This window comes from Miscanthus floridulus, chromosome 7 (genome assembly GCF_019320115.1).
Source record: "Miscanthus floridulus cultivar M001 chromosome 7, ASM1932011v1, whole genome shotgun sequence".
Classification (NCBI taxonomy): domain Eukaryota; kingdom Viridiplantae; phylum Streptophyta; class Magnoliopsida; order Poales; family Poaceae; genus Miscanthus; species Miscanthus floridulus.
In genome coordinates this window covers 118,674,149-118,745,534 of record NC_089586.1, presented here as the reverse complement: position 1 = coordinate 118,745,534, position 71,386 = coordinate 118,674,149, and the positions used below count along the sequence as shown (strand labels likewise).

General features: G+C 46.2%; 4 protein-coding genes and 1 long non-coding RNA gene across 6 annotated transcripts in view; 1 reads left to right on the top strand and 4 right to left on the bottom strand.

Annotated features, from left to right (window-relative positions):
- Positions 1-2,667, bottom strand: part of LOC136467725 (uncharacterized) — a 5,011-nt gene extending 2,344 nt beyond the window's left edge. Inside the window, exons 1-4 of one of the 2 annotated variants that reach the window (XM_066466496.1) lie at positions 2,555-2,667; positions 1,686-2,457; positions 122-238; positions 1-23 (exon numbers count right to left, since the gene is read on the bottom strand). The exon at positions 1-23 is cut by the window's left edge and continues 342 nt beyond it. In XM_066466496.1, the coding sequence (XP_066322593.1) occupies positions 1-23; positions 122-238; positions 1,686-2,363 (818 nt within the window). In that variant the 5' untranslated portion in view covers positions 2,364-2,457; positions 2,555-2,667. The remainder of the gene's footprint in view (positions 24-121; positions 239-1,685; positions 2,458-2,554) is intronic. The other variant, XM_066466497.1, reaches the window with a different exon arrangement.
- Positions 2,668-23,290: 20,623 nt separating this feature from the next.
- LOC136464447 (probable galacturonosyltransferase 9) lies at positions 23,291-25,330 on the bottom strand. The gene is made up of 2 exons (XM_066463398.1): positions 24,050-25,330; positions 23,291-23,963 (listed from the first exon to the last, which is right to left on the bottom strand). The coding sequence occupies exons 1-2, from the start codon at positions 25,247-25,249 to the stop codon at positions 23,685-23,687; spliced, it is 1,479 nt and encodes a 492-aa protein (XP_066319495.1). The 5' UTR covers positions 25,250-25,330; the 3' UTR covers positions 23,291-23,684.
- Positions 25,331-27,242: 1,912 nt separating this feature from the next.
- On the top strand, positions 27,243-27,836 carry LOC136464445 (uncharacterized). The gene is made up of 3 exons (XR_010761186.1): positions 27,243-27,474; positions 27,552-27,710; positions 27,797-27,836. It is a non-coding gene; the product is annotated as an uncharacterized lncRNA (long non-coding RNA).
- LOC136464444 (putative NAC domain-containing protein 94) lies at positions 27,807-30,320 on the bottom strand. The gene is made up of 3 exons (XM_066463397.1): positions 29,906-30,320; positions 28,901-29,205; positions 27,807-28,565 (listed from the first exon to the last, which is right to left on the bottom strand). Exons 1-3 carry the CDS (start codon positions 30,090-30,092, stop codon positions 27,894-27,896), a joined length of 1,164 nt encoding a protein of 387 aa, XP_066319494.1. The 5' UTR covers positions 30,093-30,320; the 3' UTR covers positions 27,807-27,893.
- Positions 30,321-67,111: 36,791 nt separating this feature from the next.
- Positions 67,112-70,749, bottom strand: LOC136464443 (aquaporin NIP2-1-like). The gene is made up of 5 exons (XM_066463396.1): positions 70,512-70,749; positions 70,135-70,359; positions 68,346-68,540; positions 68,180-68,241; positions 67,112-67,737 (listed from the first exon to the last, which is right to left on the bottom strand). Exons 1-5 carry the CDS (start codon positions 70,656-70,658, stop codon positions 67,464-67,466), a joined length of 903 nt encoding a protein of 300 aa, XP_066319493.1. The 5' UTR covers positions 70,659-70,749; the 3' UTR covers positions 67,112-67,463.
- Between the last annotated feature and the right edge of the window lie 637 nt (positions 70,750-71,386).

Sequence of the window (71,386 nt, the reverse complement as noted above, 5' to 3'; positions counted from 1 at the left end):
AACATTGCCAATAGTCTTTGAACCTACAAGATAGTGCCATGACTTAAAGCATGAAACAAAATTTTGTGCCTTTTATTTTGTATATACAACATTGCAATATAGAACATTCCCCATGACTCACTTGTTTAGAGTTGAGCTCTTGGCTGAACCTGCCTTTTGAGGTGTAGTTCTCCTTAATGGCATTCTTGAAACTACTCTCAGGAATAGGAAGACAATCCATGTCAACGCTAAATTTAACCTACATCAAGGACACAAGTTAGTTAGTTAAGCGATAACAATGTCACCATTCAAACATCATCCACTTTGGTTGGCCATCCATCTACAATTAAAAATCCATTTAATGGCTAGAAAAGCAAAGGTTGCATGATAATGTGGAGGCCAAACCAAGATAACAACAATCACCACCTTCCTATACTAGGTTAACACAAAGTGCCCTTAATTAACTCACCAAATCATCCTTCCGCCCTCATTAGTCTAGCAAAAAGTATTGTGCAAGGTAGTCATAGAAGCTGTAAAAGCGGATATCTGGATAAATTGAACAAGCAATAGAGATGGTAAAACCATAGGGATATTTTGGGTGATGAGGAATTAAATGATCATTAAAGCAAACATAATTTTGTGAATCAATTGATGTAAACATATTTATATGAGGTATGGCATATGTTTGGGGTTTAAATCTTGAGCATGGATTTAGGATATGGCATTTGCACTAGGCCAAGCAGCTAAAGAACCAACCTTGGCTCAACGTGAAGCACCGGGGAGGGGGGATGTTCCTTGTTAATGGCTTTCATAGGAGGGTGTACCGCTAGTTATCATCAAAACCATGAGGAAAAACAATCCCTGCTCTCTAGAATATCTAGACAATTTTAGTAGCATTCAAAAAAATATTTTCTAGGCAAGTCGGGCAGCATACATCTAATCTAAGGTGGTAAAAAACATTTTACGAAATTGTATTTTTGTTCCATGAATCTCACATTGTTGATTGTTAACAAATGTATATATTAGTTATAATATTTGAAGGGAACACATATAAATAGAGACATTCAAATGCTTGCTGATTAAGGGCAAGACATATAAATAGAGGCATTCAAATGCTTGCTGATTTCTCAGACCGGTTTCCACCCGAAGTGAGAAAAAAAAAACAGAGCCGGACAAATAAGAGTGTGCAAGGCACAGTATGATGAATGATATGTTGTTGTTGTTGTTGTTCCCTTTTTTGAGAGGATGGGGACACTGGCTAGTACAGTTTCTTAAGGATAACAACCCATATGTGTTCAGAACCTGAAAAACACAGTAGCAAACCTTCCTCCAATCCACTTTCATGGCAATGCAAGTATGATCATTAGTTCAGATAAGGGCACTTGATACGTCAGGAAAAAAAAAGTCTGCCAAAGGCTACACATGTATTAAAAACAAGACATTCCTAGTTTAAAGATGAAATTAAGTTATGCCCCTTGAATGCCGTGACCATGAACACTATAGCAGTGAGCCATTGAGCAAATAAACTGATAAACTATTTTGTCATATACCCCTATGGATGACAACAGTCATAAACCTACAACATGTGTCCTCACCACCTTGGTATTTCACTGTACTATTTCATTAACTTTGTAAAACTGACTGAGCTGAATTGCAGGACTAAGTTTACCATACAAGCAAAGCAAACAATAAGATACAAGAATTACCTGTGCAGGGAATTTCCCATCAAAGGCATGTCGCACAAGATCCAATCCTCCCCTTGTATCTGCCTTGTACACCCCATACATTAGCTTGAGGTCAAAATCATACAGGAACAGCTTCGCCCCTGGCCGGATCTTCTCCACCACATCCATCTTCCCCCTGGGCAGGCCAAACACGCCGTTCCGGTAGCACTCTGGCTTCGTCCTCGCACTGCACATGAATATGAATCCCGAACCACTTTCTTCCTCCTCCTTTTCCTTCCCCGTCGTCTTCCTTCTCTTCGCTTCCCTCTTCACACGCTCCTCTTCCCTCCCCTTCATCATCTCCTTCCTACTCGTCGTCCTCTCTTCTGCCTCCCCCTCCGTCTTGCTCTGGGCGACCCCGTCACTGGCCCCCTCTCCCTTCTTCTCTCTCCCCTTCATCGTCTCCTTCCTACTCAACTTCCTATTCTCCGTTTTTCTCTGCGCGACCCGGTCATCTGCAGTCTCTGCGGCGGCGGCGGCCGCCGGACTAGTCTTGACTGGTTTCGGGGCGGGTGTCTGCGCCGAAGCAGACGCCTCAGAGATGCCCGCGGTTTTGACCCCCTTCTTCTTGAACTTGTCGGGCTTGGTCAACCCAGGGGCGGCGGCCTTGGGCAGCGGCGCGGAGGAGGCGTCGCCCTTGCGCCTAAGCCTCTTCACCATGGCTGATCAGAACGAGGGAGAATCGAATCCCCACGATCAGTTGCGCTGAATTCGATATAAATCAAGCTAGATCCATGTGCTTCCTTTGTACAATCTATCGAATAGCAATCAACGGATTGTTTCTGAAAGCGTGGCCGAGAGGAATAAACCCTAGATGAGGATGGAAGGAGGACGAGGAAGAGCGCACGGACCTGCGAAGCGAGGGAGACGGCGCTAGTGGTGAGGACGGGTAGTTGCGTTACCGATTCCGGGTGACCCGAAACCTCTTCAGCTTTTCGTCCTCGACTCCTGTACGGGGTCTAAGGCCCGGTTGAGCTTTTGGCTTTGGCTTTTGGCCCCAAAAGTCAAAAGCCTAACCAAAGGGTTGCTTTTGGAGGGTATTTTTTCAGAAGCAGCTGCTTTTCTGTAGTTTATTTTTGAAAGCTGGGTTGATCCTGCTTTTGGCTTTTGGCTTTCTGCTTTTCGAAATTGGTGGAATAAAAAGCTCTTCCATAGTTGTTTCAAGAGAGATTAAGATAAAAGGTATATTTTATACTTGTTTAACCAAACAGCTTTCAGCTTTTCTACAGCTCACAGCCCACAGCAGCTTTTCCACAGCTCACAGCCCACAACAGCTTTTTTCCACAGCCACAGCTCAACCAAACAGGGCCTCAGACTATCTCCAACAATAAAGAATCTACGCACACTATTTATTTTCTCATTTAGGTTACGCACAGGAAAAAAAATCCAAACCAAATTTAAGCTTCTTCAACAACGTCCTCCTCAACCTCTGACTCTCCGCTACTCGCCGTATCGCCCTCCAACGGAGTCCTCCTCAACCTCTTCAACGGCCTCCACCGCCACCACCCCTCCCCCTCCTTTCCCCACGCGTGGGCTACTGCTACTGCCACCACCTTCTCCTCCCCACAAACGCCACCTACGCGCACAGGCACCCGATCCCGGTCGCGGTCCACCCCAAGCCTAACAGGCTCCACCTCGTCACCGGTCGCCCCTCCACCGCCAGCACCGGCCCCTACCCCACCCATGCTTCCCTTTCCTACCCCTCCTCCTTCCCGTGGAGCCAGATCTAGTTGCGCTGGCCGTCGCGCCAACAACCCTAACCGCGACGAGCTCCACCACCCTGTCACCGCCGCAGCCATCGGCCGTCTCTCCGGCGTCAGCGGCCACCCCTCCCTTGCCCGCCTCACCCTACTACTACTACTCCCTCCCCCGCGACCCCTTCTCCTCTGTTCCATGCGGGCGCCCTTCCCGCGAGCACCCTTCCGGATCTCTCTCCCACGCGCGGATGCCATCACGGACGCTGACGGGAGCCAGTCGGCTGTGGCGACGGACATGGCGACGGTGCTGCAGCGCGCCTCCCTCATCTCGCGCCTAGGAGCGGGTAAGGCACCCGGCCATGGTGGCCCTCCCCAGATCTGGGGCGGCGGTAGGGGCGCGACGTAGATCTGGGGCGGCGATGCGGAGCCCCCTCGATGCTGGCCGCGACGAGGCGGAGCTGCCGCGCGGCCATCGTGTTGAGCCGGCTCCGATTGTCCCCTTCGCTCGTGGTGGTGGGCCTGGTGAAGACTCAAAGAGATAGAGGGAGGACGCTTTTTGCCTTCCGCGTCTCCGCCGACCCAAAATGGGTGCTGTGTTTGCCTATTCGGTTGGAGCCCATTTTTCGCCGCTAAAATACTGTGCGCGACGTATTTTTAGGAATGGGTCACGTTATTGGAGACAGTCTAAGACCGTCTCCCACAACCGTGACCCAAAATATAAGACATATTTGTTATTTGGGTAGAGCTACAGACAAAAGGTTCCATACATATTTTTGTCTTCTCCAACAATTAGACCCAAAAGACAACTCTTTCTGTAAATGGGTCTTCAGGAGAGAGAATCCTCAGATTTGGGTTATGCCTCTCTTGACATATAAAATGGGTATTCCATATAGGTACTCTGTTATAGGCTATAGGTATTGTATTGGAGACCTATTTTAGATTTGGGTTCCGCAATGGTCTTCTGTTGGAGATAGTCTAACGCCCTGACGGTCTGTTGGGTCGGCCTCAATAGGATTATGATGGATCTATCGTGGATACTTTTTGGTTTAAAAAGTGTGGGCACATCAAATTTTTTCAAAAATGTTATACAATACACATATGTTTTAGCATAAAAACACATGGATTTTTTTATCTCTCTTCCTCTCTCTTTCTCACCGGTGACCACCAGCGTCGGCGCTGGTGACCGACGAGCTCGCCCCGGCGCTCGTGTGAAAGGTCCTTGTGTGGTTTTGGTAATTGAGTGACAACCTTAAGTGGACTAATTGTGTTTATGTGAGATACACATATGATTAGTCTACAGGTACATGTGTGTGAGCAACATATGTCGTGAAGGTGAAAATAGTTTGGAGATGTTGCAAAGCTCACACATGTGATGATGAAGGAGCTTATTGCACATGAGACATGACATTGAGTCATGTGATCAAGGTGGAGAAGATTAAGACAAGACTTGGCTTGATGGACCGATTACAAGCATGAAGGGCAAGTCGAAGGCTTTGGAGCGATGGACCGCGTGACGGTGAAGCTTGAGCAAGACTTGGCGTCGATGGACGAAGGCAACGGTGAAAAGCAAGTGAAGTCAAGATAGATGAACCAATATGATCACGTGATGATATGAAGTGGATCATATCATTGTTGATCATGTTGGTGCATGTGTTGCATCGACATTAGAGGAGATGGAATGAAATGCGTAAGGCAAAGATATAACCTAGGGCATTTCATTTCACTGGTCATAGATGTGTAGAGAAGTTGATGACCGGGTTTAGGATAGATGGTCATACTATCAAGAGAGGCAAACTTGTTTGCATATCGGTCATCTAGTGCCACTCGAGTGATCTAACTTTGCATCATCGCTAGAATCAAGTGGCGTGACAAGTTGAGTGGCTAATCCTTTGGAAAATGTTTGTGAAAAGCTAACACACATACATATGGTGGTGCACACTTGGTGGTGTTGGCACATTTGCAAAGGAGAAGAAGTTAGAGTTGTCGTGAATCAACTTAGAGAAGAGAAAAAAGTTTTTCGGTGCACTCCAAACTATAGGATGGTCCTTGGATTGGAATACTATTTTTATCCATTGTGATTTGGATCAAGTATGCATGTGGGATGTGTAGCCCTCTAAGTAAGCTTTCCAAAATGTCTAGGATCATCGAAATCAGAGTTCGGAGCTAAGAGTTATAGCCATTTTAGAGCTGAAAGGTCTGTGACCGGACGCTGGCGCGAAAAACGACCGGACGATGGGGTCCAGCGTCCGGTCAGCACCTACGAGTCTAGTCACAGCGTCCGATGAAAGCTCTAGTTTGGTTTTGGTTAATTAATGAGACCCTAAGTGCTAACCTAGTTTATCAAAGTGATTATAAGATAGGTAGCACTACTCTAAGTGATGAAGCAATGGCGAAGATCATGACGATGGTGATGGCATGGTGATGATCAAATGCTTGAACTTGGAAAAGAAGAAAGAGAAAAACAAAAGGTTCAAGGTAAAGGTATAAATAGTAGAAGCTATTTTGTTTCGGTGATCCAGACACTTAGCGAGTGTGATCACATTTAGGTTAGATAGCCGTACTATTAAGAGGGGTGAAACTCGTATTGAAATACGGTTATCAAAGTGCCACTAGATGGTCTAACCCATTGCATATGCATTTAGGATCTAGTGGAGTGCTAACACCCTTGAAAGTATTTGTGAAAATATACTAACACATGTGCACAAGGTGATACACTTGGTAGTTGGCACATTTGAGCAAGGGTTAGAAACTTCACCGGCGCCCTATACAGAAAAGATAGGGGTTCACAGAGTGACCGGACGCTGGTGGAGCAGTGACCGAACGCTGCGTTCAGAGTCCGGTCAGTAGCAGCAGTGAGCACACGTCTTGGTCTTGTGACTGGACGCTGGCGCGAAGAGTGACCGGACGCTGGCTGGGTGCGTCCGGTCAGTGTTGACGTATGCTGATGTGAGGCGCACAGATGAAACGTTGAGTGACCAGACACCGGGTGAGTCCGGTCGAGCATGACCGGACACATCCGGTCATGGATTTCCGTGAATGGATGCTTACTAGAAACGACCAGACACTAGGGGTCCAGCGTCCGGTCACTTTGCAGCAGCGCATCCGGTCATCACTTAACCATTGGGATTGGATGCTCAGTATTTGAAGAGAGGGGACACGTGGCACACATTGCACGACCGGACGTTGGGGTTCAGCGTCCGGTCGATATGATCGGAGCGTCCGGTCACCCTATGTTCAGTGCAGTGAGTAGCCCAACGGCTCTATTTCGTGGGGGCTTCTATTTAAGCCTCATGGCCGACTCAAGCTCACTCTCTTGGCCATTTGTATTGACATAGCAACCTTGTGAGCTTAGCCAAAGCCCTCCCACTCATCTTCATCATTGATTCATCATCATTGTGAGATTGGAAGAGCATCCAAGTGTATTGCTTGAGTGATTGCATCTAGAGGCACTTGGTGTTTGTGTTTTGCTGTGGGATTCACTTGTTGCTCTTGGTGGTTACCACCACCTAGACGGCTTGGTGCAGCGAAGGAGGATTGGCACGAGTCGGTGATTGTTCGTGGCTATCTCCGGTGATTGTGAGGGGTCTTGTGCCTTCCCTGGCGCAGCACCGAAAGGTAACTCTAGTGGATTGCTCGTGTCATTGAGTTACCTCACCTGTGGGTAGGTTCTTGGCTGCTGAACCACCAAGTCTTGGTCGACACAACGGGGACATTGCGTGTTGGCAAGCACGTGAACCTCGGGAGAAAATTGGTTGTCCCTTGCCCTTTGAAAATCTCCCGGTGATTGATTTAATATTCATCTTGTGATTGGTTCATTCCTCTACACGGCGGTATAATCACCCTACTCACTCATTTATATTCTTGTAAACTAGTTGTGGCAAGCTCTTTAGTGTAATTAGAATTGAGAGCTTGCTTTATTGTTTTAAATTCATCTAGTGGAGCTCTTTAGTGTAGCAAGTGTGAGGGCTCTTAGTGAGTAGTAACATAGTAAATTGTGTGCCTAGTGATCATAGCAACAAGAATTGTTAGATAGGTGGCTTGCAACCCTTGTAGAGCTAGAGCAAGTTTGTATTTTGCTATTTGTCATACTGATCAAATTGCTCTAGTTGGTTTATAGATTTTTAAATAGGCTATTCACCCCCTCTAGCCATATTAGGACCTTTCATCCGGTCAGTGTTTTTAGCATGTCCAGAAAGTGATCGAACGCTGGGAGAGTCCGGTCAGTGATGACCGGATGTGTTCGGTCACTAAAAAACGTCGCTGGAACCTCTCTGTAAGTGACCAGATGCTGGGTTTCAGTGTTCGGTCGTTATGACCTGCGTGTCCGGTCAGTACGCGCTTTTCCCAATAAAGGGATAACAGCTATTTTAGCCCTTAGGGCTATAAAAAGAGTGTGTGGCCGGCCTTGGGCTGGTTGCTTAGCACCCTCACGCCTATGTGGCCTGTGTAGGAGTGCTTGGATGCCCTCTAACTCACTTTTGCTTGCAAGAGTGCGAATCGATTGCGAGTGAGTGTGATTCTAGTGCGTTGCATTGTGAGATTACATCGAGTGGTACTAGGTGATCAAGTTGCAAGCCGGTGGTGCTTGTTACTTTTGGAGGTTGCCATCTCCTAGACGGCTTGGTGGTGGTCTCCGTTGAAGCCTGCAAGAAGCTTGTGCGGTGCTCCGGAGAAGAACTTTGTGAGGGGCATTATGCTCGCCCCGTGGGAGCCGCAAAGAGCAACTCTAGTTGAGCGTGTCATTGAGCTACCCTCACTTTCGGGGTAGGTTTTTGCGGTGCCCGGCATGCGGGCTTAGCGGGTGATGCCAATTAGCCACCGAACCACCAAGTTAGTGGTCGACACAATGGGGACGTAGCGTGTTCGCAAGCACCTGAACCTCAGGAGAAAATCACTGTGTCAACCTTGTTCTTCCTGTTGGTTTGCAATCCCCTTACATAAGCTTGTGATTACTTTTATATACATTGTACTTATGTAGTTGCTCTTGTAATTAGTTAGCTTGTGTAGCTCACTAGTTACCTTCTTGCTTGTGTAGCATAGAAGTAGCTCCCTTGCGTGGTTAATTTGGTTTGTGTAACCTTGTTAGTCACTTTGCTTAGTTTGTGTAGCTAAGTATTTGCGCTCTCTAATTTGGCATTGGTTGCCTTGTTATTGAGCATTGCTAGTGAGCTTAGTTGGATTTGTGCTTTTGCTTACTAGCATATGTAGGAGCTCCCTCATTACTTGAAATACTAGTGGCATAAGTTTATGTGATCTTGCTCCTAGAATTGGTTAGGTGAGCTCTAGTTAGCCCAGCACCTTTATTGCTTAATTATGATCTTTGCAAGGTGCTAGAGAACATATATAGAGGGGTGTAGTCTTGGTTAGACCGATACTTTTAATTCTGCACTTGTTTTGGTTAGCCAACGCGATTAAGTTTTAGAAACAACTATTTACCCCCTCTCTAGTCGACATCTCGACCCTACAAGTGGTATCAGAGCGAGGTCTCTTATTTGTGGTCTTTACTGACCCGAGAGGATGGCAAACTTTAGGCTAGAAGTTGTTTGTGACTCACATATTTTTGATGGCACACACTATGCACGGTGGAAACGTCATATGCTTAATCATTTCTGTGAATTGGGTCCCAAGGCATGGTGGATCATTGTTGTTGGTTTTTCTCATGATGCTTTGGATAAGGACAACCTAACCCAAGCGCAAGAGGATTGCTTACAACTTGATCATCATGCTCTTTATTATCTAATGTGTGCTTTACATGATGATGTTTTTAGACAGTGTGTGGGACTTAGGAAAGTGCTCATGATATGTGGATGGCACTCCAAGCCTTCTACGATGACTCCTCCACAAGTGATGATGGAAAATTCAAGAAGGAGGATGATCACAAGGTGGAGGCACATGAGTGTGTTGAGCATAATCACAATTTGGTGATTGTGGAAGATTACTCCACCTCATGGTCAAGTGATGATGATGATGATCGATCCACTACAAGTTCACTTGACAAGGTTGATGATGATGCCACAAGTGTTGCACATAAAGATTCTACCTCAAGCACACTTGGTGGTGATCTTGATGATGATGGTTCATGCTCGGGCCATGATTGTGATGCTACTACAAGCTCCTCTACATCACCACATTGTTTCATGTCACAAGGTGACACCAAGGTATCAAATGATAATGCTGGTTGATCATGTTGATTCATATAATGAGCTTGTGAGTAGACTTGCTAGCATGACCATGTCTTTAGAAAATGAGAAAGCTAAAACAATGAAATTGGAAAATGAAAAACTCATTTCTAAAGAACTCTTGTGAAGAACATAAGAAATTACTTGATGCTTTTAAATCTTCACATGATGAGCTAAAATTGAATCATGAGACACTACTTGCATCTCATGATGAATTATTAGAACAACATGCTTCTCTCATTAAAGTGTTTATAAAGAAACTTAAAAATAATGAGAGCTCATCACATGGATCAAATGATAAATTGCAAAATATTGCTAACCCTTGTGATGTAGGCAAGAAGCATGTATCCATCTCTTGTGATGATTTATTAGATATGCCATGCTCTTCACATATAGATGCTTGTTCTACTTCTATGTCTTGTGAGACTAACATTTTGAAGGAGAACATTGAGCTCAAAAGTGAAGTGAAGAAATTGAGCAACAAGTTAGAGATGGTGCTACAACTCAAAAGTCACCTTTGAGCACATATTGAAGACTCAAAGAAACTATGGTGACAAGTGTGGCCATTGGCTTCAAGAAGAAGATGACAAAGGGCGAAAGAAAGAGAGAAAGAAAGATGAAGAAGCTACAACAAAGAAAGCTCTCTCATACCATGTGCTACCGGTGTCATGAAGCGGGACACCTTGCAAATGGTTGCCCTAACATTGAGAAGCTCAAGAAGATAAAAGAAGAAGAGAGGCTCAAGCATGTGAAGTGCTTCAAGTGCCGCACTTGGAGTCATCTTACCTGAATGTGCCCAACCAAGCAATTGGTGAAGCAACTAGAAGAGCCTCAACCAAAGCCACAAGTTGAGCAAGAGAAGACACCCCAAGAGCAAATCAAGATAAACCATGAAAATGGTGGTGATTTGATGATAAAGAAGAAGAAAACTAGAAGGGGTGGAAAAGCAAGAGAAAGAGCAATGCGTCCAAGGATGAATCAAGATGCAAAGCAAATGAGCAAGAACAAAGAAGAGAAAATGGAGAAGATTGCTCACATGAGATGCTATAGTTGTGACACATTGGGCCACCTAGCTTTGGGTTGTCCAAACAAGCTTGAGAAGAAGGCTCAAGCAAATAAGGACAAGCAAGGCAATGAGAAGCACAACATGAGCAAAGAAGAAAAGGCTCAAGCAAAGAGAAAGTGCTACTCATGCCGGGAAAGGGGACACATGGCACATTCATGTCCCCTAGGTAACACTCCTAAGATTATTTCAATTGATGATGATTCTATGCTTAGGAAGGATGGTAATGGTACCTCTATGGTTGCTATTGCAAAACATTCCGCTACTCATACTAAGGCTATGCCTAAGTATGTTGCTCCTAACTTGAGAGGACCTAAAATTATTTGGGTACCATCAAAAAGTGGATGATTGATTGTAGGTACCATTGGCATTGGAGACTTGATTCAATTGATTTCATATTGATCATCATATGTTGAGTCAAGATATGAAGCCTAGTGCACATCCAAACCCAATGCCAATGTGAAAATTGAGTGAAGTCCAAGTGCTATCAACATACAAGTGTCATATTCAAGTTGGGGTGATTTATTGGAATATTTGATGGCTTGCAAAAATATTTGAGTTGAAACTTGCTAATTGGATGATCATGAGCTAACCAAGGTATATCTCTTAGTTGATCATTTCATTTGGGTGCATATGAGTTGATTGAATTGGATAAATATGCAATATTGCTTGCTATAAGTTGATTGAATGGATAATTGCTTAGTAATCAAGTTTGGATTGATTTGTGTTGGATAAATTCATGAGATGACATTTAGTAAGTGGATTGAATGGATTTATGTCTTGTGAAAGTATTCAAACAAGTTGGTTTCAAGTTTGATTCATACTTGATGAAGTATAGCTCAAGTGATTGAAATCTGTCATATATTGAAAATCTGAGCTAGCTGTGATCTTAGCCATGTTTGAGTGATCAAAACTTATTGGATTGGCATGAAAATTGGTGTACATGCTCTAGACTTATGTTATGAGATGCTGTAGAAATTTCATGAGAATTGGATAAGAGATGCCTTCAGTTTTGGAGTAAAACTTGTCAGCTATAGTGCAAGCAGTTTTCAGCATGTAGCAGTGGTGGAATAATTAAAATCTGGTAGCAATCTAGAAGTCAAATGAAGCTTAAATTTTTACAGCTGCTATATAACTAAGTGAATCACATCTCCACCAAATTTTGTGGTATTTAGATTTGTACTTTGGGAGATATGCTTATTTCTTTGAAGGGTACAGAATCTGCCAGAAAAGTGACAAATGTTGGATTGATCTAGAGTCACTTTGATTGAAAGGTCCTCAAATTGAAAACATGTTTAAGAGTAATTGAGGTACCTAAGTTGGTTTTGAGATGATCTAAAAGCATGACAAGATATGAGTACAAGGCTATTTGATTGTGTAGTGTACTTTGCACACTTTTGGTACTCAAGATGAAAATCAAGATCAAACTCGAGTTGAAGATGAAGTTTAAGTTCAAGTGATGATTGGAGATCATTTGGTAGAAAGAAAAGGACTTAAACAAGTAGAAAGAAAAGGACTTAAAGAAGGAATCAAGGTTACTCATCAAGTTAAGTCCATCACTTGGATCAATCAATCAAGTTATTTCAAGTGAGTGTCAAGAATGGTTCTTGAGAGAGGTCACTTCTCCCTAGTGTAGGGGCTTGCCGCCTATGTGTAGGTGAACCAAGTGTGGTACTTAGGAAGGCTAACATGGAAGTGGTGATCCGAGGAACATTTGAGATGCTTAGTTGAAGCAATCAAAAGGGTTGATCAAGAAAAGCAAGCAACACCCAAAAGAGAGCTAGTCATGATATTTCAAGTAGTATTCTCAAATTGATGCTCTCACGCAAGTAAAGATGAAAAGAAGAAGCAAGCCAACCACAACAAGAAAGTGCACTTGATCATAAGTGGTATTCATTTCATATGGGTGAAGAGTGAAATTCAAAATGGTGTCTATTGGTCTTCACCAAGCTTATAATTGGACTTCACATTGCTATTGGAGTAATGAATTGAATCTATGTGACTATCCTCTACTCCAACATAGCAAATGTATCATTGTAATGTGCATGATCATTTCATCCCTTACTAGTATGCGGTTAGTGCATATAGGTACATGCTTCATAGGATCATGCATAACAAATGAAATGTTTAAATTCATAGCCTACCACTATTGCTTGAATGATAAATTGATCTAGTGGTTAGTATATGAATTTGTTCATGAGCTAGTAAAACCAATTACTTGACTTAATTTGGATTGCTAATAAGTGACAAGTACAACATTGGCAAGATAACCCTTGCAAGAGGTGTGAAGAAGCTTGTCATTGAGTTCAAATCCGGACTTGGAAGCTTAAGCAAATCAATTTAGTTCAAGTCAACCATAGAAGCTCATGATAGTGATAAGAGTACAAGCACAAGACAACAATGCAAATGGATATCTAGTTTGTTTGTTACAAGTGGTATCTAGACTCAAGTATTTCATCAAGAATCTACAAGTGATGTCTAGATCAACTCACAAGTGATATCCTATAAGTGGTACTCATGAAGATAGTCAAATGTTCAAGAAATGATTTTTATTGATAAATCCAACAAGTGGTTCCATACTAGAAGATTCTTTCAAGTGGTATCACATCTACACATGGCATCAATCATGCAAGACGATGGTTCCACAAGTGATCCTCAACTTTAAGTGATCATCAAATGAAGAATGCATCCCTCACCCACAAGAGCTCAAGTGTATCAAATGGATGACCCATGCTATCACATAGAGGGAGGTGTCACACAAATTGATATCAAGATCAAAGATCCTATGTGTGGTATCTCAAGAAGCCCTACACAAGATATAAGTGGTACAAGTTAAAAGTGGTATCTTCAAGTGGTGTCATTCCAACAATCAAGTGATGTTCCATCAAAAACGCAAGATTCAAGCCTCAACCATCTACCCCAAATGCATACCTTTGCATCAATGAGAAGCACACCTTTTATGGAAATTGATGACAAAGGGGGGAGAGATTGTACAAAGATATGAAAGCTTTAAGATTGAGATTGTAGATATGAAAGCTTTGGGAGAAATTGAAACAAAGAAGTAGAGGTTGGACATGGACATGGACAAAGAGGAAGCAACATTGAAGAAAAGAGATGGATCAAAATTCTTGGACAAGAGAAGCACACAAATAGGGGGAGCAAGCTCATAACTTTGATTGATTGCATTTGATATGTGCATATTCATGTGCTTGCTTGCATTGCATAAGTTCTTAAATTCAATATGCATGCTTGTGTGAAGTATGCTAGTTGTAGAATTTGATTGATGAAATGAAAACTAGCATGCATAGGATGATAGCTAGACACTTGGTATGCTTTTCAAGTAATGCTAGTACCTTGGTTTTAATGTTGATCTCACAAGGTATCTAGTGATTTTATTTCCAAGTGATATCTAGCTAACCTATGGTGCTAAGGATGAACTTAAAGGTGCAACTCCGATTGGTATCACGCTTCAAAGGTTTACTCTATACACCTTAGCATAATTTAGTAGTAATTACTCTCCTATAATTTCAATCTATGCATATGTGCGAGCTTCAAAATGAACACTCTAGCATATATGTAGGGGGAGCTAATACTACCATTTCGGGTTTGTGGTACTTGTCCAAAATTATTTACATATGGTAAAATTGCTTGGGTAAGCAACATGAATCCAAAAGAGCTTAATTTCCATATCTTTGTAGAGTTGTCATCAATTACCAAAAAGGGGGAGATTGAAAGGTCCTTGTGTGGTTTTGGTAATTGAGTGATAACCCTAGGTGGACTAATTGTGTTTATGTGAGATACACAGGTGATTAGTCCACAAGTACATGTGTGTGAGCAACATATGCCGTGAAGGTGAAAATGGTTTGGAGATGTTGCAAAGCTCACACATGTGATGATGAAGGAGCTTATTACACATGAGACATGACATTGAGTCATGTGATCAAGGTGGAGAAGATCAAGACAAGACTTGGCTTGATGGACCGGTTGCAAGTGTGAAGGGCAAGTCAGAGGCTTTGGAGCGATGGACCGCTGTGGCGGTGAAGCTTGAGCAAGACTTGGCGTCGATGGACGAAGGCAATGGTGAAAAGCAAGTGAAGTCAAGATCGATGAACCAATATGATCACATGATGATATGAAGTGGATCATATCATTGTTGATCATGTTGGTGCATGTGTTGCATCGACATTGAGGAGATGGAATGAAATGCGTAAGGCAAAGGTATAACCTAGGGCATTTCATTTCACCGGTCATAGGTGTGTAGAGAAGTTGATGACCGGGTTTAGGATAGATGGACCGTACTATCAAGAGGGGCAAACTTGTTTGCATATCGATCATCTAGTGCCACTCGAGTGATCTAACTTTGCATCATCGCTAGGATCGAGTGGCGTGGCAAGTTGAGTGGCTAATCCTTTGAAAAATGTTTATGAAAAAGCTAACACACATACACATGGTGATGCACACTTGGTGGTGTTGGCACATTTGTAAAGGAGAAGAAGTTAGAGTTACCGTGAATCAACTTAGAGAAGAGAAAAAGGTTTTTCGATGTACTCTAAACTATAGGATGGTCCTTGGATTGGAATACTATTTTGATCCATTGTGATTTGGATCAAGTATGCATGTGGGATGTGTAGCCCTCTGAGTAAGCTTTCCAAAATATCTAAGATCATCGAAATCGGAGTTCAGAGATAAGAGTTATAGCCGTTTTAGCACTGAAAGGTCTGTGACCGGACACTGGCGCGAAAAACGACCGGACGCTGGGGTCCAGCATCCGTTCAGCACCTGCGAGTCCGGTCACAGCATCCGGTCTATGTTTTTAGCATGTCCAGAAGTGACTGGACATTGGGAGAGTCCGGTCAGAGATGACCGGACGCGTCCGGTCGCTGAAAAACGTCACTAGAACCTCTCTGTAAGTGATCGGACGCTGGGTTTCAGCGTTCGGTCGTTATGACCTGCGTGTCCGATCAGTACGCGCTTTGCCCAGTGAAGGGGTAACGGCTATTTTAGCCCTTGGAGCTATAAAAGGAGTGTGTGGCCGGCCTTGGGCTGGTTGCTTAGCACCCTCACGCCTATGTGGCTTGTGTAGGAGTGCTTGGATGCCCTCTAACTCACTTGTGCTTGCAAGAGTGCGAATCGATTGTGAGTGAGCATAATTCTAGTGCGTTGCATTGTGAGATTGTATCGAGTGGTACTAGGTGATCGAGTTGCAAGTCGGTGGCGCTTGTTACTCTTGGAGGTTGCCAACTCCTAGATGGCTTGGTGGTGGTCTCCGTCAAAGCCCGCAAGAAGCTTGTGCGGTGCTCCAAAGAAGAGCTTTGTGAGGGGCATTGTGCTCGCCCCGCGGGAGCCGTGAAGAGCAACTCTAGTTGAGCATGTCATTGAGCAACTCTCACTTTTGGGGTAGGTTCTTGCGGTGCCCGACGTGTGGGCTTGGCGGGTGATGCCAATTAGCCACCGAACCACCAAGTGAGTGGTCGACATAATGGGGACGTAGTGTGTTCGCAAGCACGTGAACCTCAGGAGAAAATCACCGTGTCAACCTTATTCTTCCTATTGCTTTGCAATCCCCTTACACAAGCTTGTGATTACTTTTATATACATTGTACTTGTGTAGTTGCTCTTGTAATTAGTTAGCTTGTGTAGCTCACTAGTTATCTTCTTGCTTGTGTAGCATAGAAGTAGCTCCCTTGCATGGCTAATTTGGTTTGTGTAACCTTGTTAGTCACTTTGCTTAGTTTGTGTAGCTAAGTATTTGCGCTCTCTAATTTGGCATTGGTTGCCTTGTTATTGAGCATTGCTAGTAAGCTTAGTTGGATTTGTGCTTTTGCTTACTAGCATGTGTAGGAGCTTCCTCGTTGTTTGAAATACTAGTAGCATAGGTTTATGTGACCTTGCTCCTAGAATTGGTTAGGTGAGCACTAGTTGGCCCGGCACCTTTGTTGCTTAATTAGAATTTTTGCAAGGTGCTAGAGAACATAGATAGAGGGGTGTAGTCTTGGTTAGACCGATAGTTTTAATTCTGCACTTGTTTTGGTTAGCCGACGCGATTAAGTTTTAGAAATGACTATTCACCCCCCCTCTAGTCGCCATCTCGACCCTACACCGTGCCCACGCCGGCCATGGCAGTGACGGTGGCAGATATGTGATTTGTCCTTCCATAGAAAAAATTATGATCTATGATCTGTGGAGGCTAGAGGCTGAAGGTAGAAGAATGGTGGAGGCTATTGATCTTAATCCTATGGTGCAAAAAAAAATCATATGTTGAAACTATATAAAACACATGGTTGTATAGTTGACATAATCCTTTTTTACTATATTTATAGAAAAAATTAACAGTATTTATATCTCTAGATAAGTTTACAATATATTCAACGATTTATCTAATAATAACCATAAATATTAATACTTTCTTATGTATATTTGGTCAAAGTTAAAAATGTTTGACTTCTTAGAAAATGATAATAACGCTCTCTTAGGGACCGAGGGGGTATATCTCTTCCCTCTCTTGGAAGGTCCTAATGGCTAGAGGGGGTGAATAGCCTATTAAAATTTTTTACAACAACAATTAGCAGACCGGTTAGATAAAAATGAGACGAAGCGAGTGTTGCGCTAGCCTACTAAAAAATGCAAGCCAGCTACCACAATTCTAGTTTCTATAGTCTCTATCCACACAATGGCTATGTCACTACACTAAGTTAGTGTGCTCTCAAAGGCTAACTAAAGAGCCTCACTAATCAAACTAACAAGCTCTTACGACTAGCAACACTAAAGAGCTTAACAACTAGTTTACGGTAATATAAAGAGAGAGAGAGCAAGATGGTTATACTGCCAAGTTGAGGAATAAACCAATCAATCACAAGAATGAATACCAATGAAGAACAATCACCTCGGAATCAAATGATGACACAATAATTTTTTTTATCAAGGTTCACTTGCTTGCCAGCAAACTAGTCCTCGTTGTGGCGATTCACTCACTTGGAGGTTCATGCGCTAATTAGCATCACACGCCAAACCCTCAATAGAGTGCCGCACAACCAACACAAGATGAGGATCACACAAGCCACAAACAATTTACTAGATTACCTTTTGACTCTCCGCCGGGGAAATGTCAAGAACCCCTCACAATCACCATGATCGGAGCTGGAGACAATCGCCAATCTCCGCTCAATGATCCTCGCTGCCACAAGTTGTCTAGGTGGCGGCGACCACCAAGAGTAATAAGCGAATTCCGTAGTGAAACACGAACACCAAGTACCTTTAGATGCAATCACTCAAGCAATGCACTTAGATTCTCTCCCAATCTCACAAAGATGATGAATCAATGATGGAGATGAGTGGGAGGGCTTTGGCTAAGCTCACAAGGTTGCTATATCAATGCAAATAGCCAAGAGGGTGAGCTTGAGCCGGCCAAACGATATTTATAGACACCCCTAAACAATAGAGTCGTTGGCTTAATTATTGGGCTAACTGCGGGACGACCGGACGCGCAGGTCATGTGCACCGGACGCGTCCGGTCACTGCGTCCGATCGCAGCCTGACTATCACGTGTCCCTTTCAAATTGTTTAGCCATTCGCACCCAACAGCTATCTCTGCGCATAGTATATACTATGTGATCGGACGCGCTCTTAGAAAACGACCGGACGCGGGAGACGTAGCGTCCGGTCGAGTCCAGAGAGCTCCCAGAGCCGCTCTGGGCCGACCGGACACATCCGATCACACCGAACCGGACGCGTCTAGCGGCCGATCAATTATTGCACTGAAAACCCAAGACTTGCTGGTTCACACCGAACACGTCCGATGTGGCGACCGGACTTGTCCGGTCGCTCTCTACAATCCTGCTTCGGGCTATATCACTTTGACCTAATGCTGAATAGTAACTCGTCAGCGTCTGGTCACTCCACTGAGCCAGAGTCCGGTCACCTCGGCAACTCTGCTCGCGCCTGGCCAAAATACCGGACGCGTCTGATATCGATATCGGACGCATCCGGTCACGTCAGGAACACTACCACCTGAGACAGTACCAGACGCGTCCGGCATGCATGTCAGACGTGCCCGGTCACCCTTTGACCAGTGCATTCAACTCCTTTTCAACTATATCTTCTTTACCCTTGCTCAAATGTGCTAACCACCAAGTGTATCACCTTGTGCACATGTGTTAGCATATTTTCATAAATATTTTCAAGGGTGTTAGCACTCCACTAGATCCAAAATGCATATGCAATGAGTTAGAACATCTAGTGGCACTTTAATAACCGTATTTTGATATGAGTTTCGCCCCTCTTAATAGTACGGTTGTTGATCCTAAATGTGATCACACTCGCTAAGTATCTCGATCACTAAACCAAAAAACTCCTATCAATTTCACCTTTGCCTTAAGCTTTTTGTTTTTCTCTTTCTCCTTTTCAAAGTTTAGTTACTTGATCTTCACCGTTGCTTCACCACTTGGAATAATGCTACCTATCTCATGATCACTTAGATGAACTTGGTTAGCACTTAGGGTTTCATCAATTCATCAAAAACCAAACTAGAGTTTTCATACTCTATCCCAAAATAAGTATTGCTATGAGGTACATGCTGGTTAAACTTTCTCGAGTATAATTAGGTTTATATAGAATATTAGCATCATTTATATCTCTAAATAAGTTTATTATAAAAATATATATTTAATGATTCATCTAATAATGATACTAGTTTTTATATATATTTAATAAAGTTAAAAATATTTGAATGACACTCATCTTGGCACGGAGAGAGTAGATTTGTGAATAAGTTTATCAATATATTCTAAAATCTTAGGATACTAGGATGTCGATATTGATTTTATCAGGTATGTTAAGTTTTATATAGAATCATTCTCCTGGGTTGCAACGGGAAAGTATCTTGATAATTTAAATTTAACTTTGTGTTATACTATTACCATAAAAACAATATTCTAAGCGAGATATTCGCAACATTCCTTTGATTCCTAGATTCGTTCTTATGATTCATGTTCAGTTAGAATATAATTCAAATTTTAATGTGATCACGTGATATCGGAACAATCCAGTTCATAGTGTAATAACCGTGTTCATCACAATCACAACTATCTAAAGTGAGCGTGAGAAAATTGTTCTCTAGTCTGACATTCTATTTGTCTGTGATGAGATAAAACAATTAAATAATTCGTCATGGGCATAGAAAATTCATAGAGAAAATATTTCAAATTTTTTATTTTTTTATTTAGGAGGTTGATTTAAGAATGTGATGATTGTAGGGCCGATATTGTAACCTGCCCTTTTCACCTGTATGTAACTGATTGTTTATTTTCATATGGAATGAGCTTGCGCGGTTGTACCTGTTGTGATGTAAAGGTGGGTGAAAGGATTAAGATGCTCAAGAGGAAGGTGAATTGAGCTAATTCTAAAATTCTTTGCAATAATTAAACTCTACGGTTAGCCCACTTCACCCTTATGCCTAGAAAGTGTTTCTATTGTTCTACCGCACAAAAGTTTAGCAACCTATGTTCCAATCCTACTCTAGCATGACAATTCTATGAATTTAAAGATAAGAATTGAATTGCTCAAAGTAAATGCTCAAAGTAAAGAGAGAAGGAGGAATGCGGCAATGTTTTGCCGAGGTATCGGAGAGTCGCCACTCTCCACTAGTCCTCGTTGGAGCACCCACGCAAGGTTATAGCTCTCCTTTGAGCCGTGCAAGGATCAAGTGCTCTCTATGGGTTGATTCTTCGACACTCTGTCGTGGTGAATCACCCACAACCGCTCAAAACTTGAGTTTGGTCATCCACAAGCTCTGTCGGATGATCACCAAGCTCCCAATCACCATTAAACCGTCTAGGTGATGGCGATCACCAAGAGTAACAAGCACGAGCTCTCACTTGACCACGACGAGCCTAATGACAAGGGTGGATGCACACTTGGCTACTCTTGCTTTCACTAATGATGCCTCTCACTTGCATTCTCAAATCTTAATCACCTCACTAGAATCTTGCTCTTCTTTGCACTCTCAAGTGTGTTTTTCAGTTGTTGGAATGAGCAAAAGTAATCCCTTGAGTGAATAGAGGAAGTATTTATAACCCCTCATTCAAAACGAATCGTTATGTGCCTCTGCGGGGTGACCGGACGCTCCGATCAAGGTGACCGGACGTTCCGGTCAGTTCACCCGCCTCTGTGCAGTTTAAGTTGTGACCGGACACTGGCCAGCGTCCGGTCACGAAAACTGTCCTCTAGAACCTTACTGATGTTAACTGGACTCTGGCACCCAGCGTCCTGTCACTTTGCTGCTCAGCGTCCGGTCAGCACTGACCGGACGTGTCCGATCAGGATTCTCCCTCTGTGGAACCATACTGGAGTTGACCGGACTCTGGCACGCAGCGTCTGGTCACTCACCTCTCAGCGTCCGGTCGCATCCAGACAACTTCACCTTGATCAAATGAACTGACCGGACTCTGTGCCAGCGTCCGATCAATATTTGGCCATCCATTTACTTCCAACTCGTAATCATATGTGAATGAAGTTTGCTCCAATTTATCTAAGGGCTTTTTAGGAGCTACCTAGTGCTAGATTTGACAAGTATGCACCACATCTAACCCACTAGACTCACATAGGTCAAGCTACCCGTCCATACCCCCCTTAATAGTACGACCAAAGGAAAAATAAAGTCCTAAACTACTCTAAGTGTCTCTTCAACACCAAACGACACTTAGAACTAGTCCATCCTTAACCTTGTCGTCCATCCTTTGAAAACTGAAACGATTTTCATCGTAGGGGCATGACAACCATGATTGCCCAATCAATTGCTATTACCATGACCTAACTTAATTGCATCTGCAAAACATACGTTAGTCACAATAATCTCGTATTGTCATTAATCACCGAAACCCAACAAGAGGCCTAGATGCTTTCAGTGGGGTAGGGATGACAGTTGCACCCACATGTGCGGGTATCTCGGGTTTCATACCCGATGGATGTGGACACGGACATGAAAACTCACCTATGGGTAGGGTGTTTTACACGCAGGTACTCAAAGGGTAATAGATATGCATATCATGCCAAACTATAAAGATGGTATTTTTCATGGCTGAATAAAGTGATTGTGTGAGCTATTAACTTATTACTTTAATTCTTATTAAAGTTGTGTTGTATTATTAGTATGAGCATGAAGAACCGAATTATGAGCCTATGTTGTATCGTGTCATAGGTGAGATTAATTAATATAAATAATTTAAATGATTTAATTGTGATAAGATACTATTTAAAGTTAAAGGGTGTTGAAAGTAATACCAAGAATTACACTTATTGATGAGAAAAGTGAAATAAAATAATCAAACTAATATTATAGCTTCAATCTATACAACATCTACAAATTTACATGAAGTATATAATCTGTAAAATTTGATAGTATCTTGATACTACAATACGCTCGTACGATCCGGTACTGTCAAATGAAAAACAATGCTACCTTAGGATACCGATCCATACAAAATTGTGTGCAAGTGGTGTTGCAAGTGGGACGGATTGCGTTGTGAGCTCGCTGGTTTAGCCTGCACCGTGACTGTTTATCAGTCTCATTAGTGTCTCAGACTCCCAATCCCATCCAGAGCTTGTTAGACGATTTCCAATCCAAGTGTAGAATCACCGGACTGTTGGTTATGCTATAATATGCTTATATGCCCGAGTACGATCTTTGAAAACATTGCACATATCAACGATGAGGTGACATCACTCTCGATGAGAATTAGCTGCATAGGTAAACTGCAGGAAGACAGCCATCTCAAAGTTCACCTGTGTTTTTGTTGGGCTATATCCATCCACATAGAGAATGATTTGGAAGCTAGTAAAAACAGTCCACAAGCCCAATGCTTGTGGACCATTAATTTTGGTTGGAATCGATGGTTGAGATCGTTTCTTGAGATGGTTGAGATCGCTTCCTTTTTACCCGTTGCTGCACTTGGAGAGTGAGTACACAGGCCTGTTGAACCATTTATCCTCGAGCCTGTGTTTGAAGGCTCAAACGTGTTAGGAAAGGCACCAAACTTAGTGAACTCGTTCTACACATAGAGTATTTCAATCTATTCAGTTGGTTTAAGGATTGTTTGAGTAGAGCATCCGATCTGAGAGATATTGTCAGTTTGAGTTACTGTAGTTTCATAATAGAGCAATTTTGGTAGATGATTTGATTTGGATGGTAAAACAGTCAAACATTGTCCGATTGAGTTGAAACTTGGTCATTAGTGCCCGATTGAGTTGAAACTTGGTCATTGGTTAAGGGACACATGGACCTACATCCTTAATTCCCTACCGAAATTCATGCACAGTGGAGCTATAATTTGTGAGGTATGAATTCGTTACCAAAAGGGGACAAAATCTGTAACTTCTCTGTTTGGTTTTATCATTCCTCTTGTTAGAAGGTTGTGGCTGTAGTTGATGCCAAGTTTGCAACTTGATGAATATATTGCCACTATTGTAATCCTATAGATGCTCTAGAAAAGACGCTTTACATCCATTGTTGATTATAGTGGAAGCTTAGAGTTGATCGGTTGGTCCCCTAGTTCTTACTCCCCACCTTTCATTGAGGAGGTGGTTTTCCACAAAAATAGTTGTAACAAATTGTGCATGTGATTTGTTAAATTCTTGCTGCTGGTCTGATGTTGGATGTTTTTTCATAGCTCATCACAAGATAAGAAATTAATTGTGCATTGTTGCTACCCTTCTATCCCAATAGTTTTTGCGATTTTACTTACTCATATCGCAAGGGCCTCCTAGTTTGCAAGGTGCTGTCACATAAACATAAGGAAGCAGCCTAAGGACATCCACAGGCAAAACGCTGCCTAGCAGCAAGTTGCAACTCTGCACTAAACACTATACTAAGTTGCAGCATAGAACCGGTAAGCTACAGCAAATCAGAGCATACTCGTGCTGACCGCATGCTCGGCTCAGCAGGCAAAACCAACATGAAGCATCAAGCAGGTCACATGAGCGCTGAAGATGTTCAGACACAGAGCTACTCGTAGTATGTATGTTTGAAGTGGTCTCTCTCGTCAGTCTTTCAGAGGCCAAAGTTGCAGAGCGTTAGAAATTCCATCTCAGTGTCGACATACTTGGTCCAGAGATGCTTGTACTGGTTGAAGGAGACGTCCAGCCATGGCTTCATGTTCCCGTTGAAGTGTATCACCGCAGCTCCACCGATGTCCTCGGGTCTGATGTGTGGGTTGTAGCCGAGCCCCATCACGTGCCATGACTTGTCCAGCGGCTTCGTTTTGCCGTAGAATGTCATGAGCCCGACTGGAAGCACGGACGTCGGATCCCAGAGCGTGCCGTTCTCGTTCTGCCACGAAGACAACGTATACGTAACTTGAACACGTTAGAATCCCGTTCAGAACACAGCAATGGTAGAGGCAACAGGCAGCTTACCATTTCCATGAATCGGTGGAACTGCTCGGTGCATTGCCCCCGGCGCCACGCCTGGAGGTCGAACACGTTGACGCCGTAGGACCAGGCGCAGGCGCGGTGGCTGAAGCTCTCCTGCACGACGGGTTCCGAGAAGTTGAGGTACTTGCCGTACCTCCGGAAGCCTCCGAAGCAGGTGTGCAGCGCGGCGTTCACGTTGGCGCCCATGTCGACGCGCCACAGCCCCGCCAGGTCCCTCTGCACCACCACGTCGTCCTCCAGGAGCACCACCCTCCGCAGCGCCGGGAACATCTCCGGGAGGTAGAACCGGAGGTAGTCCAGCAGCGCCACGTCCCTGTTCCCGTCCTCGATCTGCCTGAGGACTGGCGAGTAGGACGCGTTCAGGAACGGGAAGTCGGAGACGGACAGGAGCTGCACGTGCGCGCCCAGCGGCGGCGGGCGGCGCGCGAACCAGACGCGGAAGGCCGGGAGGTACATGGGCGCCGTGACCACGTGGAAGACGTGGCGCGAGGGCTCGGCGGCCGCGCGCGCCGCGGAGGCCACCACGACGGAGACGGCGAGCACGTTGTCAGAGAAGATGGCGTAGTGGTAGAGCGACGGGTCGGCGAGCTGCGGCGGCGGGACGGGGGGCTCGTCGGGGACCGCGGAGGCGTTGGCGAGGCGGGCCTCGAGGAGGCGCATGGCGAGGCAGTGGAGCGACTTGGGCGTGGACCACGCGGCGATGCGGGAGTTGAGCACGCCCGCGCGGCGCGCGCGGAGGAGCTGCTGCCCCACGGCGAAGACGGTGTCGGAGAGCTTCTGGATCTTGGACTGCGTGTCGAACGCCTCCTTGGCGCCGCCGGCGAGGGAGCGCGCGCGCTTCACCTGGGCCTTGATCTCCTTCTCCAGGGCCCCCACGGTGGAGAGCGAGAGGCGGGAGGCGAGCGCGGAGAGGCGGGAGGAGATGGAGAGGAAGGCGTCCGTCTGGGAGGCCGACGCCGCGCTGAGGTGGCGCGCGTGCGCCGTGTAGGCTGCCAGGACGGCCGCGTGGTCCTCGGCGTGGCGTTGGACGATGGCCAGGCGCGAGGCCGGGGAGTTCGCGGCGGCAGAAGCAGAGCTGGTGGCGGTGGCGGACAGGAGGAAAGAGACGGAGGCGAGGAGGATCAGGGTGATGACGGCCGCGAGCACCGCACGACGACGCGAGGAGGCCCGGGCGCCGGCCATGGCGAGCGCGTCGTGGGAGTTCGAGAGGGCCGGGACGAGGAAATGGCGCGCAATGCTTTTCAAGCAGGTGGGTTTGGTTTAGTTGCGCCGTGGCCGATCAGATGTGGACTTTTGGAGTGGGTTTTCTCCGGCATGTCCGGTTGCCTCGCACTTGCTGGCCTCGGAGCACTAGTTAGCTGGTGCTGCGTCACGTAAGATCATATACTATACGTCTTCGCTACGGGAGTTGGCCAAGCCAGGCTCCGCGAGAACGACGTCGTTTCCAGCGAGCCACCCAAATCGTACAGAAGGGGCTTGTGGAAGCCGGGCTACCAGATCGAACAGAGAACTAAGCAAAACCCAAGTTGTATTACATAAGCTTGGCTAGGGCCTACACTAGAAAACCAAACACATCCTATATATACTCTGTTACTCTTAGATGTCTTAGCTAACAGTGGCGTGTTGAAGATTGCCTAACAAGCACCCTCAAACAAACTGTACTGCTGGGCTGCACATGATCTCTCCCCCTCGTGTTGCCCTCTGCTAGAAAAGAGAAAGCACGGAGGTGCATTCTCCTCAAAGTGAATCTAAGGATCCAAAACGAAGCAAAATCCTTTCAGCTTCTGTTAAAAATAATACAATTGAGTGACGCATAAATTGAATCTGATATTGAGAAAAAGAACAACATCATAAATCATAGATGTGTAATTTAACATTAGCACTACGATCCGAGGCAAATTCAAACTCTCTGGTGCTAGTAACATAAAGAACGTGAAAACGAACGACAGAGAAAGTAAAGACATTCTTACCGTGGGGTCGTTGGCACTACAAGTAGCGCAAAAGTAGACGAAGCAGACTGTCGATGGAGACTGTGATCACTAGCATAGAGGGGAAGACGTTCAGCGAGTAGTCGCGACGACGTTTTCCAAAAACATGATACGGCCCCTACCCCGTGCAGGGACACGAGGGGACGCAGGCTTCGGAGACCGATGACATGTCGGCAGCGGGATGGGGAATGAATTGTCTATACCTGAGGACCACATCTCTTCCCAATATATACCCGCGTCGCAGCTATGGTAAGTTATTAGCCGCGCAATCACTGCATTAAGGTGATTGACCTGCGTTAGTTGACTAGAGCAATTAGAGCAATCACCATTAATACGAGAATAATTGCTTACCAAAATATGCCATTGCAAATTTCTCCGCACATGTAAAAATATCGAGTGGCAAAAGGAAGCCATTTTTCTTCCTTTTTTCACTCGCCAATAGCTTTAACTAGTTAGAAATAACTCAACTATTTAAGTTGGCCTTATTAGTAGGGACTAGAGCCCCCCTCCTCCTATACCATGCATATATGAGCGGATATTTGGAATTTATTTGGAATTATTATTTAGGGCCGCCACTTCTTGGCTGTGCGCTCGGCACCACCAGATGATCGGATGCCGGATGGGTGTGCAGGTTGCGCGCGCTAGCCGTGCGAGTATGCCGGCGGCCCATGGGTGCAGGTGCTGGTGCTAAACTGCTACTGCACATTGCAATTAGCACGAGTTCACGCGTAGACGACGGCTACCAGGGGTAAAACTGTCGCGTATGTTACAAAATTGTTGGCATCTAATAACGGCGATAAAGATTCCAACTGGAAAATGAACGCAGCGGCATGTAAAGGAAGGAAAACTAAAACCACTGGTAATAAAGTGAGCCTGTATTTTTCGATGTAAAAAAAAGGGACGGTATATTTTTTAACGACATAGAAATATTTTTCTCTCTCGCTTGATCATGTCAACTCTTATTCAGGGCGACAGGGACACCCTAAAAAAAAACTCTTATTCAGGGACGGGGACAGTAAATGCCATCAGGGGTTCGGGGCTTCGGGCTTGCTTAATTCTGTCGGGTGGGCGAGGCCGGGGTTAGATCCAACGCTGAATTGGTCTTGGTCGTACTACACCCTCATTCCAAATTTAACCGGCCCGAAACAAATCTGGCCCGAAACAGATCCTAAAGAACAACAGACTTCCCAATTTTCTGCGCGGTAGCGACCAAGGCCGCAAGGCACCAGCCAAGTAGCCAACTGCTCCACGGCCACGAGATCGCGGATTTACCAGCAACTCCGCCACCGCGAGGCAATGCGGCGGCCGGTGCTAAAACCTCTCAGCCTTGGAGGAGGATCCGAGTCGATGGCCTGGGCGTGCGCGCCACCCGTTCGGCCAAATGCCCACGAGAAGCCTCGCATTTACGCGGCAAGTAAAGTAAGCTTCCTTGAGTTATTACTGCCATAGTGCCATACGAGAGTTTCATCCATGACAGTTGCTCTCATGTTCTGAAGCCAGGGTAGAGGAGAACTGGTGGCCGGGTCTACTTCATTGGGCACGCACAACTTAAGTGCATGGAAGTATGGACAAAACTGAAGCTAAGTAAGACTTGCAGTCTTAGAGAGTTACACATTAAACGCGAAGATCGGAACTGCTCCTACATTACACAAAAGGTACTAACTCACACAAATGCACCCTAATAACTCTGCTAGCTTCGCTGTTAACAGAACGAAATTCTAATACTCCTCCATGATAACAGCAATGCTAGCAGATGGAGGTAGAAGCTCCAAAAGGTGAATTAGGTACTACTGTCTGGTGCACTATAAAGCCAAGCCTACATTAGTTCAGAATACAAACTAAGTATAGCACTTGGTCGACTGGTAATTTGTTGAGACCTCGGTTGTGCAAGGGAGAGAGTCCCAAGGCAAGGTCATCCTCCAGTCATCTGGCAGTGCTCCTTGCAGGTTGAATGGGAAGTTGATTGACCGTGGAGTGGCGGTGACACTGTTGCCAATGTCAGGCAAATCAACCGTGCATCTGTTGGCCATGCTACTGGTGTTGCTGGGGTGGTGTGGTTGACCAAACTCAATGTTTGTGGGGATCCTATCTAGGTTCTGGAGTGTAGTAGGTGGTGCATTGAGGACCATTGATGCAATGTCCATCCCAGCTGGAAGATCAAGCGGGATTGCTGAGAGGACACTCATGGTGTGATGTTCTGCACCAGATGAGGGGTGCACAAGGGATGCAGCCGGCCTGCTGCTGATGTCAATGATGCTCGCAGGGTTGCGGCAAGAGGAAACTATTGAAGGCATGTAACTGCTGCCAGTGAACTGGATGGAGGAGATGATGTCTGTCATCGTAGAGGATGTGTTCTCTGAGCTGTGATGACTTCTCTGTGTAGCCTGTGAGGAAGGCCGAATGTAGTTTTCATTTGTGCTAGATAGCGGAGGAGATACCCAGGAGTGTGAGAGAGCTCTCTGTGCTGTTGAATTAGTTTTCTTGAAAATCCTGCAGATCGCCCAGGAATCCTGTTCATACAAAAGGAAATTAAGTAGGGTTGGTTAGTGGTTTTCATATACAAGGTAATTTATATCTTCTATTTCGGCAATATACACATGCAAAAGGTACAAATAAACTGCATCTCATTGTCCTAAAATGTGCTATGTTTTAACCATGTCTAATGCTATTGACACTTCATGCTACAAGTTATCTCGATGAAATTTTTGCCGTACATGTAGAATCCATTGATTTTATGACTGGTTTAGAGGGCGTACCCCACAATGAGCTACACCCCTAGCTTTGTATTAAGTAAATAAATGGCTACTGTTTCTTTCTCAAATATTACATCATGCAAGTTTCTTACATTTGGTGGAATGGTCTTCTCCAGTGGCTTCTTTTGCAGCAGTGATGGGTCAGTGAGTGATGGCAACCTGAATTCATGCATCATCCAGTCGGTTTTGACACCTTTGGCTGCTCTACCTTTGTAGAAGACAAGAGATTTCTTCAAGCCTATGCACTTGCTCCCATCAGAAGAGTAGATTGGCCTGTCGGTTCCAGTGGCCTTCCAGAAGCCTGCTCCAGTTACCCTGTTTGGTCTTGTGCTGTTCCGATACTTCCTATCCCTTGGACAGTAGAAATACCATTCCTTCTCTCCAGTACTCGCTAGTTCTTTATGGAGAACAAAAAAAAGAGAGAGAATATTTTGTAAGTAACTGTATGTAAGATTCATGCTGTCTTTACTAGTTACGACCAAAGATCCCAAACTTAGGGTTCAATATTGAAGCCGAGGTGTTTAACTGATAAGATGCATTACACATTCATGTGTGCAAATATAATCTATGTCCAGCCTACATGCACTCTTAACTTTGATAGCCGAAGCCTGAATCAGTTATACAGCACAACAACATACAACTGAAAGCATAAGCTCAGCAAGAACTTACAGGTTTGTATAGGCTCAGAGCTGGTTATGTGATCACATAAAGTTTCTTTAACACCGAGACAAAACATGGTAAATACATTAGGACAGCAAGCTTATATTATGTTGGTTTGTGCATACCTTACTATTCATGTTAATGGTATTTAACTCTAGGACCAGTTTTACCTCATCTACATGAATGTTGTATAATGCCCAGTATTGCAAGTAGACAAAACCTCAAAGATACAGACGAAGTAACAGATGCACGTAAAAGTTTTTGAAGATTGACTAAGATTCATAGTATGAAAACATGTCCCACGTTACTTGTACAGAAAGGAGCATCATGCAGCAAACTAGGCTTATCTTAAAACAAACAGTTTTCTTAGCTCTTTAAAGATCTGTGCAGAGAAATATAACATAGTTAACATGGGGAAGAGATGCAGAGAAGCTTACTTGGGAGATCCCATGGATCATATTTGTAGATGTCTAGCTGCCTGATGAGCTCAATGGGGAGAGACTTCTGCTGGATTTTTCTTTTAAGGTAAAACCTGACAAGCTCTTCATCTGTTGGATGAAACCTGAATCCAGGTAACATAACTTCATCATGCTTCTCTATGTCATCACTTCTGATCTCATCCATATGTTTACACAGTAAAACAAACCACTGGCTCGCTGCTGTATATCTCAAGCAGCGGTCACCTGCTTCTAGTTACAAGAAGTTACCAGCTACAAACCGTAACGGTTAATCTGTATGGTCAAATTTCACTCGATGGGCAGTAGCTAAAAGATTTTGGTTTCTGCTAATTACTGGAGCTAAAATGAACCCTTTCTTCCACTCAGTGTGGGACTACCATATATTTCTTCGGAGCTAAACAAGGTGGGTATCTAAGCACTGGCTCTGCTCTTATCAAAGACTAGTTAAATTTGGAGAAAAGCTAGCACAAAATCTCGGAGAAGAAAGAAGCGAAGCTTTAAGTTGCAGACTTGTAGTCTTAGCTCTCTTGGTTGCTTACTTTGTAGGGTTTCCCTTCCTACTATTTGGCTAACCTTTTGCACCCTTGTGTGCACTAAACAGCAGATACTTATAGAAGAGGTTTTAAAAGTGTCACCTATTGTAACTCACGTAGGGTCTCCATTGTGAGGATCTCAATGAGATGTATGTATTCTGCTGTAAGCTTGGGATTAGCAATCTTGTGATATAATATTCACCTAATTAATAAACTAACTCAATGTCAAGTATTTTGCATCTAATGTATGTCTTGTTTGCTATAATTAGGCCTCCTCACAGAATAATGTAGCTCTCTAGATGGCTACCTTAGGAATTTTTAATTGTGTTCCCTTGAATTTTCTAGGTGAATTATATAAGTACAATTCCCAAGACACTAGGAGACTTGAGAATTCCAACTAAGTGCAGTACTCTATTGGAATAACGAGAGTCTAATTCCTTTTCACGGTACATATATCTTACATCGGTACGTGCATATATACCTTTGATTCTCTCATGATCCCAAAATCCTTTTTGGACGGACTTCCCTCTTCATTGGTACCCTTTTTTTCTCACTTGTATATGTGAATTTGAAGGGGAGTTTAGCGAACACAAAGAAAGAACTGTAAAACCTTCCTGAGAAAGTATACATGTTGCTTACTCATTATTGAGCTCCTGAGTTGATTGAAATTAACAAAAAAAAGAGAGAGAGAAAATGTTTTTATTATATAGCAGATCTCTATATTCTGTGACATGGTATAAGATATAATTTTCCAAAGAAGAGAGGCCTCTTTTTTAAATCTTGGTTTATTTAAATTCTTGAATCAGATATGGGGAAAATAATTCATGCCATGAAACTGCTTGTACAGAAGCTTATGCATGCCACACCAGTATGAAGTGCCAAGCTGGCACACTGCTCTATTTTCCACCTATCCAAATGGAATTTAGCTAAGCTGAGGGAAGTGCCAGTTTCACATCCCTGAGTTAGAGCCGAAATCCTGAGTCATGTCGAGCAAAAATTCTTTATCATTCTTTTATGGAGCCATGCTGTTGTCTCTGGCTTTTGTAAGGTAGTGATTAGTCAAACTAGTATGAAATCTAGCATCAATCCTCAATAGTTATTTAACTCCATAGATAGTGACATGTTCGCAGATGATAAGGTATTACAGACAAAGGGTCTGTATGTACCGTATGTGTTCTAACTTGAGATGATGCTTATCTCTAGATTATTGTTCTTTTTTGACGGAAGCTAATCTTCTAGATTGGTCCTGTTCGGCTTACCCCATATTCGGCTTGTTCGGCTTCTTTTTTCAGCCAGAACACTGTTCCGGCTGAATTGTTGTGAGAGAAAAACACTGTTCTGGCTGAAAAAAGAAGCCGAACAAGCCGAATATGGGGTAAGCCGAACAGGACCTAATCTAGAAGATTAGCTTCCGTCAAAAAAGAACAATAATCTAGAGATAAGCATCATCTCAAGTTAGAACACATACGGTACAGACAGACCCTTCGATCCTTGCCATGCAATGTGCTGCCAACGTGCGGTTTTGTAATTATCATCTAGTATTATCTACCTTTGTCGTTTGGAGATAATGTTTTGTACCCATTTGGTTGTCGATACTCTGAAATTTCTGGTCTCGCCCATCCTTGATGAGAGTCTGGGATGCACACCTTTCTTGACTATTGACAGCCTACTACTTGCTTCAAACAAGTATTATTGGCTTGACAACCTTTATATATGTTTTGCTGTAAGTGTTGTCTAGTGAAGAAGTAGCCATAAAATCTGTGTTCTCCTGAAGTTTTTTTTCCTGACATGAGACTAATTTTGCACGCTTGATGTGTGCAGTGCACCATCATATGGTGCCAGCCTGCCAGGGACGAAACAGGCGGACAAGTTACCAAGAACTGTGTGAGAAAATCCAAGGTAACACTGATCACTAGGTCACCATCATAGTCACATGCCATCATTCGTGCATACGGTGCTGGCGTGCTGCACTGCTGCGTTGGGCTCGTCAACGGAACTTCCACAGACATTGATGCGAAAAAACTGCATGGATCCAAGTGCTGCCTTCTCATTCCTCGCTTCCAGCCAGAAATAAAAATTAAGGAAAAAAAAAATAACATGCAACCCAAAATCCCATGGGCCATGTTTTCCAAACCCTGTCCTCCAAGCACCCAACAGTGCAAGAACCTTTAGAGTTAATGAAAGGAGAGGTCACTAAGGGCAGTCCCAATGAAAAAAACTAGTAGTTTCTATAACATAGGATATCGCACCAAAAAAGTACTGCTTTACAACCCATGGTTTCTATGAGTAATAACTATTTTCTCTTTCTCTCTCCCAACTCTATCTTTTCCTCCAATGGGAGTGCGACACGAGCTCCCTAGAAACTGGTAGTTTCTCCCCAATGGCGATTTCATGGTTTCTTGGTGCATTGGGTCAAGAGTAGACCTGGTTTCTTCATGAAGAAACCAGGTCTATGATTTTTGCTCTCTTTCTTCATTAATTACGTTGCCATGTCAGCATTTTGCCTACGTGGCAAATCATTTAATGAGGATAGAAATCATCATCAATGCACCATTGGGACTGCCCTAATAGTAGGGGTTTAAAGAGGGATCTAGGGTCAAATCTCTGGGCACGTAGGCTAGTGGTCGGTTTGTGTCGACCGACGCAAGTTTCAATTGAGAGTTTATACTCATTCTTGTACTACCATAGCTTCTTTAACCATATTCAGGTCCCATTTGTCAGAAGTATGTGGTAAAAGAATATTCAGGTTATTTTTTATGGTTAGTGCAGCGGTGAGAGCTGTCTCACTGAGTCACCAGGTCACGAGTTTGAAGCAGCCTCTCCACAGGCTTTGTGGGGGGAGGCTTGCTTCGATTTTTTTCTTCTCCAGACCTCACTTATGTAGGAGCCTGTGACACTGGGTCTGCCCTCTGCTCTTTTTGTACATATCACTTCCAGTGGCGTGAACTAACTGAGCTCAATGCTCCTACAGCAATATCTGAACTCTGAACCCCGAAAGGCCTCCTGGAATGCAGCTGTTCTTCCCCCCCCCCCTCTCCTAGAACCGCACAGTGGCTTGTCTATTCTTTGCTTACCTCGATCGGGCTGTGCCACTGCCACACCACACGTACGGCCACCACGCCCGCTCGTGCGGCGGCCTCTGCTGGATCAGGGCCGCGTTTAGTTGAGGCCGGATTCGGCGTCGGCCGATTTCGGTTGCACTGTAGTAATGCTGTAGCGTTTTGTTTTTATTTGATAATAAAAAATAAAATAAAAACAGAAGGCTTTGTTGTTGTTGTTGTGTTGTTGTTGTTTGTTTTTATTTGGTAATAATTATCCAATCGTTGACTAATTAGGCTTAAAATGTTCATCTCGTAAAGTATAATTAAATTGTGCAATTAGTTTTTGATTTCATCAACATTTAATACTTCATGCATGTACCACAAATTTGATGTGACGGAGAATCTTCTTTTTGCATAGTGTCGAAGTTTGAATTTTTGATGAACTAAACATGGCCTGGGTCAAACGGACCCTTCCGTTTCAAGTTTTCTTCTTCCCATGCGGCCGGCTTCGGCGTCGTGTCGGCATGCGCGGCACCTCGCATTCCCTCCTCTGCAGACTGCAGTAGCATCCAGGATCCCATGTTTCCAGGGTTCAGACTCTCAATTTACAGCCTGTTCGGTTGGCTGGTTCGTATCGTTGCTAGTTCGTGAAGAAGTACTGCTGGCTTGTTTGTGTGAGAGAAAAATACTATTATAGCTGAAAATTTATGATAGTTTACGACAAGCCACGGATAAACCAACAGGCTATTAATCCCCTTTACTCTCGCCGCGGCTAATCGATGTGCGCAAGCGTGTTTGTTCGTGCACACACCCTGTGCTACCGGCCTGGTGCATGGGACAGTGGCTCCTAGGGCCCAATAAACTTGCGTCTCAGCCAGAGCTCGGGCAGCATCCAGGGACCAACCAGGGTAGCAGTTCAAACCTGCTCCTGCAGTATTTTTTTTTCGACAACATGCTCCTGCAGTATTAGGCGCGTATTAATCATAAACTCCTTTTTTTTAAAAGATGGCGTATTAAACTTGAGTAGAATGCAGGCCTCCAGCCGCATTTCTATGCTGAATATTTCTACCATATAGTACTACCTAGTGTATGAAACAACACTGCAGACTGCACTTACTGAAAACCGGAGCATACGAGCTTTTTTCCATTTTTGTCCCTTGTTTCCATAGGTCTGTTGACTCTAGATTCCAAGGGTGTTAAGCCAGAATTAGTACTACTACGTAACACAAGTACATGATGTGTGCGTGTAAAACCAAGTCAGGCTACGCTCTCCGATTCCAAAACTGGGGAAAACCAACGAAGACGACGATGAGTAGTCCGCACTCCACACTTGTTACCAAGAACAGCAGCGCCATGGAAACACGGAGGCCGGGAACCAATTCGCGTCGGCTGGGAACGAGGCGAGCCAAGGAAAAAGATAGCCGAAGATAGCGTGCCAGTCGCACTCTCACTGTGCTTATTACCACGCACGCATGTACGATGCAATGGGACGCTGTGTGTGGCTGCCCTGAATGGGACTTCGTATGCGTCCCTTGTGAGTAAAGCAAGTGTCCCTGACTCAGAGAGAGAGGCCCTGATTCGCGTCGTTTGTACTAGCCACCGATATGTATGTGCTTGACTTTACAGGGCTCATAGGTGCTGTACGTTTTGCAAGATTCCATGCAGTCAAACTTCCATGTTACTCGACCTTTTTCTTGGTCAGACCACGCTGCACCGAGTTCAGGCCCGGGAGATTTCAGAATTGTAACTTCTCATGTCCAGTTAAACTCAGTGCTATAGTTGTAGTACTGCATGAGGTCAACTGGAACAAATTCTGGTTTGAAAAACAAAAATGCATCATCCTACTCAAAATTGCAAAACAGAAATGAGCAGTTCATTCTAGGCCTGTTCAATCACGGGTTGGAGCGGTTTCAGCTAGTTCTCCAACCCAGACCGTGTGTGGCCAGCTTGCTTGGGCTGGTCCGGTTTTTATGGTGCGCAGGGGTGGTTGCATTGGATTGGGTTGCTCGTGTGGGTTTATTTGTTTTCAAACCAGTTAGGACAGCTTCAATGTGTGTAGCTAAGAAGGTGTAAGGAGGAGGAAGAACGAAGGTGCTAGCTTAGAATCTGCAAGCACTTGTAGCCTTTTTAGGTACCCGGTGTAAAGAATAAACAAAGATTTCTTTTGTGTGTCTAATTAGAAGAATTAGGGCTTGTTTGGCACAGTGAGCTGTTTTATTTACCAAACACTCGTTTCCAAAACAGATTCACCCATAAAGTTGTTTTCCCTCCTCCCTCCTCTTATAAAGACATGAGTTAGGATGAAGCTGAAAAAAAGTAGCTTATCCTAGCTCTCACCCCTCATTTCTCTCTCCCATCCATGCATGAAGTTGTTGGTGAAACTGTTTTGCTAAACAATTTTTCCAAAATAGTTCAGCTTCATCTAGAAAATTACTCATGAACCTGTTTTATAAAAAAACAGTTTTACTAGTGAAGTTGAGTTGTGCGGGACCTTAGAAGTGTCGGTGGAGAAGTCATTGGCCATGATAATATTTTATTGTTCATTAAGACTATACTAGCAGCATGGCAGAAATTATATATTGGAGCAAATTTTGCTAGTATGGAATTTGATGACATGGCTTCTTTTACACCTTGCTAGGAGAATAAACGTTAAAATTGTCCTTTGATGGCTACTTTGCTCCAAAGTCCTTTGGCTCTGCTGCTCCATGGATTTGTAAGGCAGTGATCAAACATTTGATATTCTAGATCGCAACAAAAGCAGATAGATTCGAGAAGAACACAATATTTTTGGACGTGTTTCAGAAACATTTCTATTAAGCACACCGCCTACAGACATTTGTTTGTTCGTATATATACCTCTAAGCAGGATGTCAGCCAGTCTTTTGTTTCTGAGGATTAGTACTAGTTTGTTACTGCAATATTCAAATCCTTATTTCTAGCTATCATGCACAAAAATAAATCCGAGCACAATTTAAATCCTTAAAACACTATTTATATCATGCATAAAAGATAGAGAATTTCATTCGATTTTATCAAGCACATCGTGACATGAAAATGTAAGGAACAAGGCTGACAAAAGATTTGAGTTTCTGAGCGTATCTTTCAACTTTTAACAGTACAATATCTATCAATCTAATGAATAATATTAGAACAAACCATATCATAACCCCATGAGCATATCTTTTAATGTTTGGATTAAGAAAGAAAACATTATGATTGGATTAAAAAAGTTGAACAATAGTTTGAACTCAGAGAGGATTGAAATGTAAATGACACCAGTCAACACACATGAGACATTGGGAAGAGACAAAACATTAGACAGAAAAGCAATGAACTGTAGTTCATAAATAAACAAGTGAAATGTGAGGATTCCTTTTTTTTGCGAGTAAAAAATGTGAGGCTTTATGTATTAGGTTTTGAGCATGAATATTTGTTGAATATATTAGGTTTTGAGCATCAGAATCAGGGTAAGTCCTTAAGTTCACAAAGATGAATACAACAACACAATTGAGTTTTAACATTGAATGGTATCTTAAAATTTAGAACCACTTCAACAGTTTGTTGGCTCTGGCTATAAGTGATTTAGAAGCCAATTGCGGAATTACCAATGTGAAAAATGTATGCCAGTCACCCAGAACAGTACATAACACACACTTAGCACATGATCTAGATAGAAATGCTACCCCTGACATGTATAAGTCTATTAATACTGGCATTCTTAATTAAAAAACACAACCAATCAATTGCTCATGTTTGAAATCCATTCATAATCATGTAGAGAAGAAAAGCAATGCATCTCTTGTTTCAAACAGAGACACGGACTTATAACCTCCATAATTTAATTATGCAAACTCTACGATTAGACAAATAGTATAAGCCAACTAGTATAGAGCAAGGCGTTTGAAGTGTCATCTCTTGTTAGAAGTGTTTGGAGGAAATAAGTGTCATTTCTAACATGAGATGAAGTACTAGTAGCAACTTCGTTAAAAAAAAAGTACCAGAGCAACTTGAACTTAAAAATCAAACAAGCGAATCAAGCATACTTCAATTGTGGCATGTGAACTCATTTGCCTTCACTCTGTCATACAAAACTTTAGAGCTGAAATCTTAGAAGTTTAGCTTGAAGCTTGGGTCTAAACCGATAGCCATAAATAATAATGGTTTCAAAGCGGTAACATTTCCCTAGTATTTATCAAATTTGTTTTTTGCATGCCAAATACTCCAAGTGTGGTATGTTCTTTGAGAAAGTTTGACAAGCTTGTCATGGATTGAGATAAAATTATGGGAAAGACATGCTTGATGTCACATATTGTGATCCTGAGAGTCGTATTGTCACACTACAAAAGGGATGTTTATTATCATTGCAATATAAGAGAAGCACGCACGACAGCACGCATGACTCATGTTCACCTTGCCTGGTGCCAATACCAACGCACCATGGTACAAAATATTACCTTGAAACAGCCTCATATTTACCATATATTTCAAGAAAATTATATATACTACTCGAGCGGTGCACCGGTTCAATTTATCACTAGCTTCACCCGTAAATAGAAGGAACATTTCTTGATGGAAACATTGCCTCTTGAACAACCCGAATAAATCAATCGTTCGTTTGGTGAATCACTTTCTTTTCTAAAGACTAAGAAAATGTTTGGTTTGTGACCGCACTCGGCCACACCCACCGTGGCGGCGATATTCGACACCAAATATGTGGCAGAAACTCACCCTGTGAAAAGTTGTGGGGCTACCAAGAGTGAATCATCAACCAAACAGCACCAATCGATAGCTATGGCAATCTTAGTATGGTGGTGGCGCGAGGTTGCCGGAAACCAAACATGCCCCAGAGAAGTAAGGCTTTGTGTTCCTCGTAAAAAGGAAAAAAAAACAAGAAAAATAAAGTAAGGCTTTGTCTCAGAAAAGAAACAGAGCAGCTCGAGGACCATAGGCTTAATGGGCCAGCCTAACTGCAGCCCATCTGGGCCTAAAAAACTGCTGTCCACCTATGCTGCAGGGTAGTCCAGTACGTAGTAGACAATTTCCCAGCTTGCCTATAGGAAGACCGCGGCAATTGAGCAATACCTGCAGTCCTGCACTGAGACTGAGCACTACACGTGTTTAAAACAGCAATTGTGCCTACATACATTCTCGGCATCAGTGTGCTTTTGGAACCCAGAAAAGCAGATGATGCAAGTCCTTGGTACTTTATGTCCAACACAAAGGGTGACACATGATCATCTGAATCTAATCCCTATATCGCATTGACAAATTTGTCGCAGCAGAAGATATGGATGCACTCCAGTGACTTGAGCTCGCAGTTACAGATCGGTCCCATCTCCCATCTCAATCATGCGCAGGCACACGCACAGACGTGTTGGCGCGTGTGGTGAGATAAAAGAACATCAAAAAATGACCACCCAAAACGCATGGCCATTCTAACTTCTAGAAAAAAAAAGTTGCATGCATGATAGATGATACCACATCAAGCATCAAAGCAGCTAAGAGTGGTGGGGCTTGCATTGCATCGCTCGTCTCTTGATCCGGACGGACGTGATGCTATTGCAGATGCAAAAGCAAAATTGGCGCTGAGGAATCACGCAACTAAGGATCTAACAGCACTGAGAATGCACCGGCAGGTGCCAGTCAGTTGGAGTAATTTGCCTGATGCGCCCATTACCTTTCATACACACAAAAAGAAAGTGAAGGACTGGCCGCACGTTCACGTACGGTATGCCAAGGCCAATTTGAATCCTCCTACAGTGAACCTACCAGTCATAAAGCTACTGAAACCGTGTAGAAAGGCGTGTCGTAACGAGTGTGCCGCTCGCTGTGTTCCCCTGCTTTAGTGACCAAGTTTAGATAAGTACTGATCGTCTGATCTTTCAGGAATGAAAGTGAATAGATAACAGTCCGTAAGATCGACCCGGATCCCAGCCACCACTGATCGTCCTCCACCTCTGTCGTGGCCTCGTGGGAAGAAAAAGGTCCCGATATATATATATTTTTTTTTTTTTTTGCGTTTGTGGCATCCTGTAAAAGCGACGCTGGATACGTGCCAGTATAAACAAGCACTTACACCAGCACGGACAGGACAGGATGTACGCCGTACATAGCTCATGGATCTATCGGTAGTGCGCCAGTGACGATCTCGCACACGGCACAGCAGCATCGTCGCCTCTCCAAAGATCCGTCAAAAAGTTGCTGACGGATCAAAAGGCGCCTGGCCGGCCGCCTGAGGCCTGATGACCAGCCGAACCGACCGATCAATCATGTGGCGCGTCTCGCTGATAGCCTGATACTGCCCGTTACCTGACTTAGCTCGACGGGAAAGCGGCGGCGGTGGTGCGCGCGCGCGACCACGAGGTCGAGGTTAACCGGGGTCCGGGACCGATGGATCCCGCACGCGCTCCGCGATGGCGACGCGCACCTGGGGAGGCGGGAAAAAATCACGGGCCGGGGCGGCCGGCGAAATGGCTAGTGCGGCCACGGTGAGGGTGAGGTGCATGGCTCGCTCGCCGTCCCGGGTTGGCCGGCACGGCGGGTCGGCGGTCGTGCTCGATCGGCTTTGCAGCTCGGAGATCTCGCTCGCTCGTCCGCGTCCGTGACGCGGAGGGGTTGTCGCGACGTATGATGGATTATTGCCATTGGGATGGTAGTCACGTACGTCTCCGCGACTCCGCGTGGGTGGCCGGTCTTCGCGCGCTTCCGTCTACGGTCGAGGCGACGGCGACCCGGCGGTGCACTAGCGGCGCGAGGTGGTGGACTGGTGGGGGTGTGGTGTGGTGTGGCGTCGTCTTTCGGCCGGCGTGCCTCTAGTGGCGAGGAGGGCCGGGGTGTCAGATGCATGTCGGCGCCAGGTGAGGTGCCGCCAGGTGGCCGGCTCATCGGATTCATATCACCGGAACTGGCACCTGGGCTGGGCAAGTGGGCCAAAAAAAAGCGTGTCTTTCCACGTCCCGGATCTCTTGACCCGATACTGACCGGCGCGGTAGAATTTCGCCGTCATCTCTCGACGAACTGACATGACTTAGCCGACCATGCACGCGCGTGGAAAGATTCAGGAGCCATGCTACTTGGTGGTCGTGGCGCTTGCATTATTGCAGCAAAGCAACACTGGCGTTTTCAGCTTCAGCATTGTAGTAATTCGTATGCCCATCAGGTCTAGGATGTTCAGGAACTGATATGTGGGTGTGCACTGGTCTCATCAGACCAGCTTTCTGGTAAAGCACCCTACGTGACACCATTCTGGTTCAGTGACTCAGTGTGCGTGCCTTCGCGCACTGATATATATGGTGATACCCAGCTCGGCTCGGATCAACGAACCATCACCAATCTGGAACCAGACTACTACATCCGGATCAGAACGCCTGGTGCCCATCTCGACAGGAAATTGCATAGATACATACATGCTCCCTCCGGAGAACGCTGTTCTAACTATTAATATTAAGTTAAACCATTTTCAGTTTAACCAAACTAGTTCAATGTGCTCCCACGCAAGCTTAGAATACAAAAGACATGAGCATTAAATGTTAATTTTTAATACCTACAGCTAATAACAATACCAATAACAATTTACATGTTTTTTCTTTTTTCGTTTTCTAATAACACAATACACGTGTAGATATTATGTGGTGATAAACTTACCAACTACTTATCTATATGTTTTTTTATTCATATTTATAGTTTTTCCCATATGTTTGTGTATTTTCAATGTGTATTTAGTTGAAATCTTAGGTTAAATTATGGTGATAGTTGTTGCAGTCCGTGTCTGATGACATCATGAGTCTAGATTTTGATTTTCGACCTTCGGTTTTATTAGTTGCTATATAATTTTTTTATTCTTGTGTTATGTTCAAACTCTTGTGCTTATTGCATTGTCGGGAACCAATACTAGGATACTCGAAGAAGAGGAGCTAATGGTCATTAACATTGATTTATCCGAGCCGTCAAGAGCGCGACTACAACTCCAACCGACCCCCAAGTGCGCGGGCTCCGCCTCGCCTGACCTCTAGGGGCGGGCTCCGTCTGGCCCGACGGGGACCCATACCGCCGTCAAAAACTCCAGGTCCAAGCGTATGGGCATGGGGCAAAACTCTGACACTAAGAAAGAGACCGGTACACCCCGATGTAACCCGTGGCCATGACGAGCCATACCTGAGGATTCACATTAAGAACAGCATCGGGCGTGCCAGTCCTGTTTTGCCTAACCCTCGTACGAACGCTGACAGGCGCGTCAGTTCACCACGACGCCCGCCAGAACAGAATGAGACGACATGACCGGCAGACGACGCCTACGAATGGTGTTAGTGACGAACATGGCCGCGATGTGGAGCCGTCCCTGTTGACGTTTACAGGATCGGCGAGACCCGCATGAAGGAGAAGGACCCGGCGATCCTGAAAGCATTTCTCTCTCTCTCTTGTTCTACTCCTTTTCCTCCATTGTAACCCGCACTTTCCCTTGGCCTATAAAAGGGAAAGCGAGGCGCCCCATGTAGGGGAGAGACCCGATCGATCTAGATCCGCACAAGACCGATCAATCGACCCATCGAAATCCGATCCAGATCCACACAAGAGCACGACACGAACGCACGGCTAAGCAGCGATCAAGCTCTCAACACTCACTCACTCCTTCCACCAGAGACTTGAGATCCCTTCCCTCTCTCGCCTGTTTGTAACTCCTACTACAAACTTTCAGTGCTAGTAACACGAGCAGCAACGACGAACTGGACGTAGGGACTTTCTACCCAAACCAATATAAACCTCGTGTCCTCTAAGCACACCATACGAGCCAGACGCACAATACTAGAAATTTACTCGTCGGTGATAACTCGAAACACCGACAGTTACTATCGAGGACCAATACTAGGGTACCCGAAGAAGAGGAGCTAATGATCATCAACATTGATTTATCCAAGCAGTCAAGAGCGCGACTATAGCTCTAACCGACCCCAGGTGCGCGGGCTCCGCCTCGCTCGACCCCGAGGCCACGGGCTCCACCTCGCTCGACCCCGAGGGTGAGGCTCCATCTCGCCCGATGAGGACCCATACCACCACCAACCACTCCAGGTCCAAGCGTATGGGCTTGGAGCAAAACTCTGACACTAAGAAAGAGACCAGCACGCCCCAATGTAACCCATGGCCATGACGGGCCAAACCTGAGGATTAACATCAAGAACAGCGTCGGGCGTGCCGATCCTGTTCTGCCTAACCCTCGTACGAACATTGATAGGCATGTCAGTTCACCACGACGCCCGCCGGGACGGAATGGGACTTCATGACCGGCAGACGACGCCTACGCATGGCGTCAGTGATGAACCGGGCCATGATGTGGAGCCGTCCCTATTGACGTCTACAGGATCAGTGGGACCCGCATGAAGGAGAAGAAGGACCCGGCAATCCTAAAAGCCTTTCTCTCTCTCTCGTTCTTCTCCTTTTCCTCCATTTCAACCTGCGCTTTCCCTTGGCCTATAAAAGAGAAAGCGGGTCACCCCATGTAGGAGACCGATCGATCGACCCATCGAGACCCGATCAATCCAGATCCACACGAGATCAGAACATGAGATAAAAACCCAAGAACATGACACGAACACACAGCTGAGCAGCGATCAAGCTCTTAGCACCCGTTCACTTCTTCCACCAGAGACTTGGGATCCTTTCCCTCTCTCCCCCATTTATAACCCCCTACTACAAACTTTTAGTGCTAGTAACACGAGCAGTAGCGAGAAACTAGACGTAGGAACTTTCTGCCCAAACTAGTATAAACCTTGTGTCCTCTAAGCACACCATCCGAGCCAGACGCGTAATACTAGAAATTTACTCATCGGTGGTAACTTGAAACACCGACAGTTGGCGCGCCAGGAAGGGGACTTTTGCGCGTCTCGACGTCCACATCAGGTCTTGGATGGCCGGTCACAGTGTCAGCTGGGTCTCGGGCATGCACGTGCGCTTCGGAAACCTGGACTTCATTATCACGACGGAGGGAGAGTTGGTGTAGGCTCCCGTCGCCGTCCAACCTCTCCACTCCATCGGCCTCGATGCGATTGTCGAGGCGCTTGAGGACCTACAGCTGCACGCACTGGAGGCCCACGCCTCCGGGGGCAACTAGCTCATCGGCTTCGACTATGGGAGGTTAGAGCGCCAGCTCGGTACCTTTCTAGGACCCCGACTGTCCTAGGAGGACCTGCACCAACTCACCTTCTCGTTCACCAACGTCATGACGCGGCTTGCTGGAGGAGAGCCGCTCTCCCTAAAATACCTCATCCGGAGCGCCCTAATAGCGCTCCTATCCGGTCTCCGCAACGTCGTAGAGACCGTTGGCCACCTTGTGGCGCAACGCCTCCATCCCCTGCGAATGACGAGTTCGTGGGGATGACCGAATATGTCACAGTCTTTCAACGACCTCCTCGTGGGAGAAACGGAGTCGCCCTCCAACTTCGACTCCAGCAAGGGGAGCCATCGCCCCTCACGTGAATGTTTCATGGCAGGTACCCCTGAGGGATACGTCAAAAGCATCCACAAGGGATAGGCTACCCCAACAAATGACCTCGATGATGAGGTTGAGGGGGATGCAGGGGCCCCACCTCGCTTGTGGGTGGAGCAGCTAAAGTCATGGCACCAAGAGCTCGAGGAAGCATGACTCCAGCTTGAGCAGGAATGCATGGAGCTCGAGCAAGAGATCGAGTGCCATGGAGATAGTGGGCATGCGCGCACCGTGGCTCATGATATGAACTAGAGGATCTTTGTGGCAGAACCGCCTAATTTAATGCCTCACAGGAGTGCTTGTCTTCCATTAGACACTAAGCACTCGAGGGAGAACACTAAATTACTTGGTTCTATCGGGCACACCCCAGGGGAGAACCCGAAAATCCACATTTTTGCCATCAGGATCACAAATGAGAGAATAAAGCTTACATCATTCATAACCATTTCTTACATTACTTTTAATACCACATCAGAGTATAATATTTATTAATATAGCAGCGAAATGAAATCATGTTATCAGAGTTATAAACAATTTAATATATAGCGGAATATAGACAGGTGATCAGAATTATAGCGGAAATAAATATCTAATCATGGCATGATGAATTATTGCTACGTAAATTATGACACCGTTGTAGTACTATCATTCATAAAAACATTTGGTGAGAGTTATAAATAACAACTACGATCGCAACGTAAAGAAAATCCTCTCTGAGCCCACCAGGAGGAATCCACACACAAAGGTCAGCTCAAGCGTCCACCTATTACCTGCAACAGGGGGAAATAAAACCCTGAGTACTCAATTGTACTCAGCAAGACTTACCCGACAGGAGAAAAGAAAAGACTCCAAGGATATGCCAAGCTATTTGGCTTGTGGGTTCATTGCATTTGCAGGAAGCATTACTAAACGTGCGTCCTTATATTTGATTTTTATTAAAAGCCGCATTGGTTTATTAACTAACCATTCTATGTAAGCACCTGTGCTACTTTCAAGCAGGTGGTAAGCAATCAGATTTCCTTTGTCCATCTTCTATCTTTCATCTTCTAGTTCTTACTACGATGCTAAACCGTAGACAAGCCGTACCGGATAGTCCGGCGATTCACGAATCAATGCCCCCAGTTGGGTACCCCGAAAACACACGCCCCGCTTGTACCCCAGGCACAAGCAGGACAGACCCATCACTCTCCTATCTCAGGTGTCCAGGTCCTCGTCCAAACTGGGACTCCAAGCCCCCGCCCCTGAGTCCTGGACTCAGTGCGGTGCAAGGACCTCCTCCACCAAAATAAAACCCTAACAGTCGGTCCGGAAAGAGCCGGATCCGCGACAAGAGAGCAACAAGTCTTCCAAGCGCCCATACACAAGTATGTGCTCGGGATAATAAGTATGTGACCTGCCTAGAGTCATATGCACGATCGGTCCTTAATCGACCAGACAGGGAAAAACAGTGTAACCAAGCTATGCCCCGTGTCCACGGCGACACAACTCCTTACACTCACCAATACCCAAACCATATCCCTGTCCGGTCACCATTTTCCTTTCCACCATTTATATTTTCCAAGTGATAATCATTCAGTAATATATTTCCTATCTCTCGCGAGTGACAGGCAATCACTCGATTTCTATCGAAGTCCTGTAGCATAGCATTCTACACGATCCTGTCATACTAGTAAGACTCATAGGATAAAGATATATATATGCAAGTGGGTTTCATTCAACTCCTGAAAACTTAATGCATAATTATAATTTAAATTGCAGAAAGTAGGGGTTATGCACCGGGGCTTGCCTGGGTAAAATATAATCAGAAGTTAGCTTTCCATCATGGCGACATGATCTCCAAAAGCACCATTCCTCCAGCAACTCCCGACGACTCCGTGATCCACCGATGTCCCTATTATGATATGCAATGTAATGCCATGCAAAGATATAATTAATTGACTGCAATCGTGACTCGTATAAATACGCTTTACGCCGCTCACATTAACAAGCTAGATCTAACGACGACCGTACTTAGGCTACATATCCATGTTGTCGGATAAGACATTATTTCTCAACAATTCTTTTAGTTATATAAACCAACGGTGTTTCTCTATTCGCAATAGGACATTATTATTTATCTAGCAACTAATTATTCTAGAGCTACAAAATTATGGTGAGCGGCTTATATTGCTAGGAACCTACTGTAAAGATTTTAGATCCAATACTATTACCAATTTATCATGGTAATTCCTACAAGTTTATGTTTTATAATATTAAGTATCCCAATTTAATTATATAGCTCCTAAGAATATAATCAACTATGTGAACAAGTTAGACTAGCAGGTAGATTATGATTTTAGGAGACTAACAAAACTGGTTTCATCATTTTTGGACACCTACATAATTTTATTTGGATTTTTGCCAGTTAAACTAGAAACCGATATTTGAAAAGCATTTAAATAATGGAAAAGCCGGCGGCCACTAACCGGCCCAATGGCCCAGCACGGTCAGGTCCAGCGGACGCAGGCTAGCGGCCCACGAGTGCGCGCAGCACAGGCCGGCCCAGGCGGGGATGCGGTCTGTGGCCCAGTAAGCCGAGAGCACGCCGGCCAAGGAGAGGCAAGCGGCCTATGCGTGTCGGCCCAAAGGTGAGGCAGCCCGGCAGTAGGCGCGCGCAGGCATGGGTGGCCCATGCACGATGCGCGGCCCAGGCAGCGTGCGGCCGACGGCCCAGGCCGTGGCCCACAGGCGTGGCCGAAACTGCCCAGCTAGTAGGCCTAAACGCGACGCAGGCGTGGCCCAGGTGCGATGGCAGGCCAACCCAGCACGGCGCGGTGGCGGCCCCTTTTTGCAAAAACGCCCCTGTGTTAACCTCTAATTGACACAAGATCCCTAGGCACTATTCACCTAGGTCGCGTATTTCGCAGAAAGGTCCCTGTATAAAAACTCGGCTTGGATTCATACCCCTCGCAATGTCTTCTTCGAAGGGACAAGCAGAGGAGCTAGGAGGGGCGTCGGGCCGGTCTCGCCGGCCGGCTGCCAGCGGCCCGGCGGCGGCGGAGGAGCAGCACGGGAGCTGCGCGGCGGTGAGGCGCACCTGCGGACACCCACAGCGTGGCCCAAGACAGCCCATGGCCCACTGGCCACGCGAGCCAGGGCGCACGGCAGTGGCCACGGCCTCGCCAGAGGCGGCCTGATGCAGTCCAGCCGTGGGACACGGCGGGAACGCCAGCGCGCGGTGGCTGTGACGCCGAGGTGCCGAGCGGGAAAAAGGAGGGGGCGCGGAGCCACGCACTGGCACGAGCGCTACGGTGGGGTGCACTGGAAGCAGCCACAGCGGTGTGGAGGAGGCGTGGCGAAGCAGCTGGCGATGCGCGGCCAAGGAGCACAGGTAACTGCAGAGGAGGCGCCGGTGGCGTGGGTGCGCCTGCGCTTGCGATGGCCAGCACCGTCGGGGTGACACGGCTCGGGCGTGGTGGCATGGCCAGCAGAGGGAGAGGGAGCGCGGCTGTGCAGTGGAATGGTCTAGCACGGCGAGGCTCGCGCACTCGCGCATGGCGGGGTGCGGGCGTCTAGGGCGCCGAGGGCGGAGCACCGGCATGGCCACGAGGCACGGCGATGCTCGGCCTGAGCGATGGCGAGACGGCCATGGAACAATAGGGAGCACCGGCACTGGAGGAGCTACGCCGTGGAGCAGCTGAGCCAGCGTGGGTCGAGCGGGCACTGTGCGGGGTCAACAATGGAAAGGGAAGGGCGGCCCGGCATGGGAACCCGCGCGAGCAGTGCGAGAAGAGAAGGGAGAAGGGGCGCGGATGCACGAAAGGGAGCTGAGTGCGGTGGGGAAAAAGGAGGAGCGGCGTTCACGGCCCAAAAGGCAAGGAGGAGCAGCGCTGGGACTGCATCCAGTGCGTCCGCGGGGAAGAAAGGACCTTGCGAAGGCAGCACTCGCAAGCAGAGGGGGAAGCCAAGTGAGTGAGTGGGGAGGCAATCGGAGCTGGGCGCCTTTATCCCCGAGCAACAAAAAAAGAAAGGGGAGAGGAAACAGCACGCGGTTCGGCCGACGAATGCGGCCTTGGTTCGGCGGGGTAAGCGCCATGGCTAGCAGCGGACCGCAGGGCACGCATCTAGAAGAGACAGCGGAGAAGAAAAAAGAAAGGCGCGGAACAGGTGACCTGACACAAGAGAAGCCAAGGCGGAGGCAGGCAGTGGACTACTCAAGCTACAGGGCGAAGGAAAAAGGACGCGGCTCTCATCAATCACGGCAGCGGGTCACTTTGGAGAAATCATGACTGGTGTCGTGGTGTGGTGCACATGCACGGCAGTGACAACGACCGAGGAACAGCGGAGGCAGGCAGCGCTACCGCGGCAAGGCATTAATCATGACGTGACCATGGAGGCAGGCGGGTGTTCGGCAATGCAGTATGTGTGTGCATATATATATATACATATATATATATACATATGTGTGTGCAGGGCCATGCAATCGTATAGGGACTCCGATTGTCTAGTGCCTCAAATTTACGTCCATCAGTGAAATTGCTGTGGCACTACATCGGTAGGCTAATAGCCGTCTACACGATCTACGTTGTTCTGTCACTCCGTTGTATTAATCTCCCCGTCTCCACTAGGCTTGGAAATCTCAAGTCTACGTGTAAAGGATGCGGGCTGCCCGTCCGTAGTGCCCTAAACTGCCTGGTATTGTCTTATATAGTTTGCTAAAAAAATGGTATTTTAACCCTAAGTGCAATATTTAAAATTTCAACATTCGAGAAACTCGTTTCGGTAATTTTTTCTTAGGCCTAAATCGCAGTGCTAAACGAGATCGTAACACCGGGGTGTTATAATCTTTGAGGATGATGAAGCCCTCCCACACTTCACCCAGATGAGCTAGAACATTGCTCTTGTGGCGGCCTTGCTCTAGGGGCTTCTGGAGCCCATGATGGCCGAGGATCGTCGGGCCCATCACGAGATTCGCACGCTACTCGAGTGTGCAGCGGCGCAGCAGGCCGAGAGCTCGCTGTCCCAATGATGCAAGCTCGACGCCAGGACATATCAGTCCACCAGGCACAGCAAGGTGGGAGGCCGCACACCACGGTCCCGGTGCATGAGCATCTCAGCCTCCACCGTGATGCACACAACACCCTGGTTGCCCATAGGTGTACCCATGGCTATGCGAGGGAGTAGGCTAGCCATGGCTACCACCCTCACCGTGGCAGACACTACGACAGCGGTGAGGACCAAAGCCTGAGCCCTGACCTATTGGGACCTTAGGCCTTTGGCCGAGACATCCTCAATGTCGTCTTCCCAACGTGGTACCGACCGCCGACCAACATCCCAAAATACTCTAGAGAAACGAACCTCAGACTATAGCTCGAGGATTATCGGCTTGCTTGCCAAGCCAGTGGAATGGATAATGATGATTTTATTATCCACAACCTTCCATTGTTCTTGGCCGATTCGGCGCGAATGTGGTTGTAACACCTTTCACCCAACCGAATCCAAAGTTGGGTGGACCTAAAAGATATCTTCGTGGGAAACTTCTAGGGCACATACGCTCATCCTAGGAACCCATAGGATCTTAAAAATTGTCGATAGAAGTTTAGGGAGACTCTTCGTGGGTACATCAGGTGCTTCTCCCGGCAGTACAATGAGCTACCCAACGTCGTCGACGCCGACGTTATAGGAGCTTTCCTATCTAGGACCACCTACGAGTCTCTAGTTCACAAGCTAGGACATAAGGGCCCATAAACCACCAAGGAGCTCCTCAACATCGCCAACAGCCATGCCTTGGGCGAGGAGGCGGTCGGGGTGATTTTTGACCGCCTCAAAGGCAAAGCTAAGTAGGACGAGGACGCTGGCAAATGTGCCTCCAACCATCCCAGTAAGAAGAAGAACAAGCAGTGGCAAGAGGGCTCGCTCATGGCCACCACCGACCGCAAGGGGGGTCGAAAGCCCGCCAAGGGTACCTCAAACCACTTCGAGAAGCTGCTCGAAGGGCCTTGCTCGAACCATGCTTTTCCCATCGAGCACCTATACAAGGACTATATCCTTATGAAGTGGTTCCCATGGTACTCTAGAGCCTGAGGACGACCCCCAGCGGGCCATCGGCTACACACCATTCTTCATGGTCTACGGTTTTGAGGCTATCCTCCCTACTGACCTCGATTATGGAGTGCCAAGGGTTAGGGCGTATGACAAATAGGGAGCCATGGCATCCCTCGAGGATGCCATGGGCCAGCTAGATGAAGCACGTGACATCACCCTCCTCTGCTCGGCCATGTACCAGCAAGCATTATGCCGGTACCACAACCATTGAGTGTTGGGTCGGACCTTCAACGTCGATGACCTGGTGCTCCGCCTTATCCAGAGCAACAAGAACTACCACAAGCTCTCTTTGCCGTGGGAGGGACCCTACATCATTGTGGAGGTGCTCCAATCTGGCACCTATAAGCTCAAGACCATCGACGGCGAAGTCTTCGTCAACGCCTAAAACATCGAACAACTACGTCGCTTTTACCCTTAAATTTACACACACTTTCTCTTATCAGTTTTGCTATCAACTCCTCGATCTTTAGTGACACCCGACTCCAGCAATGATAGGGGGTCAGGCCTCACTTGGGGGCTGATAAGAGCATATCTATCTGGTGGACATTCTCTATGCCTGACCCCTTCTTACGTTAAGACCTAGAAGCAAGGGGCGTGGAAACAAACGCTGAGTAAAACTGGCCAAACTGCAAGAAACCTATGCCCTAGCGGCAATGGCATTTTTGCTCACCAGCGTGATCAGAGTTTTTTCCTACACCCCGAGCTTCTTAAAGCCTTAACTACGGAAAGAGTCATAACACATTTAAGAGTATATCCACCTAGCAAACATTCTCTATGCCCAACCGTCTCTTCTGTTAAGACCTAGAAGCAAGGGTTACGAAAACTAACGCTGAGTAAAACTAGTCGGACTGCAAGAAATCTATGCCCCAACGGCTACGCCATTTTTGCTCACCAGCGTGATTAGAGTTTGTTCACCTACACCCCGAGCTTTATAGCCTTAACGATAGAAAGGGTTGGAATGCACTAACCTTTTTATGCAAAAAGGGAGAAGGGCTAAAAATTTGTTTGGCCATAACGAAATTTAAGAGCTTGTACACTTAATACAAGTTCACCACCTGGCGTATATGCCTAACTCATTTCTTAGGGAGGATGATCTCATCCTCTATCTCCGTAGGAAAGTCCTATGCTAGCAGGTCACCTAAGTCGATCGGACAGCTCAGGCCGCTGCCGAGAGATAGGTAAGGAGCAGTAGGATGCCCCATGCAGGTTATGCCGACTCTGTCACGAACGACAGACCCGGATTCCACTCGAACATATCCTGTAAGAGCTCTCTGAACCCGTCACTCGAGCCATCAAGGTAAGTCATGTGCCAGCGGGTCACCCAGGTCGATCGGACAACTCAAGCCACTGATGAGAGACAGGTCACCCTTAATTTATGCATGTTTTCTCTTATTAGTTTCGCTATCGATTCCTCGATCTTTAAGTGACGTCCGACCCCAGCAATGATAAGGGGTCGAGCCTCACTCAAGGGTGGGTAAGAGTATGTCTATTCGATAGACATTCTTCGTGCCTGACCCTTTCTCATGTTAAAAAACTAGAGGCAAGGGATGTGGAAATAAATGCTAAGTAAAATTGGTCGGACCGCAAGAAACATACGCCCCAGCAGCTATGACATTTTTGCTCACCAGTGTGATCAAGGTTTATTACCCGTACCCCAAGCTTTAGCCTCCACCTTCCCATGAAGGGTTTGGAGGGGCCCACCAGCAAAATCTCCATCAAGGAGAGGCCAGCAGGTCGCACAAGTCAATCGAACGGCTCGGGCCGCTACCGAGAGACGAGTAAGGAGCAGCAGGATGCCCGATGTGAGTTAGGCCGACTCCATCATGAACGATGGACCCAAATTCCACTCATCCAATAAGAGCTCCTCGAACCCATCACTTGAGCCATTGAGGTAATCTTACCAACCCCCACTTTACTTTCCCAAGTGAATGAGTGTTCATTCGTCCATTCTCATACATCCAAACATCGCATATGCAATTATTGCATCACAATGCTTCACGTCGCGTCACGAAGTGGTAGTCGTCTCATTCGATATGAGCGGCAACCGATCGAGATTCGAAGGCCGGCCCATGGAGGGATCGAGGCCATCTCGCGTCAAATAGAGCTAGGAGAGAAAATAAAGATGAGCCCCAGCGGTCTTCGCCCGACCCGCTCAGAAGTAGACAGGGTCATCTCAACCTTCTTATTAAATCCTAACCTTGAGCCATGCCCACAGAATCTCTATCGAGGGGAGGCCAATAGGCCACCTGAGTCGGTCTCTAGAACGACTTGGGCATCTGCCAGGAGGTGGGTTAAGGAATAGTGGAATGCCTCATGAGGGCTCTGCCAACCCCGTCACGAACAACAGACCTGAATTCCACTCGGATATGCCTGTTAGCGAGCTCACCGAGCGTGACACTCGAGCCATCGAGGCAAGTGTCGTTAGCTCAACCCCTCCGGTTGTGGAAACCATGGACGGGGTGATGCATAAAACTTGGCCAACCCCTATCGAGCCCAATGGGGCTCGAGGGCTCAAGCTACCCGACCTCAACTCGGGAATCCAACTGACCGAGATATGATCCATGGTTTTTCCTTGAAGAAAGACAGAGAGCCCTCGGGACCGGAAAAACAGACCTGAGAACTATATGGATTGACCGCTGAGAATCTGAAGTCGGTCACCAGCTGACCTAAGCCGGACCCCCACGAACGGGATGCCAAGGCCCCACTCAGACTAGCCCGTTAACAGCTCACTGAGCATCATGATTCGTCCAATAGAAGAAGATCATGGCATAGCTTAGCCCCTCCATCTGCTATGGGTGGGGGCTCGAGGAAAGTTGGACTCACAAGGAGACTGAATAGGTGGTCGTAGAATGACAGACCCCCGTAGGGGTCGAAATCAGGAAAGACCTTTTCCGACCCACCAAATCTCACGGCTATACCCCCGAGGGGTCCGATCAAGACGAAAGGGAATCGTCGTCCCCAGGACACGCCATGGGCGATAAAAGAAGGCCAAGGCCCTTAGAGTCCTCCCGTTTGGACAAGCCTTCGAAGGAGTATTCTACTCCTCCACGGGCTCGGGGCTAGTGTCGGGGACCAATACTATGGTACCCAAAGAAGAGGAGCTAATGATCATCAATATTGATTCATCCGAGCAGTCAAGAGCGCAACTACAGCTCCAACTGACCCCTAGGTGCGCGGGCTCTGCCTGGCCTAACCTCTTGGGGCGGGCTCCGCCTCGCCCGACTCTAAGGTCGTGGGCTCCACCTCGCCCGACGCCAAGGCCACGGGCTTCACCTCGCCCGACCCCTTGGGGGCGGGCTCCGTCTCGCCCGACGGGGATCCATACCGCCGCCAACCACTCCAGATCCAAGCGTATGGGTCTAGTGCAAAACTCCGACACTAAGAAAGAGACCGGCACGCCCTGATGTAACTTATGGCCATGATAGGCCATACCTGAGGATTCACATCAAGAACAGCGTCGGGCGTACCAGTCCTATTCTGCCTAACCCTCGTACGAACGCTGACATACGCGTTAGTTCACCACGACGCCTGCCGAGACAGAATGTGACGCCATGACCGGCAGACGACGCCTGCAAATGGCGTTAGTGATGAACATGTCCGCGATGCGGAGTCGTCCCTGTTGACGTCTACAGGATCGGCGGGACCCGCGTGAAGGAGAAGAAGGACCCAACGATCCTGTAAGCCTTTCTCTCTCTCGTTCTTCTCCTTTTCCTCTGTTGTAACCCGCGCTTTCCCTTAGCCTATAAAAGGGAAAGCGAGGCGCACCATGTAGAGGAGAGACCCCATTGATCCAGATCCGCGCAAGACCGATCGATCGACCCATCGGAATTCGATCTAGATCCGCACAAGAGCACGACACGAACGCACGGCTGAGCAGTGATCGAGCTCTCAGCACCCACTCACTCCTTCCACCAGAGACTTGGGATCCCTTCTCTCTCTCGCTTGTTTGTAACCCTTTATTACAAACTTTCAGTGCTAGTAACACGAGCAACAGCGATGAACTGGACGTAGGGACTTTCTGCCCGAATCAGTATAAACCTCGTGTCCTCTAAGCACACCATCCGAGCCAAACGCGCAATACTAGAAATTTACTCGTCGGTGGTAACTCGAAACACCGACATGTATCTTTTATTAACTCTTCTTTTGTATTTTATTAAAATAAGGATTAGGTCATAGATTGCAATCTTGAAAATCCGCACTGAATTTTCGGCTCAAACTTGAGTACTCAGAATTTCTGGCCGAGTGGTTTCAAATAAAAAAACAGGATAAAATCAAGAAGTCGAAACAATGAGGATAAAACTCAATTGACCTTCAAAGCAGAGGGCAAGAACATCAACCTCAAAAGTACTAATAGTTAGGATATTAAATTACTACATCAAATTCACCATAGTGCATAGAAAATATTTTCATAGTATATCTATTTAGGATCATAATTGTTTGACAATTTTTTTATAAACTTGGTTAATTTTAGAATGGTTTGAGACTAAACCCAATCTAGAACTGTTTTTGTTTGGACGAAGGTAGCAGATGTGTTAGTATGTTACTATTCCCTTTGTCGTGACTGTCGTCCTCGTGTTGACTTGTATTGCGCTTTTTCTCTAGAAGATCGTCCCATCAATCTCCTACATTATTACACTCCATAGATCTGCAAGACGTTAATCAATGACTGCAGGCAACAGCAACACATATCTCCATAATCCACAAAGACGGCGAGCTAAGTTGACTTGCAGCAGGATTCCTACCCATATCCCAGGCCATCAACGACTCGGTCAACGACTCGCCATTTGCCAGGGGTCGTCGTCGTGCTCGGTGCTCCATGGTAGTAACTCGCTGTCCCGGACGACCTCCAAGGAAAGGTACGTAACGTTAGCATTCGGACGCAATGAGTACCTGTAGCTTGTACCAGGCCATGTTTAGGTGCACCGAATCGACGCCGTCGGATACACTGTTCATTACTGTAACGCACTGTAGCATTCGTTTGTATTTGGTAATAATTGTTCGATCGTTGACTAATTAGGCTCAAAACGTTCGTCTTGCAAAGTATAACCAAACTATGCAATTAGTTTTTGATTTCGTCAACATTTAGTACTCCATGCATGTACCGCAAGTTTGATGTGACAGGAAATTTTCTTTTTGCATAGTGCCAAAGTTTGGATTTTTGGTAAACTAAACGGGCTCCCAGTATCATATTGTCGTTACGTACCGTCACCTCGCTATTAGGCAGTGGCCAATGCGTAAGACTGTCTCCAATTGATGATCTATATGGGCACCTAAACCCAAAATAGCTAGCAGAAGATTCAAAATCAGTCTCCAACAGAGTACCTATATGGGAGATCCATTTTGGGTTACCTGATAGACACAACCCAAATATGAATATCCTTTCTCCTGAAAACTCATTTACAGAAATGATTATCTTTTGGGTCCTGTTGTTGGAGATGATGTCGAATGGGTATTGAATCCTTTGACTGTAGCGCTACCCAAACGTTGAATGAGTCTTGTATTTTGGGTGTTGTCATTGGAGATAGTTTAATACATGCAGTGAATCTAACTGCACTGTTCATTATTGATGATGGGCCCACGTGCGAACTAGTACATCTTCTTGTTTTATCCACAATTTGAAGTTGAAACCGGTAGCGATTGTTGCGGTGCCGACATGTAGGTCTTCAAGCACGGTGGATGTAACACGTTTGGGTCTTCCTAAACTCGTGTATAGTCATTGTATTACAAACGGTAATGCTCCACCACGGGCATCTTTCCCGTATTCGTCCATCCGAACACTCCTAGCTAGATCCGCGGACTGGCCTAAAGGCATGCTCCCTTCACCACAGAGTACATGGTTTATAAAAAACAAAGAGAGAGTGATATTTTCCCATTCGCATCGGCCGTATCTGCCATGGCGTTTTCCACCCCACACCATAGCCACCCCAGCTCCTGTTTCACGCGCCTACCCCGCTGCTCTTGCTCCGCTGCCTGCCCCGCCTGACGACGCTGCTAGCGCAAGAAGAAGCGTCGTGCCCTTGTGCAGAAGCCCTCCGGCCTCGCCTCCTGCTACAGCTGCGGCGTGCTGGTGCCCCGATGCAGACCGAGGTGCAAGCACACCGAAATACGATGCATGTTGCAAGTGTACAATTCAAATGTTTTATATGTTTTAGAGGTATGTTGCAAGTGTTTTATACGGACGTTGCAAAAGTAGATCAGGACGTTGCATATGTTGCAATGGTTGTACACGTATGTTGCAAGCGTCTGTCCTTAATGTTTTATCTGTTTTTTAGACGTATTTTACAAATGTGTTTATATGAATGTTGCATATGTTGCGCACATATGTTGCAAGTGTTTTATCTAGATGTTACATATAGTTTGCAATAGCTTTTTAAGTGTTTTTAAGTGTTTCATCAGTCTTCTTTTGTATGTTTCAAGTGTTGCATCTGGAAGTTTCGAAAATAGATCGGGATGTTGTACATGTGAAAGGTCCTAATGGCTAGAGGTGGGGTGAATAGCCTATTAAAAATTTCTACAACAACACTTAGCAAACCGGTTAGACAAATATGAGGTGAAGCGAGTATTGCGCTAGCCTACTAAAAAAGCAAGCCACCTACCATAATTCTAGTTTTTATAGTCTCTATCCATATAATGGCTATGTCACTACACTAAGTTAGTGTGCTCTCAAAGGCTAACTAAAGAGCCACACTAACCAAACTAATAAGCTCTCACGACTAGCTACACTAAAGAGCTTAACAACTAGTTTACGGTAATGTAAAGAGAGAGAGCAAGATAGTTATACCGCTGAGTCGAGAAATGAACCAATCAATCACAAGAATAAATACCAATCACCTCGAAATCAAATGATGATACAATGATTTTTTACCGAGGTTCACTTGCTTACCGGCAAGCTAGTCCTCGTTGTGGCGATTCACTCACTTGAAGGTTCATGTGCTAATTGGCTTCACACGCCAAACTCTCAATAGGGTGCCAAACAATCAACACAAGATGAGGATCACACAAGCCACGAGCAATCCACTAGAGTACTTTTTGGCTCTCCGCCGGAAAAAGGTCAAGAACCCCTCACAATCACCACAATCGGAGCTGGAGACTATCACCAACCTCCGCTCGACGATCCTCACTACTCCAAGCCATCTAGGTGGCGGCAACCACCAAGAGTAACAAGCGAATTCCGCAGCGAAACATGAATACCAAGTGCCTCTAGATGCAATCACTCAAGCAATACACTTGGATTCTCTCCTAATCTCACAAAGATGATGAATCAATGATGGAGATGAGTGGGAGGGCTTTGGCTAAGCTCACAAGGTTGCTATGTTAATGCAAATGGCCAAGAGAGTGAGCTAGAGCCGACCAAACGATATATATAGACCCCCCAAACAATAGAGCCGTTGGCTCAATTATTGGGCTGACTGCGGGACGATTGGACGCGCAGGTCATGTGCACTGAACACGTCCGGTCGTAGCCTGACCGCCACGTGTCCTAGCCGTTTGAAACTATCTGTTGGCGCGCAACGGCTCACTCACTCGCGCTCACTAACCATCAACTGGACACTCCTGTACAATTGACCTAACGCACCACGCATCAGAGTCCGGTCGTTTCTAGAGAGCTCCTAGAGAGGTAAAATTGCGACCGGACACGTCGGACGTGGCTCAGGGTCCGATTCTCACTGGCTTGTTTTGATGCTTGCGTCAGCGTATGTCATAGCCAGACCGGACACACCCCCAGCACGTCCGGTCCTATTTCTTCTTAGCGTCCGGTCAAAGGACCGAGGGTGGCCTTCACTGCGCACCACTGACCGGACGTAGGGTCAGAGTCCGATCACTACGCAAGGCAGAGTCCGGTCAGTACGAAATAGCTCATTTTGACCCCAAACTTCACCACCCTTGATCAAATGTGCCAACCACCAAGTGTAACACTTCGTGCATGTGTGTTAGCATATTTTCACAAATATTTTCAAGGGTGTTAGCACTCCACTAAATTCTAAATGCATACGTAATGAGTTAGAGTATCTAGTGACACTTTGATAACCGTATTTCGATATGAGTTTCACCCCTCTTAATAATACGGCTATCGATCCTAAATGTGATCACACTCACTAAGTGTCTTGATCACCTAAACAAAAAAGCTCCTATCAAGTTTTACCTTTGCCTTGAGCTTTTTGTTTTTCTCCTTTTTCTTTTCCAAGTCCAAGCATTTGATCATCACCATGCCATCGTCATCATCATGATTTTCATCATTACTTCATCACTTAGAGTAGTGCTACGTATCTCATAATCACTTTGATAAACTAAGTTAGCACTTAGGGTTTCATCAATTTATCAAAATCAAACTAAAGCTTTCAACATGTTGCAATGGTGTTTCAAGTGTATGTCCCAAATGTTTCATCTGTTTTAGACATATGTTGGAAATATTTCATCTAGATGTTGCAAAAATAGATATGGTATTACACATATTGTAGTGGGACACATCCGCCCTTGCAGCTACTAGGCCCGCGTGCATATGTGTGGGAGCGGAGGGGCGCGAGCGACATGCACGGGAAACGGAGCGGGCGTAGATTGAGACACGGCCCCCCGCATGAGCGCGCGCATGTGCGGGAAACAGAGCGGCTCGGGCCTCCACGTGAAGCAGGCGTAGGTGTGCGGGCGAACGCAGCAGCATGCGTAGGCAGGGGCGCAGCAGGAGTGTCTGGCGCCCTAGCGGCTTTATAAAATTTGTTAAGCCCGACCATATTTATAGAAAGACTTAGCAACCTTTAGATAAAAAATAAATAAAATAAAATATAAAATTATATTTCTTGCTGGATTTAAATTTTAATGAAATTAATTTGGTGTTGTACATTTTTTAGATGAAGAAAATATTTATATTAAAAATAAAATTCAGACCTACTCCCTCCGTCCATAAAATTATCATTTTCACTTTCCAATAAGTCAAACATTATTAACTTTGATCAAATATATATAAGAAAATATTCATATTTATGATCATAATTAGTATCATTACATGAGTCGTTGAATATATTTCTATAATAAATTTATTTGGATCTATAAATTTTGCTAACATTTTTTATAAACCTAGTTAAATTTAAGAAAATTTGACCAGCACAAATATTATAGGGACGCTTTTTCTTGGACAGGAGAAGTATGCAACAAGGTGGTACGCAGCCATTATAATAACAAAAGAAAAAAAGAAAGAAGAATGATATCCATATCTTTAAGCATCTCCAACTACGAATATACTCTCTCCGTTCTAAATTATAGGTCATTTATCTAGATACATAGCAAATTAGATATACCAGAAAAAATCAAAGTGACTTATGATTTGGAACGGAGAAAGTATATTACTATGTTTCTTCTATAAACCTGATCAAACTAACCTAAACAACTCAAAATCTGGAATGGGGGAGTATATACACCATATTGTGTCCCTCAGTCGCTGCACACATCACGCATTATGGGGGGAAAACTTTCAAATAAGAAAAAAACGATGTTTAAGAAAAAGTTATCTAGAGTCAGGTAGACATGTTTTTTTTAAAAAAAATGCTATCTGTAGACTAAAAAGGAGACGAAACTCTACTAGTTACGAATCAGGTGACGGCTATATTCTTCGAGCACGCCTTGATGCCCCTTTCTATCCTGCAGATATATTCGGCTTATCTCATATTCGGCTTGTTCAGCTTGTTTTTTCAACCGGAACAGTGTTTTCTCTCACAATAATTCTACCAGAACAGTGTTTTCCAATCAGTTTCAGCCAAGTTTTAGACCAGCGAACGGGGCCATACACAGCGGCATGCCCTTCAAAAAAAAAAAAAAAAAAACTGCGACATGAACTCAGTGCTAACGACGACCGACTGGCAGGTATATCAGCCATGGCGACCGGGTCCCGGTGTGCAGAATTAAATTAGCGATGGCCACACACCAGCAGCCATGGCGCGGAGGCCATCCACGACAGTCGCACAGGCACTGGAACATCAGGGCAGCCATTCATCAGCGACTGTCCTGAGATGCTTGGGCCCCTGTCGAGCATATAACAACGGCTCGGTCAGTGAGTGATTAGATTCTGCGTTCTGCGCCGTGAGGCCATGACCATGACAGGGATGACGGTTTTGGGGCACTAGGTCACAGGCTCATCCGGCGGGATCGTTGTATTCTTTGTCTCAAGCGAGTGCTGCGACTGTGCCATCCCTCTGGAGTGTGCGATGGAGATTGGAGAATCAAGCATGCCGTCTTGTTTTCGTGGTCCTCTTGTTCTCGGATCCGATGTCCATAAAATGAGCGAGCCGCACAGTTCTTAGAAAGCTATAGGTTTCAATATAATGATTGTATCTAGCGCACTAGGGTTTGAGAACTACTCCCTCGGTTCGAAATTACAAGTTGTTTTGACTTTTTTGTTCATTCATTTTTCTATGCATCTAAATATTTATCTATTTTACTGTGCATCTATATTTGAAATATGTAACACCCGGTGTTACACCCTAAATCAATTACTAAAATATGTCATGGGCATCATATTTATGTGTTAATGCATGTGATAGAATGTATAAATAAATTTCTTGTAACTTAAAATGATCAATAAAAATGTTAAACAAAAGTTGATTCAATAGTTCAGGTATATCAAGTAGGGTTTAAAACTAATTTTTATTAAGCAAAAATACTATAGAACATGTGTGTGGTATTTAAATAAAGTTTGAAGTACAAACTTATAGATGATAGTGAAATACTTGCTGTCGAAAAATGATATTATTAGCTAATATTTCTACTAGCCTAGAAATTACAAATTGAAATCAAGTTCAGCTCAAAAAACTTAGAAAGATTCTAAGTTGTCAACAGGTAAACATTGCTATGTTTAGCAAATTATTTTGAGAGATTGGGTTAAAGGGTGGTGTGATGTTATAGCTCGATTAGGTAGTCTCATATGCCATCTGTAGCATGGTGAAGATGGTTTGGCTCCTGAAGCAACCGTTTAGTCGTTTTGGGCACTTTAAAATTCGTGCACGACATAGTCTCGGGATGGTTGGCGTCGTGCGCGCAGTCACCGTGTGGCCACCCCGTGCCACGCACATGGCCGCGTCTTGCGCGGTCACCCCATGCCGCCACGCTGGGTCGGTCGGGGCGCCTAGGCTTGGCCGAGGCGGCCGCAGCGAGCCGCTGGCCCCACGCCCTGCTGCCCTGCCTCGCGCTGCCGCCATTGGTGCTGGCACAGTTGCGTTGCGCTGCCGTCGCCTCGCTATCGCATCTGCACCCCTACGACTCTGCACCGCTGACCGCCCCTACCGGTGGCCCTGTCGCTGCTGCGCACGCTTGGCGTATCCGCGGCATCGGCACATGGCCGTACCTGCTGTCGCCTCGCCCATTAAGACGTTACAGTCGCATCGTTGCCATGTCGGTCATGCGCACGCCTTGTCCGTAGCACCTGCGTGTGTGCATCCTAATCGCGTTGCTCGCGTCCCGCCAAGACGAGGATGAGCTGAGCTCTGACCTACCCCCTCCCCTCTCTCTTCGCTACTGCCTTAGTGGACTAAGTCGCACCATAAAAACAAGCAGGGAGGAGTCGCCATCGCCCGATTCGTCGCATCGCTAGCTTCATCACCCAGCTGCCTAGCAACCCCCCACCCCGGCTTGAATGGCGCCCAGTCGAGCTTCAATTTTGGAGCTTTTCCCCCGCCACCGTGCCGATAAGGCCGAGTCCGCCCATCACCGAGGGCAGCTCTTATCTAACCACCTCGGGCCAAATTGGCTGCACCGCTAGACTCGCCTCGAGCCCTCCTTGCCATGCGCACCTGAGTCGTACCCCTACCGCTGTCCCAGCACTGCTGACATGGTCGTGTCCACCGCGACTCGTCGTCAAGTTCACCGCGCGTATGCGGCCAGCCTTGCTCGGGGCGTCTCTGGCCGAACCATCGCCTTGGCTAGGTCCTTGGTGAGTTGCTGATGCTCAACCGCTACCTCTACTACTCCCTTAGCGCCGTGGCTCACCGAAACATTGTTGTCGCCACCATAGGTTGTCCGTCGACATGGAGAGGTTGCCCTGCTTTGTCTTCGGTCTTCGAATCGCTGCCCATTGTTGAGCGCTGCCCCGTAGGTGAGAATTGGTCTTCTAGATGGGTCGAGGGGGTCCCTAGTTGGTCGGCGTAGCGGCCCAGTGCTTACATAGAATGGTTTGCTAATGAACTAATCATGACTGCTAATAAACACACATACATAAGGATTCACTAGTAGTAATGCTTTTCGCAAAAAGGAAACCCAACAAACCATAAAGCTTATCATACCCTTTAGAGTCAGGAAATTATTCTCACTAATCGGGTAAGTCTTGCGAGTACATTATGTACTCAGGGTTTATTTACCCCTGTTGCAGGTGTAGCTTGAGGAGTGGTTGTTGTGTGGAGGATTTTTCTGGTGGGCGCAGACGGATCCTTGTATCTTATCGTTTGATGTTTATTTCAATTCCGCTGTTTAAATTCCGCACTCTGAACTTGGTATTGTAATAATGTATTTTTGAAAACTCTTGTTGTATGAAATGGACTAGGTATTGTAAACTTGTTCTCATTAGTGGATTCTGGATAAAAAACGTGGATTGTTTGAGTTCTCCCTTGGGTTGTGCTCGACGGAACTGTCCGATGTAGCCATCTTTCGAGGTGCTTAGTGTCTAGCGAAAGACGAGCGCCTTTAAAGGTGTGTTATTTCGGACGGTTCTGCTACAAAATAGATAGAGTAGAACTGTTCTTCTTGCGCTGCGTTGTTATTTTGACACCCCTAGCAATGGTATGACGAGCACTCGAAAACTAACCAAATGCAGAACCAATCTTAAAATATAAGTATTAAAAGTTTAGGATAAATTCAGTACCTACATCAATTCAAAATTGTTTATCTCTATCTGTTTTATTTTCTGACACAATAGGTATGTTACCTTATGTGAGATAAACAGAGCTACTTCAGATGTTAGAAATAAAATGAGGGGATATTTTAGTTTATTTTTAATAATGCCCTATGTGCACAAGTTAGATTATCTTTTATAGCATAATTTAGTTGCAAATTTAGAGGTTACTTTATATAGTCGTTCATAATTACATACAAATTTATAGAGCTACTTCATATTATCTTTTGTAAGGCCATGGGTTACTTTAGGTTCCATAGAAAAATTTACCTTATATTTCTATGGCCTTTAGGGTGGGCACGAGCTTAACTATAATCCATTTGAGCCACCCTACAGCGCGGGCAAAGCGCATTGTACTCAAACTCCTTCTTTCTTAATACAACGATGCGCAAATCTTTTGTGAGTTCAAGAAAAAAAAAAGTTTACCTTGTATTATTTTTCTAAATGGCAAAATATAGATAATTTTTTTAAAAAAAATGGAATTGTTCTAGTGGCTTTTATCGTAAATAATGATTTAAGTTTATCTAATTGATAAATAATAAGTCTTACTAAATTAATTAATAAATATATTTTTATAATAAACATATTTGAAGATATAAATATTGATAATATTTTGTATAGAGTATACACTACTACACAAATAGTTTCGCAAGGCATTGACCTCACATTAATGGAGACAGGCACAGTTGGGTGCCGCCTCCGTTAATCGTGGCCAGCGCCCGCGGCCGAGCGCCCGCCTACGTTAATGGTTAACGGGGATGGATGTCGTCCATTAACGAAGGCAACCGTCTTTAAACGACCATCTCTGTTAATGGAGTATTTTTTAGGATAGTTTGACTCATTATGAACTCATAGTTTTTTTGGGAGGGGGCACTACTGGAGGCGGGCTCTTTGCCGAGTGTCTGTTGCATTCGGCAAAGGCAGCTTTGCACTCGGCAAAGCCTTTGCCGAGTGTAACACTCGGCAAAGAGCCTCCGTCGAATCCCTTTCCGGTAAAGGCTGCTTTGCCGAGTGCCAAATTTCGGGCACTCGGCAAAGATTTGACGCCGTCGGCCGACGCCGTCTTTTTTTAAAAAAAACTCTTTGCCGAGTGCCACAGCTCCGGCACTCGGCAAAAAAATCTATTTTTTAAACCTCTTTGCCGAGTGCCACAGCACCGGCACTCGACAAAGGGTGTTTTTTATTTTTTTTTAATTTTCTTTGCCGAGTGCAAAGACCATTGCACTCGGAAAGCGTGTTTTTTATTTTTTTAAATTTTTTTTTGCCGAGTGCAATGGTCATTGCACTCGGTAAAGCCACCTCTAAATTTCTTTTTTTGTTTTTTGCTTTTCCATTTAAACAACAATGCATATATATATATATAATAGAAACCACAATTCAACAGCAATAAATTACAAACCACATTTATATATTACAAACGACCAATTTGTTCGAAATCCGCAATTTATTACAAACCACAAGTTCATAGTCCACAAGTTCACAAGTTCGATACATAGAAACTACTCCGCAAGCGGCTCACGGCGACTGCGCCCTAACGTGCGATCCCGGCGACGGTCCGAGTGCGGATGGCCCGACTTGCGATGTCGGCGACCCTCCGACCTGGTTCGACGCCGCCCCCGATGTCCGCTGCACAAAAAAGAAGATATTGCCAACACAACCACAAACCCAGCACGAACCTCCCCTGCACGGGGAGGTTTCCAAAACCTGCAAGGCTGACGTCCACATTTGGGGCACGATGGCCAACACAACCACAAACCCGGCACGAAGGCCGTCAACGACATAAACGGCGCGATGGCTGACAACCCTGCGGCTTTACCTTCTCCTCTGGCGAGGGCGGGGATGACGGCGTGGACGACATGGACGAACGTTCGTCCCTTCCACCTCGGCTTCCTCCCTCTCTCCCCTTCTCCTCCTCCTTCTTCTTCCTTTTTCTTCTCCTTCTTCCTTCTTCTTCTTCCTCCTCCTTTTTCTTTCTTCTTCTTCCTTTTTCTTCCTCCTTCTTCCTCCTTCCTCTTCCGCTACCTTCTTCCTCCTCCTCAGGGCCGCGGCAGGCTCGCCGGGGCCGCTGCCTTGGGCTGGCGCTGGGTAGGCGGGCGTGGCCAGGCGCGCCGCTGCGGGGCGCCGAGCACTGGGGGCGAGGGCGGGCAGGGGGCGCCGGCGCTGGGCGCGGCTGGGGCGCCCCGGATCCGGTGGCCGACGGTGGGCTGGGGTGGGGAGGGGCGGCACCACGGCGGGGCGCGGCTGGGCCAGCGGCGCGCCGACGCGGGGTTCGCAGGGCGGGTCGGGGACGGGGTGGAGCGGGGCGGGCGGGGTGGGCGTGGGCCGAGCTGGCGGCGGCGAACGGCGGCGGGCGCGGGGGTGTGCGTGCGTGAGTGTGTTGTGTGGAGTTAGTGAGTGTGTGGGCCGGCCCACACATTTAGTTAGGGTTTCCCCCTTTGCCGAGTGCTGGGCCGGGCCGGCACTCGGCAAAGGCTTTTGTTTTTTAAAAAAAATCTTTGCCGAGTGCCACTTGCTGGCACTCGGCAAAGGCCCTCTTTGCCGAGTGCCAGGGCCGGCACTCGGCAAATTTTTTTTGTTTTTTTTTTTGCCCCATTATTTTTTTTGCAGCCTTAATATATTATTTAAAACTCCATGTTCAAATTTGGCATAATTTTGACTTTTTTGCTATATTTCATTAGTTTTTTTTTGTTTCGTTGAATTTTATGGAATATTTCAAATTTGAACTGCAGGTGCTTTATTTCGTTGATCACATGTGGAGATGTCTGGGTTTTAGGCATCCGATGTCGCAACTTGCTCGAAACCTTCTCAATTTTTTACCATAGACTCTACATGCGATAACACAACGCCCTGGCAAGTTTCGTCATTTTCGGACTTCGTTTGGATTTTATATAATTTAAATACACTTTTTCCGCAGGTACCTCGTCATGTTACATCAACAAGATGCTCGAAATTTCATGTGAGTTCCTGGATACGGCCTCAACATACACTAAATATCATGAATATCATTTTTTGAATGACCAAATTCGATTATTCCATGCACCTGCAGTTCAAATTTGAAATATTCCATAAAATTCAACGAAACAAAAAAAAACTAACAAAATATAGCAAAAAAAGTCAAAATTGTCCCAAATTTGAACATGGAGTTTTAAATAATGTGGGAAGGCCTCACAAAAAAAATGGGTAAAAAAACCAAAAAAAAATATTTTGCCAAGTGCCGGCCCTATCACTCGGCAAAGTGCCAGGAAGTGGCACTCGGCAAAGAAGGGATCTTTACCGAGTGCAGGGCCTTGGCACTCGGCAAATTTTTTTTTTAAAATTTGACGGCGTGGGCGGGCTCGGCCGTCAAGTGCCATTTTTTTTTGCCGAGTGTTGCACTCGGCAAAGAGGGCTTTTGCCGAGTGCCGCCCTGTGCCGAGTGCCGGGCACTCTGTGGCACCCGGCAAAGCCACTCTTTGCCGAGTGCTAGACTTTGCCGAGTGCCACCCGGTCCGGCACTCGGCAAAGAGTGGCTTCGCCGAGTGTCCGATTTTTGGCACTCGACAAAGCTGGCTGCACTCGACAAATCTGCGTTCTCCCGTAGTGGGGCGGGGGTGCTGAGGGACTATATTACTTTTGTTGTAATAATGGTTACACCGTGATTGTGCAATGATGCCTAATCGCAGGAAAATATGTATGTGCCCTGATACTCTTTGCATTGCAAATATCAGGTTACACACGGATGGCATATTTTAATTAAGCCACTACCATGCGAGGATTTTTTAATGAGTTTTTTTAAGGTTTCTTTTGGAGAAAGGTGATTGATCGACCCACCTTTCTCAGCAAGGTTTGCATGCTTAACTATGATGCAAGGACAAGACGGTTAGGTAACAAAACCGATCGTCACCAAGACCTAGCTACTCCCTTGGACCGGGAACCAAATTTAAGCGAAGGTATCAAAGCCAAAAAGAAAAGAACAAAAGGTGAGGCATAAATAACAGACTATATGCCTCGTCTTTCTGTTAAAGATATGGTAGTATATATATAGGAATAGCAACAGATAAAACGAATTGTCCGCTTGGTCGAATCATCCAGATAGAGAGAGAGCTACACGCATACAAACCGGCCTCTGAAATTTTATGAGGTAACTGGAGTACCGTAACAAAGCTTTTCTTTTTTTGCAGGAAGTGAGATTTGGTCATGGAAGGCACAGATGATGTTTATATAAGCACCAACAGGTTTTTTGAACAAGTGACAACAGGAGAGGTACACTTGGCACGCGTACGACTGACTGCACACACGCACACGGCACAGTGTTCGTCCCAAAAATAAGCTCCAGCTCATTGGCACATTGACAGAGCGAGCCATATATCCATACCGCGCCACGGACCGGACACACAGTGCAACAAGTGCGTGCGTATGTACGTGCATGGACCATGAGCACCGACACACAGACCAGACATCATGACAACTACGCACCACTATCGATCCTAGGAGTATTACCGATACACAGAGTGAGGAGCGAGTAACCAAGTGTGCACTCTCTGCAGGCATCACACTTGGATGTGGTCGAGCTCCTCGTCGTCGGCGGCGACGGACTGGCTCTGCAGGCGGCGGAGCTTGAAGGAGGAGAGCTTCTGCGAGTGCGACATGTCCTTGTGTCTGCTGGGCGCTGCTTCCTCGAAGCGAATGAAGGTGTAGGTCCAGGCCCCGGACAGCGTGCCGAGGACGGGGCCCAGGAAGTAGATCCAGAGTCCGGTGTAGAGGTTGCTCGCCAGCGCCGGCCCCAGCGTCCTCGCCGGGTTCATCGATCCGCCCGACACTGCCCTGCAATCACCACTCGGTAGGTTTCCCTCGCGTCTCAGTGCTCGATCAGTTCATTCCTTCATCTCAACTAGCTCTATTACTATGTCACTATGTCAGCGTGGCGTGTGCGGGTCGCTCTCGGGACACGGTCAAATTTACGTTACGAACCAGGTCAGGGCTGGCGTACTAAACTAGATACGTAGTACATGCTAGCTAGCTGAATTAAAGAATCCTTACTGCTGACTAATCATGTTTTGGATTTTGCTCTTGTTTACTAGTACTAGTAGGAAGGAGGCAACTGTTGGTTTTATAGTAATCAAATGAGTATTGAGTATTGACGTAGCCCTCTCAACTATTTTCTATTTTCAACCTGAATAATTAAGTATTCTACGAATTGAATAACCCGGCATGTATATGTGTTGTCAGTCTCTAATCGCGCGTGCGTGCGTATTTATGTATTTACCCTGCGAAGATGGACGTAATGCAAACCGAGGAACCAACTGCCAACCCCGCCAACTCACCCACCTGCATCATCCACGACAGAAAAAAAAAAACATCGTCAGAATCGTCGTTTTCCACGGCGAAACCAACAGCAATCACTGCTCGGGCCTCAGGTCCAGCACACTTACCGCTCTCGTGTCCGTGGCGACGGCGAGGGTGACGAACATCATGTTGAAGGTGACGATGATCTCGATGATGAGCGAGTGCCAGTGCGGCCCCGTCGGCGTGGTGCAGCCCAGCACGGCGATGGGGTGCAGCACGGCCTTGAGCACGAACGACGCGCAGATGGCGCCCGTGAACTGCGCCGCCCAGTAGAACGGGACCTGTTGCCATATATACATACACATGCAACGCACTAGCTCGTCAGCATCCCGCAAACGTCATCAGAGAGAGAGAAAAAAAAGGACCGACAGCATCGTGCATCGCTTCACAAATCACAAAGATATAGGGTGCACCGATCGGACCCGGATGCGGTGCTCGGCACGGCACATCGAATCGGTTCGGGTCAGCCTCACCCGTCGTGAAACAGGGCTCGCATGCAGCCGGCAACTGGGCCAGCCAGCTGCCGGAACAGGGTGCCGAACCAGAGGCCGGCCGCGCTAGCTGCCGTTTTCGGCACATCCCCGAGGAATAATACATGTGCATGTGCACATGCCGCAGCGTGCGTGGCGCGGCCACTCCCTCGGTCCCTGTCCCTCCCCGCACCACCACCACCACGGAACACCTCTCGCCTGCGCCGCACGCGCGCGGCACCCGACCCAACGGCCAAATTCACCGTTTTCTGCCAAAAAGGACGGGACGGGAGGGAACACTTGTCTGTCTCCGGCCTTCAGAACGCGGAGATCGTGCCCACGAAAGCGACGTGGCCGGCCGACGGCCCGGCGCCAATCTGGTCGGTGGGGGTTGGAGCCCATGTGGATGGCCATAGCCAGGCTCTTGCGTTTTGGCCGTCCTCAAGCACTTGCGTCTTGGCATTGGCACGACTACACGAGCTTCTGGCTGGCAGTTTCGCTTCATGTCAGCTCAGCTGCTGGAACCGCCGGCAGGTATTCACATGCCGTGCCCATGCCCAACGTATATATTGCGTGCCCTATCTGTATATATACAAGTACTAGCACTCTGCATTATTTGTGTTTGCTAATGCTACTGATTGCTTGGCTCCAGGTTTCAGCTAGCTAGGCAACCGAATAGGCCAAGGAAAGGGACGTGTGAGGGGAATGAACAAGCTACGGTCGCTGCTACAAGATTATTTAATTCCGCGTGGGCACTATTAATATTTGGGCTATGAATATGAAGCACACACGATTGGTTGGTCCGGGACAACAAGCTACATACATCATGCATGAGCATATACTAAGCGTTGTTCTTTGACTTCCTTTTAGATAAGGATAATACTAAGCTAGACCTTGATCATTTGGCATCTATTATGCCTTAGAAAAAGGTGAATAATTTGGCCCATGATCACACCATGACAAGTATGTGCAGCTCAACTTAAGCCGTGTGAGACAGATACCCCTCTTGTTATATATCCATGTACTAGGACCTGTTGGTCAGAACAAGTTATGTTTATGTTTAAATATTCTGACACACTTGTATCCAGTTGGCATTCGAAATATACGAGTGTTATATATGTTTGCCAACGTCTGTTTTCCTCTTAGAAATATAAAATTGGTTGAAATGTGTTGTCTATATACTAAAAAGGGACTGAAATATATAAGAATGTCAAAGGAAGAAGAGCTCAGCAAAGCGAAAGGAATCGCTGGTGTGCGTTGTTATATGTCACTGAGGAGCTTAGCTGTACGCATGTCAACGAGTGCATCGTTATGCCCAATCAACTATGGTTCAGTTTTGATGCAAGAAGACGAAGTCTGCAGCAGGCTGCAGCCTGCAGCTGTAACAACAGTTGCGAACGCGTACCTGAATCCAGGGGAAATGGCGGAAGACGGCGAACGCAAGCGTGACGGCGGGGTTCATGTGCGCGCCGGAGATGTGGCCGACGGCGTAGATCATCACCGTGACGATGAGCCCGCCGGCGACCGACTGACCCAGCTGCGATATGCGGTCCTTGTTGCTGCCGTAGATCCCCGCCGCCCCACATGTCACGAACACCAGCAAGAACGTGGACACCACCTCCGAGACCACCTGTTGATGGGTTCCATGGGAGGGAGCACCACACACAGTCTCCGGTCATTAACAACCAACGAAACGACAACAGAATGAACCAGAAGAAGCTTCTCTCTGTGTGACGATGATCTGCCTCACCAGACACCAGTCACCACCACAGATATGCATACCTTCTTGAGGAGGTGGGGAGGGAAGATGTCCGCCAGCGATCGGTCGTAGTACGTGGGGGGCATCATGGTGGAGTTCTGCACCGCGCCGATGTCATGGATCTCGTTGTTGAAGTTGGCCCTGGAGTTCGATCTCGAGTTGGTCGACATTTCCGGCGATTAGAGCTAGCACACGTACTGCACTCAGGAAGAGAAGGAGGAGGAAGAAGAAGCTCTACTCGCAGCTATGTGTCTGCCTCTCTTTCTTGCTTGCTTGCTCTCGGAGGCAGTAAGCAGGAGGTATTTATAGGGAGAGCCAGGTCCTCAAGGAGTGAGCTAGAGGTGGCAGGTACACAACGCCTTTTTATTAGGCCTACTTGTCGGGTCCACAGAGGCGCAGTGCTACTTATTAGCTCCCTAATCAGCCAGGGGATCGATCATCGCTGCTCAAATGAATTTCCCCGATTTCGTTCCAGCTAGTTTAATCTCTTCCAACACGTTGTCGGATCGCCATTGGACGGGATGTATGAACTCGATCTCACGTTTATATTTGCTCTTACTTAAGGACACGAATTCGCGTCATCGTTCCTGTGACCGCAGACAAAACAAATGGTATTTGTGTCTGCAGCAGGTAAAATAATTTGGGGTTTATCAATTGGTAAGTGTGTATAATATTAATATGCCGCGGGATAAAAAGCGCGACGTCGAGGTCATGACGCTGGTATAGTATAGGGGTGTGGGTGACGAACAAATTCTAAAATAGGGAGGGCCGGGGGGCGCTTGATCCCAAGCGACAAATGCTATTGTAGGGACGGATATTTTGGCGTCGCCGGACTTGGTATAATAAGTTGACGTTTATTTAGCATATTCTGCTCGTACAATTCAAGTAGCATGAGCAA

Coding starts and splice junctions, on each gene's coding strand:
- LOC136464447 (XM_066463398.1), bottom strand. CDS start 25,249: ATGGCCGGCGCCCGGGCCTCCTCGCGTCGTCGTGCGGTGCTCGCGGCC. Junction 23,964..24,049: donor TCCACCGATTCATGGAAATG/GTAAGCTGCCTG, acceptor TCTTCGTGGCAG/AACGAGAACGGCACGCTCTG.
- LOC136464444 (XM_066463397.1), bottom strand. CDS start 30,092: ATGGATGAGATCAGAAGTGATGACATAGAGAAGCATGATGAAGTTATG. Junction 29,206..29,905: donor TGATCCATGGGATCTCCCAA/GTAAGCTTCTCT, acceptor TTCTCCATAAAG/AACTAGCGAGTACTGGAGAG. Junction 28,566..28,900: donor AGAAGACCATTCCACCAAAT/GTAAGAAACTTG, acceptor TTGTATGAACAG/GATTCCTGGGCGATCTGCAG.
- LOC136464443 (XM_066463396.1), bottom strand. CDS start 70,658: ATGTCGACCAACTCGAGATCGAACTCCAGGGCCAACTTCAACAACGAG. Junction 70,360..70,511: donor CTCCCCACCTCCTCAAGAAG/GTATGCATATCT, acceptor ACCCATCAACAG/GTGGTCTCGGAGGTGGTGTC. Junction 68,541..70,134: donor GCCATTTCCCCTGGATTCAG/GTACGCGTTCGC, acceptor ATATGGCAACAG/GTCCCGTTCTACTGGGCGGC.